The 68,270-nt window shown below is 29.6% G+C and overlaps 5 protein-coding genes across 7 annotated transcripts; 1 reads left to right on the forward strand and 4 right to left on the reverse strand.

Annotated features, from left to right (window-relative positions):
- Positions 1–23,258: 23,258 nt before the first annotated feature.
- Positions 23,259–35,673, reverse strand: LOC126901085 (sialin-like). The gene is made up of 9 exons (XM_050677307.1): positions 35,415–35,673; positions 25,684–25,865; positions 25,118–25,348; positions 24,980–25,064; positions 24,468–24,688; positions 24,121–24,267; positions 23,773–24,061; positions 23,626–23,711; positions 23,259–23,564 (listed from the first exon to the last, which is right to left on the reverse strand). The coding sequence occupies exons 1-9, from the start codon at positions 35,419–35,421 to the stop codon at positions 23,397–23,399; spliced, it is 1,416 nt and encodes a 471-aa protein (XP_050533264.1). The 5' UTR covers positions 35,422–35,673; the 3' UTR covers positions 23,259–23,396.
- A 455-nt stretch (positions 35,674–36,128) lies between these two features.
- LOC126901087 (lysocardiolipin acyltransferase 1-like) lies at positions 36,129–42,896 on the reverse strand. 3 transcript variants are annotated; one of them, XM_050677311.1, is made up of 8 exons: positions 42,618–42,819; positions 41,050–41,254; positions 40,817–40,972; positions 40,610–40,760; positions 40,433–40,547; positions 40,152–40,366; positions 39,851–40,084; positions 38,909–39,411 (listed from the first exon to the last, which is right to left on the reverse strand). In XM_050677311.1, exons 2-8 carry the CDS (start codon positions 41,238–41,240, stop codon positions 39,346–39,348), a joined length of 1,128 nt encoding a protein of 375 aa, XP_050533268.1. In that variant the 5' UTR covers positions 41,241–41,254; positions 42,618–42,819; the 3' UTR covers positions 38,909–39,345. The 3 variants fall into 3 exon arrangements, with proteins under 3 accessions (XP_050533269.1, XP_050533268.1, XP_050533267.1); XM_050677310.1 differs by lacking the exon at positions 42,618–42,819 and adding an exon at positions 42,341–42,593 and having other exon boundaries at positions 38,911–39,411; XM_050677312.1 differs by lacking the exons at positions 38,909–39,411; positions 39,851–40,084; positions 40,152–40,366; ... (2 more) ...; positions 40,817–40,972; positions 41,050–41,254 and adding exons at positions 36,129–36,657; positions 36,735–36,933; positions 37,514–37,631; ... (1 more) ...; positions 37,901–38,218; positions 38,295–38,497 and having other exon boundaries at positions 42,618–42,896.
- Positions 42,897–42,972: 76 nt separating this feature from the next.
- Positions 42,973–44,942, forward strand: LOC126901092 (programmed cell death protein 2-like). The gene is made up of 5 exons (XM_050677316.1): positions 42,973–43,270; positions 43,331–43,491; positions 43,575–43,860; positions 44,328–44,554; positions 44,613–44,942. The coding sequence occupies exons 1-5, from the start codon at positions 43,166–43,168 to the stop codon at positions 44,881–44,883; spliced, it is 1,050 nt and encodes a 349-aa protein (XP_050533273.1). The 5' UTR covers positions 42,973–43,165; the 3' UTR covers positions 44,884–44,942.
- A 7,606-nt stretch (positions 44,943–52,548) lies between these two features.
- LOC126901093 (uncharacterized) lies at positions 52,549–59,993 on the reverse strand. Its single transcript, XM_050677317.1, has 3 exons — positions 59,744–59,993; positions 59,472–59,624; positions 52,549–53,340 (listed from the first exon to the last, which is right to left on the reverse strand). The coding sequence occupies exons 1-3, from the start codon at positions 59,808–59,810 to the stop codon at positions 53,120–53,122; spliced, it is 441 nt and encodes a 146-aa protein (XP_050533274.1). The 5' UTR covers positions 59,811–59,993; the 3' UTR covers positions 52,549–53,119.
- A 3,360-nt stretch (positions 59,994–63,353) lies between these two features.
- On the reverse strand, positions 63,354–65,621 carry LOC126901020 (uncharacterized). Its single transcript, XM_050677133.1, has 3 exons — positions 65,584–65,621; positions 64,046–64,273; positions 63,354–63,692 (listed from the first exon to the last, which is right to left on the reverse strand). The coding sequence occupies exons 1-3, from the start codon at positions 65,609–65,611 to the stop codon at positions 63,469–63,471; spliced, it is 480 nt and encodes a 159-aa protein (XP_050533090.1). The 5' UTR covers positions 65,612–65,621; the 3' UTR covers positions 63,354–63,468.
- Positions 65,622–68,270: the final 2,649 nt, after the last annotated feature.

The following is a 68,270-nucleotide window of genomic DNA, read 5'->3' on the forward strand; positions in this document are numbered from 1 at the left end:
ACTCACTGAGTCAACTCATTTGAGTGAACTGATTCAAATGAACTGATTCATATCAGTGAGTCAAAAATCCCATCTCTATAAAAGTGTCAATAATTGACACTTAGACAATTTTCAAAAATTGAGTTGGAAAAGTTTAACTTGACACGGCCACGGCGTTGTCACACGTTTGACACCCCGCGGTCGTGTCAGCTCATTCTCAGCCGCCCCTCCACTGTAAACCGGACCGTTACACACGCGCGTTATCGTCGTGGTGCAAAGTCCAATAAATGTCGAATACCCGCAGCAATAATACGTCCAGTCAGTCATCTCCGTGACACCGTTACCGATTTTGTAATTTTTCCGTCAGCTCAACAGCACCGAATACGCAGCTACCAACATTTACCTTTTCCGCATAAATAAATTACTGTCATTTTTACATTTTCTGTGTTTCCTGATAATTCTTCTTCTAAGGCAATATTAAGTTTTGTTTTTGAAACACCAATAAACGGCACGACATTTTTTTTTGAACCCTAAAGTGTTTTCTTTTATTTTACCTTCACGCGAGTACAGTATAATACCAACCGCGACAACTGGCTCCCGGGCACAGGATTAAAACCGGATTAACTTTTAAAAAGGTAAGAAAATACATTTTATATTAATTACATAAATTTTGAATTTTTGAATTTTAAAGAGACAGCGAAATTTTCCTCACCTTACCTTACTACGGATATAATTAACTTCTATTTCACTGGTGACAGCAGTGAAATTCCCACCCGGTCATATAGATACTATCCGCCTCGCGAATAGTAGATTTCCACCTTCGGTGTATTTTTAAACACGGTAAAAATGGATTTCTGGCGATAACGTATTAATACATACACGCGAACGGACGACCTTTAGTCGCACAACGCGGCGAACACAATCGTTTAATTGTTTCGATAAAACCGCTAGGCAGGTAGGGTGATCATACACATTATCATACCACAGCAATCGTTACATCTAACAACTGGGTCCCAAAAAACCGTTTGTATTATTATCTACGACCATAAAGATTATACGACTCCTATCGTAATTATTTCATTTCCATATGCTATTTCGAGATCGAAGAGGGCGCAACATACAACGATTAGCCGCCCAGACCACGCGCGCGTCTCCATCACTACATCGAGCGAGCACGTACGAACCAACTTTTCATTTAGACGCGCGCCCACAACACACGGGACATTTCGGGCCGGACACTTCGTGCCACTGACACGCGACTTGTCACAGTCTTCATCAATCCGCTCATATACACATATGGCGACTGTACCGTCCAATAATCCGCCTGTTATACGTCCTCCGTCCCCTGAGTTCACGGGAAAATATGAGGAGTACCTGAGGGAATTTCTGGAACAGCTATAAAACCTCCTGACTCAATCCGGTATCCACTACGATTTGTGGGTGAAAACCGGGGTACAGTGTTTAAGGGACACGGCGTTTACTTGGTGGGAATCCATTAAGCTGAACAACATGTCCTGGCGCCAATTTTCAAGGGATTTTCTCGTGGCGTTCGATAATGACAGTATCCAAGTGGAAAACTAACTCATGACAACACAACAGGGGCTCCATCAGCGTATGACGGAATTTATTATAAATAAACAATGTTTAGCGATGCGCGCACGCCCCAGTTGTTCCGAGCAGCACATCGTAGATCGTGTAGTCAGTTTTTTACGCGACGAATATTACGGCAACTGCGAAGTCCGCGTACTCTAGACGATCGCGAACGATCTCGACAGGCCCTTACGTACGGGTAGGCTAAAAGCTAACTTAAAGCCCGTACGTACCGCCTCCTACGCCTCCTCAACCACCGCAAGTTGTTCGACAGTGGGCGGGCGCGCTTAACGCGGAACGTTTCCCTTGACCCTGCAGATATTGTGGAGCAGCCGTTGCCCTAATAGGCCGACAGTTTCGGGAAACGGGCATCAGCTCTCCGGGCTCAAAAACACAATTCCGATCGCCCACGGGGTACCGAAGGTAATCTCTTTTCGCGTGGTACGTTTATGACATTAAGTTTTCATTTTGTGTATTGTTTTATTGTTTTAAGTGTATGTTTATTTTGTAGGTTTTACATTGTTCGATTATATCTTTAATAATTACACTTGCATTATTATTGAACTATTATTACTTTAAGATAAGATATTAGAGTGGTCTCTTATTAAAGATACAACAGCATTATTAAACATTTTTAAGTTTATTTTAATATTAATTATTATATAAATAAAAAAAAAATAAATTTATAAAATTAAAAAATAATTAAAAATGTAGCATATTTTTAACAAGCAAGAATAAAACAATTTACTAAACATCATGAGACATTGTATTTTATACCACTTATTTTTAATAGATAAATTATAATAAAATGTATAATATTAAATTTCTTTAAAATAATTGTATTGGTATAAAGCTTGTGAATTTCAGAAATAATAAATTTGTCATATAAAATTTAAAAAATTACCATTTGACAATTTAATACACAATATTACAACACACAATATAGCAATTTCTTTTTCACTATATGATTTTTTTTTTTATCTCATTAAAAACGCGTACCTGCGGCATCACATTCCGTTGATGCTAGCCAAGTACTGACCGCTTATTTTTTCATAGTCAACTTTATAAAACGCGTACTGACGACAAGATATTCTATACAAGTTGGTCAAGTACTGCCCGTCTATTTTTTCTTGATGATTGATTAATATATATATATCCTTGTGTATTGCCAAATAAAATAATTAAATTTTATATAAACAATTTATCAAAACGACAAATCAATAATGTAGCTATGCTTCCAATTTAAATAATAAAATAGTCCTGGTGTAAAATGCTTGCATAAAATAATTGAAAATTTTTAAATAATTTTTTTTTAAATCATACATATAAACAGGAAGACTTTTTAATAATACCCACTCCACTACTTAAAGAATAAAAATTATTTTAACTTTTTTTTTATCTTTAGTTATATATTATTCTTGAATTATTAACTATATAATACTTTTTAAGTTCATCCCTTATGCCTTGTATTAAGAGTATTAACTTTGTTTTTTTAAATAGAAACACATATTTTAAATTTAATAAAATGTTTGAATTTTTAATTTAATAGTAAATGGCATTTGAATTTTTAATATAAAATAATTCGTATATTAGATATAAATATTACAAGTTTCATATTTTTGAATTAATATATATGTGTAATACACAAGGAATTACAAATACATGAGCTAATTGGTTTTTTATGATATCGCTGTCACAGTCACGGAGTGTTTATTGTCAATTATGACTAATAACATATATACTTTCTGTATTGCCAGTTAGTTTAATTATAAACTCATAACAATGCGCCTTACTATCATTGATAATAATATGCTGTATACCTACGAATATCGATTTTTAAAAAACCGAACACTCTTGGCAGCAATATGAATTTCTTTAAATTAATGATAATGAGACTTATAGAAAGTAAATTACAATAATTTGGTGTTTAGGTTCTCAACAATACATTTTTATACAAAATTTCTATTTTCAGCGAATATTGATTAAATATATATAATTAGTCTAAATATTTACCTAATTAGTCTTGAAAGGGTCAGCCTAGCCAAGTTAGTAGAAACATATATATATCGATGCACGGAGTCCTGGGTTTAATCCCCAGGGAGCCAACTAGATTTTTCTTGCGATTTTCTCATTGGTGGTGTCTAGTCTTTGGTGCAAGTCGTCTATAATTCCTGTCCTCTTCATAATTGGCTTAGCTAAGAATTATCTTTGACTTCCAACATATGAAAGAGAGCAACGACCCTTTGTATGTAAAACTGATCATTATGTACCTTATTAGTTAATTATGCATTTTATTCAAAAGCAATTAAGACCTTAATTGTTTTTGAACAAAATGCATAATTAAAAGAGTCATAGTTACTCCTGCCGTTTACGCGCGCTTAAGCGTTTAAGCGTGGGTAAACTTCTGATCTGTTGGGGTTTAAGCTTAAAGCTGGATCTCCATATCCTTATTCCAGGTTTCTTGTTGAACTGGTTGGGGTCTTCAGCATTCCCGCGGCTCTATGTGTCACCTATTATAACCGTGAATAGATCGCATTGCTAGCAGGACAGCTACCTCTGGATTTGCATGTAAGGCTAGAACATAAAAGAAGAACTGATCCTGATGATTATATTAGATTTAGGGAAGAAATACTTACCGAGTGGCAACACCGTGTCAATACGTCGAACAAAGGCAGATGGACTGCAAGAATAATCCCTGATGTGAGAATAAGAATGAGAACACCATTGACACTGGACTATTATATAACGCAATATATAGGTGGTCATGGTGATTTCAACAAGAACCTGCACAGGCTTAGACTAGCAAGTGACCTAATGTGCGCTTGCGGAACTGCTGAGGACACTCCTGAACATGCCTTAACCAATTGTGTGCTAACAGCAACACACAGGGCAAGGCTAGAATTGGAATTCCATAGAGCAGGGCTTCTATGGCCATCAGAGCTCTCGAATTTACTAAAAACAAGGAAGATTTTCGAAGCCTTCAGAAAATTCTCAAAAGCTACGCTTGAAGAGAAAAAAGCGAGAAGAACTACTCCAAGATAAGTTCGATTCAAACAGATATAGTGAAGTGCTGTGAAATCCTGCAGTGAAGTGCAGTACAGTGACAATGCAGCAATGTGTAGTGCTGTGCAGTGCAGTGAAATGTAGTCATTGATCTAGTCAATAACTACAGCGCCCTCCAGCAAGGGGCTTAGAATTCTACTGGGGCAATAATTATGCCGATCGTAAAAGGCGATCATAATAGTCGACGGCTGTGGTCGCTAAAACAGGAGTGGTACCCTTAAAACCCCCAGGCGAGCGTCTGCAGGGGCCTACCTGGGCCCGGGCTCATCACCCAAGTCAGGTAGACGATGTTTACCGTTGTCGAACAGGCCACCACTCTGGACTACCGAAAGGAGTCAAATTGGTACTACGAGCGGGGGAGGGCTCCTGGACACGGTTTGCGTCGTGATCCAGCTCCCCCGGCATCGCGTACGGCTTGGCTTCGGCTGAGTTCTGTATGCAGTGTGGGCTTGGCTTCGTAGTGGCTGTTGTGTGAGCAACTAAGGTTGCCTGCAACTTTGTGGTTATGGTCCAATGCTAGACCAGGGACGTGTCGTTGGATGACGAGTTCCCCACTTGTTCGGTGAGAGCCGAATTTGTGGGTGAGCACTCTCTGACTTCTCGTCCTGCTCTACCGGTGGGAGTTAATCACCGGAGGTGTAGATGCCTACCAAAAGCATTTAGTGGTTGAGATAGGACCACGCCCTTACCAGGGTGCCTGAGAATGATGCTTGATTCAAAGGCAAAGGTACGTACTTGTTGCATGATTGTTAACGGGTGCGGTGCTGGTGTTCCATAGAAGACTCAGAACATGTCCGGATCGGGAAACCGCTCCGGCTCTTCTGTCCTGCTTCGATCTGTGAATAGCGCGCCCCAGTGCTAAAACAGGTCGAAGTTGTAGGTTAGCCGAAAGGTGATACCACAAACTAGACACTCATGTCCCTATGTCGCAGACCTATCATCAGATAATGTCGCTGTGCCCCATCGGACTACCTATTGAGCTAGCCGACTGGATTAGCATGTGGAAGTCTATTATTCTCAAACGTGTTCAAGACGTTTATGAGCAGGAGAAAGGTCGCAGACCTGATAACTTCATCCGTATGGGCAGGACCTTACCCGTCCCCGCTCCACTCGCTGACCTGCTTTACTCATTAGGCCAATTCCACTCACGATCAATCGGGACAATATATGATATTGTCAACCGGTTCGCCCCGCGAACCCTGAACCATGGTGGACAATCTGGGAAAGGCAAAGGTACGTACTTGTTGCATGATTGTTAACGGGTGCGGTGCTGGTGTTCCATAGAAGACTCAGAACATGTCCGGATCGGGAAACCGCTCCGGCTCTTCTGTCCTGCTTCGATCTGTGAATAGCGCGCCCCAGTGCTAAAACAGGTCGAAGTTGTAGGTTAGCCGAAAGGTGATACCACAAACTAGACACTCATGTCCCTATCTGTCAGGAAAAAGATTACCACATGATACAAATCTTTTCTCTACTTGCTTTAGTATAGCCGCTGCGCATTTAGTACTTATAGCCCAACACAACTTTGCCTGTAAATTCTAACCTGTCTAAACAAAATACTAATACAACTGTTTCTTATTAAGTATACTATAAAGTCGTCTGACCATATACGTATTAAACCTCATTATATTTCGGTTAATGAGAAGTATACAGTTTGTGACATCTAAGTTAAAGTCACTTTATAATTTTGGAATTGCCATAAATCGATGGTTATTGGAGTTAGGGAAAAATTTTTTTCACCAAAAATTTTGTCTCTGTGTGTACGAAGTGGTACGTCATCACACCAGGGGTGTAAAATCCCTTCAAAGGGATTTTTCGTGTCCATGGAGCATAGGAACAGGATCAATAAAGTTAAAATAGTGCAGATTAACATGGCAAGGACGGCATGCGCGAATGATGAACTAATAGTGTACTGTCAACAGCAAAAGGTGGATATAGCATTCATTCAAGAGCCGTACACTAAGAATGGGAGACTGGTGGGACTAGAGACGGCGTCGCATAGAGTGTTACTAGGAAGAAGAGAAGCAGTACCGGGAACCAAGAACTCGAGGATCGGTGCAGCTGTGGTGATATTCAACCCCGAATTAGTAGTGATGGGTTGTGGGGAATTAAACACAACCAATGTGGTAGCGGTGAAGATGATGTTGGAAGATAGCCAAATTATTGCATTGATATCATCATACTTTAGATATCGGGTGCCAACAGAGAACCACCTAATGGAACTGGACGGAATACTGGAGAAGATGCTGTTTCCAGTAGTAGTATGCACGGACGTAAATGCGAGGTCGAGAAGATGGTTCAATCAGAGAGGTAATGATAGGGGCAGGCTGGTGGAGGAATGAATGGAGAGAAGAGCATTGAACATCTTGAACAGGCTTGGACAACCGTACACGTTTTCTGGTCCCAGAGGATGTTCAAATATAGATGTTACGCTTGTCAGTCAAGAAATTATGGAGAAGGTGGTGGATGAATCCTGGAGAGTGATTGAGGGGGAGGTCACATCAGACCACAGGATTATTCAACTTGAATTGGAAGTAGCCAATCTACAACGTAAAATAATATCAGAAAAGAGATATGCTGAAAACATGGCGGACTGGATAAAGTATGAAAATGTGATCTATCAGGAAGTGGAGGCTAAGGAACGGGAATTCAATGAAGGGGACATAGACGGAAAGGTGGGTCTACTGATGGACGCATTGAAGAAGGCAGCAGATGAGCGATACCACGCAGGAGAATGAAGTGCAGAAGCAAGCCACCTTGGTGGAATCAAGATCTTAAGGAACGAAGAAAGGAACTGAAGAAGGCTCATCGGGATTACGAGAGAATGGAAGGCGAAGACAGACAGGAGAGACGGATAATATATAACAGGAAGAGGAACGATTATGTAAAGGCGCTGAGAAACAGTAAAAGAAGATCATGGAGGACTTTGCAAGTTCGATCAAAGCGGACACTTGGGGTAGCTGCTATAAGTGGATAAGCAAAGGGTCTAGGGACCAGGGGTCCTGACATCAAAGTTGAAGGAAGACGGAAGTTTTACTGGAAGTACCCAGGAGACCGTGAAATATACACTAGGAAAACTCATCCCTACGGATAACGAGAGTGGAGTTTTTGTAGTAGAACCAGATAGAACGGCAAGAGTAGAAGCGGGTGTGACAATGGAAGAAGTAAAAACATCAGTATGGAGAATGAACCCGAGGAAAGCACCAGGGGAGGATGCCGTAACGGGGACGATGGTTAGAAGAGCTTGGGATTCAATTGCGGAATGGCTCACTGCAATTACAAATGAAGTATTACAGGAAGGATACTTCCCCAAGGCTTGGAGGAATGCGAGAGTGGTGATGCTGAAGAAGAGCAAGGATGCGGACAGCAAGCTGGTCAAGTCTTTCAGGCCGGTCAGTTTATTACCGGTTGTGGCCAAAGTGGTGGATCATCTGATTGTCAGGAAGCTTAACAAAGAAGTGGAGAGTAGATTGGACCCAGCACAACATGGATTTACGACGGGTAAGTCTACGGAGACAGCGTTAGCGGATCTGACGGAATGGGTGTCAGGAAGGAATGAAAAGTATGTGATTGAGGCGTTTATGGATATAACGGGTGCCTTCGACAACGTTAAGTGGGAGCCATTGTTGGAAGACATGAGGGAACTGGTTGCGAGCACCAAATCGATAGAACTGGCGAAAAGTTACCTCACGAATAGAACCGCTATATTGTATGAAGGTGGGGCGACAGCGAAGGTGACACTGAGTAAGGGATGTCTTCAGGGGTCCAACTATTTTCCATACTTGTGGAAGATAGTAGCAAATGGTATTTTATCCAAAGAATCGCCGGATTATGAAAAGCGCGAAGCTTATGCTGATGATGTTGTGGTGCTTACGGCTGGAAACTCCAAGAGGGAAATCATTGATAGACTGGAAAGGAGCCTGGAAGATCTACCAGTCTGGGCGAGTAGACTGGGATTATCCTTCTCGGAGCAGAAATGCAAGGCGATGTTGTTGAAAGGAAAACTATGGACAGGCTTTACAGTGAAGATGTGAAGCAGCAGAATGGCCATGACTAAGTCTATGAGATATCTTGGAGTTCATATAGGGGAGAGGATGACATATACGCCACACTTTATTCATTTAGGAAGGACAGCGGAAGAATTGTACAGCAGACTGAGAGCGGCGTGTGGGATTGATTGGGGGTGCGATCAAAGGACGGCAGAAATCATTTATATGGCTGTTTTCCTGCCTAAGGTGCTATATGGAGCGAGATTCTGGGCGGATGGGATTAGGGATATTCGCACTAGGAGGAAATTGGAGTCTCTACAAAGAAGAGCGTTGTTGGCAATTACGGGGGCGTACAGGACGACGTCGACGGTGGCGCTACAACTGATAGCGGGACACCCACCACTGGATCTAGTGGCCATGTTGGAACAGAGCAGAAGGAAGAACCCGGAATGGTACGCAAGGGATCGGAAACTAATGCTGGAGAAATGGCAAACCAGAATGGATGGTGCTGGAAAAGGGAATTGGACCAGAAAGATCATCAAGAATGTGGAAAGAAGATTGAAAATACCGATGGAGCTGGACCACTATGTGGTTCAATACCTGGGGGGGCATGAGGATTTTAAAAGCAAGCTATTTCAATTGAAGCTTGTGGATGACCCTATGTGTGATTGTGGCCGAGGGGAAGACTCGCCGGAGCATGCGATTCGGGAGTGTATGCTAACCGGAGCACATAGGGAGGTGTTGGATGCTGCGACGCGAAGGACGGAACTGGAATGGCCGGAGGATATGGGATGCGTAATAGCAACGAGATCAGCTTATGAGGCCTTCCGAAAATTCTCAAGGGACACACTAGTGGAGAAGAACGAGATGGTGAACTGACGGTCAACTAAATGGAATGATAGATCGGTTGTCAAGCTGACAACCGGAATGCCCTCCAGCAAGGGGCTTAGAATTCTACTGGGGCAATAATTATGCCGGTCGTAAGAGGCGATCATAATAGTCGACGGCTGTTGTCGCTAAAACAGGGATGGTTACCTTATAACCCACAGGACGAGTGTCCTGGAGGGGCTCACCCGAGCCCGGTTACATCAACCAAGTCGGGTAGACGACCGCAAGGCTCCGATCGACGAGCAACTGTCGAACAGGCCACCAGCCTGGATAACTGAAAGGGACCAAAAAGGTGCTACGGGCGGGGGAGGGCCCCGGGTCGCGGCACCCGTCGCAGAACGGGCAAGTCGCGTTCCGCTCCCCCGGCACTGGCGTGCGGACCGACCAGTCGCTCCGGACGCAGTGTTGGCTTGGCTTCGTAGAGGCGGTTGCAGGAGCAACTATGTGGTTATGGCCAAGCTTGGTCAGGAACCTGTCGTTGGGTGATAGGTCAGCCTACCCAGCCAGTGCGAACTGGTCGTGTTTGCAAGACGCTCCCTGACTTCTTGTTCTGCTCTACCGGTGAGAGTTAATTACCGGAGGTGTAGACGCCTACCAGATGCGTTTAGTGGCTGAGATAGGGTCACGCCCCTACCGGGGTGTCTGTGATTGATGCGGGGTTCATAGACGACAGGTACGCAACGGCGTGGATTACCCGTCACTGCGGTGCTGGTGTTCCCTAGAAGACAAAGAACGTGTCCGGATCGAGAAATCGTTCCGGCTCTTCTACTCTGCCCCGATCGTGAATAACGCCACAGCGCTAAAACGAGTCGGGGTTGTAGGTTAGCCGCAAGGTGACACCAGACATAAGACACACATGTCCCTATCTACTAGTCTTGCTCTAACCATTGACGAGTAAACATCACTCCCGCGTTTTTATTCGTTTTCTCGCGCAATGCTTTATCGTTTTTTGTGATTTTTGTGTCTGCCGTTACATTACCTCTGGAGGAACAGGTGTACGTGTTTGCGAACCAGTGACTTATCCTGTTTGTCTCAAATTGAGAAAGAGTGCCACGTGAGTACAATTTATATAGTAAATTTTTCTTTTCTTAATATTTCAGGATCGGCTCTTCGTATTGACTCGCGGCTCATACCCTCGGATTGGGCTCGGTCAGACGAATCCGATAAGCGCGGATTTAACGCCAAAAAGGCCCTCACAGGCCCGGGAATCGCCGAAAACTAAGGTATTTTTGATTTATTTTTATTTTTATTGTTTATTTTTGTTGATTTTTCACTCCATAGCAACACCTTAGCAACCCCTAGCAACGCTGATCCCATAGCAACGCTAGGATCAGCTGTTTGTTGTATCTGTTTATTTTTATAAATTTTGATTTTCACAAATTGCTGAGCGACTACCAATCAAGCCAGAGAGTGAAGAAAGCAACTATCCACTATCTAGCGGATTTATTAATTTAGCTGCCATAAATATGGGAGAAAGGGACTCCAGCAGCAACGCAGGTGCTAGTAGGAGAAGGAGGAGGAAAGAAAGCCTAAGCTCCTGTAGTACCATGGATGTTATTGATATTGAGGAAGACGTAGACTATAACAGGATGATTAATAAGATATTGAATGCTACTAATAGCATTTCACGAATTATTGGAGAGGAACAACTGAACAAAGAATGAACGGTAGGAGTGAAAAGAGATCTCCTTGAAAACATAAATTGGCTGAATGTATATGTGCCCCGTATGGCATTAGGACTGCAGAAAGCTTCAATGCAGTGTAAAGTATATGAGGCGGAAATAAATAGACTTAAGGCAGTAACTGTAACGGTAAACATGATGCTAGAGACAGGAAATGCTCGTCTAGGACAAATGCGATGGCAAGCCTGCTTAGCCGTACTAAATATTAATGAATGAGCAAAATATTTTAAAAATAGCACAAATAAATAAGGGACGCGCCGAACAGGCAAACGAAGATCTACTTACGTATTGTCAAGAGAATGACATAGACATTGCCCTTGTACAAGAACCTTACACGAGATATGAGAGAATGATAGGCTTGGAAGTCTACCCAATTCGAATTATCATGGGACCACATTATGTGATACCGGGTGGTAATACGAAACGTGTAGGAGCAGCGATTATTGTTTTTAACCCTAATCTGGTGGTGATGGTTAGGTCAGATCTTATGACGACCAATACCGCAGTAGCAAGTTTGTCTTTCAATAATTGTACGATGACAATTATATCAGCGTATTTTAAATATAGGACCACTACAGAAAATCATCTCCAAGAAATGGACCGAATTTTGGAACAACAGTCTGGCCCATTGATAATAGGTGCAGATGTGAATGCAAGATCATGCAGATGGTTTAATAGGCGAACAAATGACAGAGGAAGGTTAGTTGAAGCGTGGATAGATGTAAAAGGCCTGTATATATTAACAGAAGCAGTGAAGCCTTTACTTTCTCTGGTGCAAGAGGGGATACGAACATAGATATCACTCTAACGAATAACGATGCCCGCAATACGATTATGAGGGACAGCTGGAGAGTCATTCCTGGAGAAATCCACAGTGACCATAGATTAATAACGTTCGATGTATCTATCGATGGAGTCTTGATACCGGTAATACCGAACAAAAGATTCATCGAACATAGAGCGAACTGGGATCAATTTCTGGCGAATTTACACCAGGAAGTAGGATTAAAGGATGAAGAGTTCTCAGGGGCATCTATTGATGATAAAGCTGCTCTTCTACAGAACACGATATTGAAGGCAGCAAATTGTGCGATTCCCAAGAGACGTCTCAAAAGGAAAGTTGCTCCACCGTGGTGGAATGATGAGTTAAGGAGATGTAAACTTGAAATGAGACGAGAACATAGGGCCTGGGAGTTAGCCAAAGGTACAGACCTTGAAAGATCAAGAAGAATGAGCTACAATAGAATTAGAAATGAATAAGTATCAACCATAAGGAGAAGTAAACGTACCACATGGAGAGAATTTGCCACTTCAATAAAGACGGATATGTGGGGAAAATGTTTTAAATGGATAAAGAGGGGCTCTGGGATACAACATGCGTTGACCGCTAAGATAAAAGATAATGGTGAATATACCAGAGATGTCCAAGAAACGGTACAATTTACCCTAGGTAAGCTCATCCCGACTGATAACACCAATGGTACTCTTGTGGAGGAGGTACAGAATAGCGAAATAGTGAACTATGAAATCTCTGATAGCATAGTTATGAAATCGATCTGGAGAATGAATCAGAGGAAAGCTCCAGGTGAAGATGGCATCACTGCTAGAATGCTCAGAAGAATGGCTAGCGATTAAACATTGGTTAATACTATTGGCTAGCAATGTCCTTAGTACCGGTAAATTCCCGGCTGTTTGGAGAACGGCAAGGGTTGTTCTGATAAAGAAAAATAAGGATTTAGATGCCTCAATAGTTAAATCATTCAGACCGGTCAGTTTACTTCCTGTAACAGGGAAAGTAATTGAACACTAAGCGGTCAATAAGCTGAATAGTGATATAGAACCAAACCTCCATCAAGACCAACATGGTTTCACTACAGGCAAATCTACGGAATCAGCTACTGAACAGATAATTACCTGGGGAATTAGAGAACAGAAAGATATGTTATTGGTGCATTCCTGGACATATCCGGGGCATTCGATAATGTATCATGGCAGCCTCTATTACAGGAGATGGAAATCCTGGGTGCTTCCAGGAATTCCATGGAACTTGCGAGTAGCTATCTGTGCAATAGAACAGCGACATTAATAGAAGGAGGAGTCTCATCCACTGTGACTCTGAGTAAAGGATGTCCACAAGAATTGAACTATGGGCCGTATATGTGGAAGATAGCAGCGAACCCTATATTAACAAGGGACCAGCTCGATTACATAAAGATAATCCTTCATCCTCTAAGTCCACTCCCTCTATGGGCTATGAGATTTGGATTAACTTTTTCAGCTTCTAAATGTCAGGTTATGATGCTTAAAGGATCTCTTGAAACTGATTTCACCATTGGTATGGGTGATTCCAGAATAGAAATAGTGAGACGGGTCAAATACCATATGGCTGAAGGACTGAAATTCAACCATCATGTCTTTCAATTGGTAAATACGGCTGAAGAATTATATAGTAGACTTAAGGCGGCATCAGGTGTAGAATGGGGGAGTGACCAGAAAAACGCGGAGACCATTTATAAGGCGATATTTTTACCTAAAATATTCTATGGGGTTAAATTCTGGGCTACCCATATCAGGGAATATAGAACTAAAAGTAAATTAGAGTCTACGCAAAGAAGGGCACTATTAGCCATAACCAAAGCATACAGAACAACGTCCACTATGTCCCTACAATTGCTAGCAGGACAAATTCCATTAGACTTGCATGTAAGGCTGGAACACAAAAGGAGAACTGATCCTGATGATTATATCAGATTTAGGGAAGAGATACTTAATGAGTGGCAACATCGTGTCAACACCTCGTACAAAGGCAGATGGACTGCAAGAATAATCCCTGATGTGAAAATAAGAATAAGAACACCATTGACACTAGACTATTATATAACGCAATATATAGGTGGTCATAGTGATTTCAACAAGAATCTGCACAGGCTTAGATTAGCAAGTGACCCAATGTGTGATTGTGGAACTGCTGAGGACACTCCTGAACATGCCTTAACTAATTGTGTGTTAACAGCAACACACAGAGCAAGGCTAGAATTAGAATTCCATAGAGCAGGACTTCTATGGCCATCAGAGTTCTCGAATCTAATAAAAACGAGGAAAATATTTGAAGCCTTCAGAAAATTCTCGAAAGCAACGCTTGAAGAGAAAAAAGAGAGAAGAACCACCCCAAGATAATTTCAAAGAAACAAATACATACGGTAAAGTGCTGTGAAATCCTGCATTGAAGTGCAGTGATGTGTCGTGCTGTGAAATGTAGTCATTGATTTTCAATGACTACAGCGCCCTCCAGCAAAGGGCTTAGAATTCTACTGGGGCAATAATTATGCCGATCGTAAAAGGCGATCATAATAGTCGACGGCTGTGGTCGCTAAAACAGGGGTGGTACCCTTAAAATCCCCAGACGAGCATCTGGAGGTTAGCCGCAAGGTGATACCACAAACTGGACACTCATGTCCCTTTCTACTACTACTGCGCCGACTACGGTTGTGAGAGCATGTGTGCTACACAGCTTACGAGTTTTTTGGGCGTTGATTTTAATTTTGTGCGTTATTTATTTTTCGTTTTGCTACGAATTGGAAAGCGCCTAGTGCATTCAATATTTGCCGGAGAGTGCCCGGAGTGGTGCCAGAAGAGAGTGGACGAGGAAGCGGATTACCACCTAAAAGTGGCATTCACCCCCCCCCCCCCCCCCCCACANCAATTTTGGAATTGGCGTATTTCGTTGGTTTTTGGAGCTAGAGGGAAAATTTTTTCGCAGTTAAATTTGTTTTGTGTCTGTTAAGTGCTACGTCATCACACCCGGGGTCTAAAATCCCTTCCAAGGGATTTTCCGTGTCCGTGGACCGATTCTCACGAAACTTGGTATACAGGTGGAGAAGATATATTGGAAGGCACACACCAAAAATTGTGGACTTTGAAACCGAATTTTGGAGGGAAAGTGGATTTTTGTTTGCACATGCGCACAACAAAAATCTATTATTGTTAAATTTAATTCTGCGCATGCGCAGTTCGTGAGTGCATAATAAAATGGAAGACGACCCAGGGTCTTCAAACGAAGGGCGCAGCGTGGTCGCGGCAGCGATCAGTCCGAGAACAGGACAAGTGACGAAAAAGAGACTGGCAACACCGGATATGGTGAATGAAGCGATTGAGATATCAAGAGAAATTAGGATGATAGCGTCATGGTTTAACGAGACGGTGGCACAAATAGGAATAGCGAAGACAATAAACTCTGAGCAAAAGAGAGCTATGGCTAACAAAGCCAATAAATTAAATAATGCGATAACTACAATAATTAATAGAAGATCTGAACTTTTGGGAAGAATATCAGAGAACAGAATGCAATATAAGACACTACTGGAAAAATATATTGAAATAAAGGCGGACCGGTTAATAGCTATAGCAGGTAAGGGTATTCTTGAGGTAGAGATGAAGAAGAAAGATGCAAGGATTGAAGAGCTCGAGAAGGCAGTTAATAGTAAAGAGCAGGGGCATCCTATGATAGTCGAACCATTTGTAGAAACAGTAGCGAAGGCTAAGCCAGTAATGGAGCAGAATTGTAGAGGAAGGAGCAAAAGTAGAAGCCAGTCGAAGAAAAGAGCCAAGCTGGCTAGGGAAGCTTGTAAGGCAAAAAGTCCGAAAAGAACATTCAAGATTAGCATGCAGAGGAAAGAGGATACAAACATCCAGAAGGAGTTATGGACAGAGGTCATTAAAAGGAACAAGGTACCGAAAGTGATTATGAAAAAGAAGGATGAATACATGATACTTATTCCTAAAGATAAAGAAACCGTTGAGACAATAAGGGAAATTGCGAACAAAAGGGAAGTCATTGAGGAAAGTAAACCTAGAAAACCTAAATTGATAATTACGGGTTTAGACAAGGACATAATGCCGAATCAACTAATTAAGACAATAAATGAGCAAAACCCAGACGCACTACTAGGGGATGAGGCAATGCCGGTATCTAGAAGAGTAACCTTCAGAGATGGAATGGAAAAAGCCAGCTGGATTATAGAGGTTTCGCCGCATACACTTAAAAGAATGGTCAATAAAAGCATTTGGCAAGGATTCAATAAGTGCATGTGTAGAGAATACGAAGATCTAACTAGGTGCTATAAATGCCAAACTACGGGCATAAAGCAGTGAAGTGTAATAGAGAGATGAAATGCAAGAAGTGTGCAGGTAGACATGACGTGAAGGAGTGTAATGCAACTGTAGCGAAATGTAGTAACTGCAGTGGTAATAATGAAGCCAACGATAGAAACTGGGCCAGATTCGGGGCATGTTTTTAACGAACAAAGAATACATAGTATTACAAATACGATCATAAAATGTGTACAAATCAACCTGGGTAAAGGGATGGTGGTTAACGAGGATATCGTCCACTACTGTCAGGGTAATGGGGTTGATGTGGCTTTTATACAGGAACCATATACGAGAAGGGGTGTGGTGGCGTCAATTGAGGTTTCACCCTACAGTCATTAATGGTAATTATGAAATGGAGGAAGGTGGACGTGCGTTAAGACTTGGAGCAGTCATAGCAGTGTTTAAACCAGAGCTAGTGGTGTTAGCGAGGAAGGAGCTAATGAGTACGGATATCGCGGTTGCTACCATATCAAGGGAAAGCCAAGTGCCTATTAATATCGTATTGGCATACTTCAAATTTAGAAGACCTACTACGTCATACCTACAAGCACTGGATGAGGTGATGGAAAGGCTTGAGGGGCCTACCATTATCTGAGCAGACGTTAATGCTCGCTCCAGGAGATGGTTTAATAGCAGGGGCAACAGTAAGGGCACGATGGTAGATGAGTGGATAAACTACTCACAGAACCTAAAAGTATGTAATGTTGATGGCCAATCTTTTACTTTCTTGGGAGCTAGGGGAGAAACAAATATAGATGTTACTCTAGTAACTGAGGATATTATAGCTAACGTTGCGGACTGGGGTGTGGTTACAGGAGCTATTAGTAGTGACCATAGGTTCGTAACATTTAAACTGGGTACAGGTATTCTGGTACAGAGTGTAAAACCATCTAGAAGATTTAACCTAGACGGGCAGACTGGAACAAATTTGACGCACTTCTGATGCAAGACATAATTAGTAACGAGGAAATATTTGCGGGTGAAGATATTAACGGAAAAGTTGTTAGGTTACAACGAATACTGGAAAGAGTAACGTGTAGGACCGTCCCGCAGACTAGGAGCCTTAGAAAGCCAGCGCCGCCGTGGTGGGACAAGGAGCTGAAAATGGCGAAAAGAAGAGTTAGAGCTGCACACAGAGAAATGGAAGACAACAGGGGCGAACTTGAACAGACATACAGGTGTAACTATAGTAGGGTGAGAAATGACTATACCAAAATGTTGCGGAATAAAAAACGTGAGTCATGGAGGAAATTTGACAGTTCCGTCAATATGGAACCCTGGGGCAAGTGCTATAGATGGGTTAAAATGGCACCAGCGGAAGACATGCAATCACGGCTAAACTTAAGGCTGACGGGATCTTCACTAGTAACATACAGGAAACTATTGATCACATGTTACATAGCTTGATTCCGACAACCAATGAAGGCTTACCCTTGGCAACAGATGTCTTAATAATAACATTCGGTAGCCATTTTCACCGTGAAGACAAATTAAAGTCCGAAATTTTTTTTTTTTTCATAATAAAGTACATATTAAGATATATGTAATGTACAATACGTCTGACCTGAATCCTAGTACAGTTGGTTTGTAGATATATTCAAGTGAGACGGAGTTGGTTGGCTATGATGACAATTGGCGATAGACGGGCCGTTGAATAAAACAAGTTAAGTTATAAATAATATAAATAAGACGAAAGTAATAATATTGAAAACTATGTCTATAACGGCCACTCAAACTCAACTGCCTTTTGTTAGTTCGAAGTCAGTAGCTCTGGGCTACAAACGAGTAGAATTGTCACATCAGCATCTCCCTCTATGCTAATTAATATGTATTACGAATTAAATAAATAGAAATAAAAACACATATCACCTACTGCTCTTCCCTGATAAGAGAAAAAAGGTTATGTTACGTTTTCTATGGTGTCAATTATATTATATATTTTATATTTGTATTTTTATAGTGCGTTATAATAAATCATATTAATAACAAACGCTATAAGTATATTATAGAATATAAATATATGGTATAACTTCTAGGCTAACCAGGAATACCTTCAGCCTAACTTTACAAGGACCCTAAGGAGGGTCCACCATGGGCCAAGGCAAAGCCGGAGCACCATAGATTTGGTATCTTATCCTAGGGGTAATGGTTATAAAGAATAATTTCAATTTTAGCTAACAATGATTAACATTTATTAATTATTATAAGTTCATTATTTTTTTAATTATTATAACAAAATAAAATTTAATAGACAATTAAAGCATACTAATAAATAAATAAAAATACTATAAACAATTAAATGATGGTCAAGGATTCCAAAAATAAATATGAGTAGAAGGTCTAAGATAATAAATATGAATCCACAAGTCATAACAGAAACAGGTAAATGAAAACAGATTCAGTTAATATGATTTCTGCCCAATAAATTATCTTTTATTTACATGCATTATTTGGCACACATAGCGGTAACATTGTGATTTATTGCAATTATAATTAAATGTCTACAAACATACAGGCATCAGACCGGCCTCTATATTTTCTGAGTAGTATAACTACACATGATTGATGTACTTTGAAAATAGTGTTCACATAGACCATATTTAAAAGTTCAATATCAGAACAAATTAACATATCAAATATTAACTGGATAAAATCATTTAAATAAAATTTATACACAATATTAAATAATTAATTTAATAATGTACCAACAATAGAATAATAAATAAATAAATAGGAGTGTAACATGGGCATAACAGATCCAACGCATGGGTCAGAGTAAAGTGGACATGTCATTAACGTCAATGGGCATCCTCTACATAAATGTAAGGGACTCATTGAAATGTTCACCATATCTCACACTCGAGAACCTGTCAACTCACGAAAGATGAAGAAAGAAAATTAAAGAAACAGAAAGAATTGACCATACAACATAATTTCAGACCATAGTTACAATCCATATAATCATTAACTAAAATAAGAAAAAAAAGGTTTTAAAAGTCTACTATAGAAAAAAAAAAATTGTTTGGTAAGAGCTGGAAAAGTGGCAACAGACACAAAATTAATATCTTCCCAGCTTAGCATAAAAGCTAAAAAAAAATTAATGAAAGATCTTTTCAGATTTTTTCTAACAAAAATACAATAATAGTCTTAATAAAATGTTATCAGTTAACGTTCATTCTAGTAAAATATTCAGATTTAACATAATTAGATCTAATCTCTTTACACACAAGAGCAAAACTAACCAGCTAACCTATGTAAATAAAATTTATCAAAAATACAAGTTCAAATGCAACTATAACCATATTCTATAAAGTTTTTTTCCTATTTAAAAAAATATTGGATGAAGTCCCCAGTGAATGAATAGTTTTTCATTTTTTTAAGTTCTTTTTGATTATTTGATGTTTTATGTATTATATAATTTTATATTTTGATATCAGACTTATAAAGTTAATAAATGTTTGTTGTCTGGAAAATTTTCAATAATAATATAAAAATAATTATAATTAACTAACACAAAAATTGAAACTTATTATTTTATGTTGAAAATAATGTGAATGATATATTAAAAATTGTGATATAGCAGTAACACTTAATTTAAATATTTTCTTTATTATAAAAACTACCAATAACTTGTTACGATCGATTAAACAATGTTTTATTTAAAAATTCAGTGGTGTTTGTTCACTGGTGATATTACCTTATATAAGATGATAGTTATAAATTTTAACAATAGTTTTAATTTAACAAATTCGTTGCTATTTTTAATTATAACAGTATATATATGAACAAATTAATTATAGGATTCCGAGGAATGTAAAAAAATGTTATACAATCATACACATTAAATATAATATCCATAAAACATATGTAAATATTACCATTTTATTACAAACCAATTTTTCGCAACATTTTTTAACAAAAACTTTAATAAATTAAAGTTTATATTTGCATTGTTTATAAAATTACAAGTTTTATGTTATTTTACTATTTTTATTCATAAGTGATACTAATTTAAATATATTATTTTTTTTTTCTTATGACAATTTTTATAAATCATTATTTACTTACTGCGTTAATTTTTTTTCGAATGGTACTGCTCCGAACAAATTTCTTAGATTGATCGAATGTATATCTCGTATTTAACACGATTAACATAAAATAATAAGTTTGACAGAATATTAATTTTAAGAAGATCGGTAAAAGGTACGACGACAACGTCCATGGAAACTACACGTAAGACTAAACAAATATTTCATCAAGTCATCGATGACATTATTGTGTAGTTAAAAGTGGGATAATAATTTTTTACGATACGCACAAGTGTACATTTTGTCTACACAATTATACCTTTTTTGTCGTGGGATTACCTAGCAACAGAAACAATAAAATATAAGAATAAAAAAAAAACTTCAGTAAAATTAATACTTCCTCAGCTTCATATCAAATATAAAAAATAGAGTAATAATAAATAATTAAGTATACATCATAAATATAAAACAATAATATAAATAAATCATACAAAATTCATGCAGTTTCTCAGCCATGTCTGTATTTATATACCAACGATTTGTAAATTTGCTACTTCTGTTTCTGTAGCGCCTTTTGTAGGGTTTCTACCATAAATATCAGGTTTAGACGGTCAAACTAAGGTAACTAGTAATTTTTAAAATTACCATTAAATAATTAAAATTACTTATAATTATATTATGGTAAATTATAATTCACGTTAAATACTATCCAACACTGTAATCCTAGGATATAATTAAAAGTACAATGTAAATATTAAATCTTCAGCTATTCCTATAATATAAAAGAATTTTCAAAAAATCTGTAAAGCACAGTATTTTTCTCATTTGAAGAACCGAATACAAAAACAACCAGTAAGGAAACAAAATGGCTAAATACAACATATTTATATTTTTTTTTTGGATAGACTTGAAATGTTATTTATTATTAACCAATTATTTATTTATATCAATTTTTATTTAAAAAAAAAAGATAAATATTTTACCATAATTGCATAAAAAATGACTAAATGCACAATATAACTTTTTTTTTTTGGTAAAATTAAAAATGAATTGCTTCTAAGATTGTAGTTAGACTATCGACTAAGCCACATTTAGATATTTTAAAACTATAAACCTAGTATTCTATTTATTAATATATAAATATTATATTTTTATGTTCTTTAAAACATTACACAAAGTGTATGTATATAAATAAATAACATTAAATCTACAGAATAAAACTGTATTGCAGTCCTTTAAGGTTCGAGGTCTACATTTTGGACCAATAATTTTTTAGCTGTTTATTAAATTATATATTAAGAACAATTGTAAAACTTCATTAAATTATTCTAATAAGTGATCTAATTACATGTTCCTTAAAACCAATAGCTAATTGTAACTGAAGTTCTGAAATTGAAAATTTTATGGAGAATCCGTTTATTATAACTTATTTAAATTATCTGAATTTACTTCAGTGTTGAAAAATAATTTTGTCTATTTACTATTTTGTCTTGAATGCATATAGGTTCATTTCATGAGAGTTTTAATAGGTATATAATGCAAATTTTGTTATTTAAGTGTAGTAATTTGAATTTTAGCTATATTTTTTTTTATAAAATTATTACTAAATAGTAAACAATGATCAAATATTTTATTATTTATATATTTTAAAAAAACATTTGCAATTTTTAGCTAGGTAGGTCACCTAATATATAAGTATAACTGTAATTACTAGTTAAGTTAGTGTTAATACATATAAATCAGTAGATGTCACTTTTTTACTTATTTATGTTTAAAAAAATTCTATTTAGGTTAATAGTTAACATATAAATTTAACCTTTAATAAATTGTATACATTTTATACAACTACAAGTAAAAATAATAGTTACTTCATTTTAATATTCCTCATTTTTATTTAAAAAAATTATGATTTATGATTTAAGAAAAATATTGCTCAACTGTTTTTATTTATATATCATAAAAATAATAGCTAGGATAATTTCATCAATGAATAAACAGTTAAAAGTTTTTTAACTTAAAAAAATTCTTTATGAATTCATATTTAAATGTCACACACGTAAAGTAAACAAATATTTGTTTTCTGGAAAAATCTTTTTAATAATAATGTAAAAATATTTATAATTAACCAACATAAAAATCACAATGAATTATTTTAAGCTGACTATTGAAATTTTACAGTAAACTAACACTTTTTACGTATCAAAAATTTTAATATGATAATAAGACTTAATTTAGATTGGTTCTTTGTAATAAAAACTAATAACTAAAACTTGTTAAAATCAGTTTTGATAATTTTTTAGTTAAAAACTAAATGGTAATTTTTTACTAGTATTGTTCATTCACTGGTGATGTTAACCTATTTTTATTATTTAAGAATAATACAGTCATAAAAAAAATATTTTAAATTATCTGAAATACTAAATGTTACCAAGAAACAGGGATCATATTTAAATGAAATTAATTATGTTTTGAAAAAATACAATATTTAAAAAAATTATTATTATTAAAATAAGTCATAAATAGAAAAAAATTAATTAAGTAAATATAACTTATTTTATTCTTATAATTAAAATTATTTTTTAGTAATTTTTTAAAAATTGCAATAACTTATAACTAATTACTAAAATTAAATTAAATATTTTTCATTATTTTACAAAAAAAGTTAGAAAGTGTATTTACTTCTTTCAAATCTTGATTTATTTCCATAAATTAAGAATAAGTTAATTTTTTAGTTACCCGTTTTCAATAATTTAAAAGTAATAGTAAATTGATTTTAATAGAAAAATCTGTGACCTTGTACTTGAATTTGCAAATAATATGTTTATATTGCCTGATATTTCAGAATTTTACTTACTAAATAACCTAACCAATTTAAAAAAAAAAAACAATAATAACTATCTAGTTTTAATAAAAAAGTATTTTTAAAAACTGGAAATTTGATCTGTACAATAAATATTAATATTATTCACATAGTAATAATTAAATGGTTTGAAGAAATTATATGAAAAAGTATTAAAAGTTAATTATTATTTTTTAGATTGACCATTAGTAGTTGTCAGCTCGTGGTTATTAACAGTTTCAGGATTATTCCATGTCTGAAGTTCACTAGAACCAACAAAATTGTACATAATACCAGGCATAGCTATAATCACAGCTGAAAGAGCAAAGAAATGTTGCCATGATTCTAGAGTATTCTGTAAGAAAAAATGTATTATCAATAAACTGCAATAAGCAAACTATTATTAGCAAGTATACATTATCATTTGTAAAATATGACAAGACAAAAGGTGAAATCATTCCTGGAATCACTCCAATTATACCACTGAAACCTTGCAATACACCTAAGAAACATTATTTTGAGTTAAATTATTTTTTATAATAAAGCTATTAAATAATACTCACTAGCAAAATTAGGTGCTAAATCAACCATCATTGACAGTGGGCCAGATGTTGATGCACCACTAGCAGTCATTGCTAAGACCAAAAATACATTAACTAAGATATAATCACAACCCATGTAAACGATTGCTAGTACAAGTACAGCTTGCACACAAGTACATATGTTGGTAGAAATTTTGCGTACAAAAGTTCGACTATATAAACCAGAAGACATTAATGAATCTATACCAAATGATAAGAATAAGGAGAAAAAAAATCTGGTCAAATGAGGTAACCCTGACCACATTCCAATCTAAAAAAAATTACAATATAAATAATAAGAATTGATTTTATATCTTACTGCTAACAAACCATTTGTGGGCTCCATCCAAACATGAGGTTTAAATAAGTTGGTGTCTGTGTCATAAGAGTATGAAGAGCCCATCCTGTTCCCCATTGAACAAATAATGCACAATATACTGGTAAAGATGTCACTACAGATTTCCATGGAATAGGTAACTGAAATTTAAAAATAATTTTGTCACTAATGCTAATTAAATAAAAGAGTTAATAAATTTACAAAAATCCACTCAAAAATTACAAAACGAAATTCTACTTTCTATTTTGATATTATTACATGAACTTATTAAAATTATAATTCTTATATTGGATGATCTAATAATCCCTAATCAATGACAACATTGATACAATTAACTTACAGGCTTTGATGATACCATAGTAGTTAGACTGCTAGTGATGTGAGCAAGTTCATTTGGAGATATAAATGGATGTTCAGCTGGTGTATCATATACTAACATCCACCAAGCGATAAACCACAATACACCAACTGTTGCTGTTGTATAAAATACATATGACCATCCCAATTGCTCCATGATGACACCACATAACGGATAAGTAATAGCAACACCAATCGAACTGCCTTTTTAATTTATATATTAAAAATTAGAAACATGAATAGAAATATCAATGTCTTATGAATAAAATTTTTAAGAACAGAAAATTAACATTCTGTCAAAATCTTAGGCGTGCTATAATGATTAAATCTGCCCATTAGAAAGTTAAACAAAATTTGAATGACTATTTTATTTAGCACATTACCAAGAGTAAAGTTACAAAAAATGTGGAATGATCTGTATATTTATGATAATTAATATGGATAATTCATGTTCTATTAATTAAATTAATTATTAAAAATGAATAAAATAATGACCCAGATATGCAGTGATAAAATTGCTCCGTTTATTTGGTGGTATCCAATGGGCTGTTAGATGATGTACAGAAGGCCACGCCATACCCTAAAAAAATAATACTTAATGATGTTAAGAAACAATAAAATCTAATATATTACTCCTATAAGGCCTTGTATAGCTCGGGCGGCCACTAGAGCTTTAATATCCCATCGAGCGGCCAAAGGCATTAAGAACGACAAAACAAACATTGCCAAATTACTGAAGCCAAAAATTCGTTTTGCTCCATAAGTTCGTGCTAGTAAGCCTCCAGGTAATTGTGTTGCCCAATGCAACCAATAAAACGAACCAAGAACCATTGCTCTTTCTTTATCGGACCATTTGAATTCTGTCTAACGAAAACCGTAATTTATATTATAATCAAATATAATAATAATTTGATTAGTTATATTTTTTAAATACACGTTAAAGTATATCATGAAAACTTTTTAAGTAATATTAAAATTGTCGTAATGAAAAAGATAATCCTTTTAAAATAGTCAATGTTTCAATAGCAAAGAAATCCTTTCGAATTAAATGAATCTTAATACTACCTAAGTATAAAATATGGGTTGTCTTAATACTCAACATCAATTTTGAGCAAGTAAATAAAAATCTAATTTAAGATTTTAGCTTCCACTATTCATAAATTATAATAACTACTATTGACTGTTGACAACAAAATTACTTCATGGACTGGCAATGATGAACGGTTACTCAGAACGGTCGTATTAGGGCACATATTGCTTTGTGTCCCACTGTTTTTACTTATTACTGTAGTCATATCCACTATGGCGATATTTAAATTGATACGTATCATGTAGTTGCAAGCAAACCCGGAAAATACCAGAAACCATAGTGAAACGGTAGCTAAAATTAAAAATGAACATTAGTTTAATAAAAATATCATTCTAAATTTTTCTTTAATTCATAAGCGTTCATTAGATAAAAATATTGAGGATGCTAAAATCATATTTTATTTAAGAATGTATAATGTGCAAAATAAAGATACCTCCGTTTTTGTATTTGCAGCTAAATCGTATTTTTAATTGTTACTAATTAATACTTAGTATTATGATAAATTAAAATACATAGGAAAAAATGGAAAATTTACTATTTTACTGCTAAAAAATTTTACAGTTGGAAACTACTAAGTTCCAAAGGTCTTTTTGTAATACCAGGAAATAATATCTACTTATAGCCAAACACAAGTGATTACAGACTACCGATTAAAAAATCTCAAAAATTCTTAATCCAGAGTAAAACTGTATTGAATTATAACAAAGGATAAGCATTGATATGAACCACTATTAAACTCAATATATTCCCCCAAATAAAAAAATTACGATATAATTTATGAAACATTACTATTTTTAATTTTTTTGTATAGCTCTAATTGAACTGATATTATATTTATTAAATTTTAACACAGAATAATTATTGACTCTGTTTATATTTATCTCTAGGCATTTTTGAACCGCATTAAAAATTGGCGCCCTATCACAAAAATGCTAATATTTTTAAAAAGTTACATTCAACCAGTTATTTTATTATTTATAAGATATTTAAAAATATGTTTCATTTCAAAAAACTAAAGTTAGAATTTTAAGAAGTGTGTAGAATCAAAATTATTTTTGAAATTTATAGAATATAGGGTACTAGGATTAATAGATATCATTAACTACTGAAAAGAAAAAAATATATTAGGACTTATATTTTTAAATATAGTTAAACAATTACTCTGTATAGTTGAAATATATTAAATTATTATAATAATTATATTATATTTTCTTCAAATTATCATGTAACTTGAAATTTAACTCTTTTATAATCTTCAATATTAAATAATCCAAGAATTTGTTAAAGAAATTTAAAGTTTTGCAAAGATCATTTTTAAAAGACAATAAATTGATAAATATATATAATTAAAAATCCAACACAGTGTGTAAATTATGGATTATATCTGACAGTGATTATAATCACTACTATGAAAAAACCCAGCACAGGGGGTCGCAGCACAGTGGTGACGTGACATTTTTGGGTCAAGTATAATGATATCTGACAGTGATTAAAACCACTACAAAAAAAAAATTGGTGGATTATTACAAAAGCTACATAATCTGCTAGTTCCTTATTAAAATCCTGATTAAGATAAAGTATATCGAATGAAAAATGGATTATTAAAAAATAGTATTTCTCATAGAAAAATTGTGTTGATCCATACACTTTTCAATGAGTTATAGCATTATAAAATTAAAAATGTAAAATATTGAGAATTTTCACACAACAATAGCATTCGGTAGCCATTTTCACCGTGAAAACAAAATAAAGTCCGAAATTTTTTTTTACCATTATAAAGTATATTACATTAGCTTTAATTTAATATATATATATATATATAAGTGTCAGACCTTCCGGAACACTTTCAAAATTTAAGTTGAAAAAGTAATTTTTTGTGAAAAAAATGTCATTTTAAATCACCCTCTGTGGGCAGGTAAAGGGTCAGATTTATAAAATAAATACATCAAATAATAGGTAAAGACATGGTGCATCTATAAAAAAAAATTATATTGATTTGGTTATTGTTAAAAAAGTTATGGCAGTTTTAAGTAAAAAAATTATCAAAAATTAGCAATTTTTAAATTTGTAATTTTTTTGGAGATTTCTCCCAGTTACGGGAAACGAGGAAAATTTTTTTCAATTTTTGAGGGTGATGTCTTCGACTAGATACGATTTGTGATCTATTGATGTATCGTTGAAAGAAATCAGTTCGGTGAGAGTTGAGAAAAAGTGGTGACACAAAAAAAAAACATAGTAAAACTAATACCTTCTTAACTTCGAATCGAAGCAAAAATGCTTCGATGCAAATTTGTAGAGTTTTTTATTTTAAGAGGGAATTATTGAATTATTTCAATAAACTACTTTCTTATTTATATCCTGATTACAAGTTTAATGATTTATAAGTATAATACATGAATAAATTATTTTAGTAATAATATAAAATGGAGGAATAGCGCGAAAAGTAATGGGTAATGATAAAAATAACACAACATTTACTCTATATTTTAAAATAGTTATAACTTCCGAAGTAATGGATCAAAAGTTGACATCGACCAGCAATTTTCTTAATTATATTATTTTTTATTTTATAAGTAAGTTAAATATGTATGGTGCCATTATAAAATAAAGTTAACACCCTTATAAGGTATAAAGGATGAATTAAATAAACTATTATAATTGATAAACTTATGAATATAAATCAACATAATTTACAAGTCAATTTTTAAAATATGATATAATTGAATTGTTTAAGTATAACTTGTAATATAAAATCGATTATGAAACCCCTAATTATAACAATCAATAGAAGTTTACTAGCATCCTCAGTATCACTTATACAGCAATTCATTATTTAAAAATACATATTTAGTACTGAGCTCTTTGTAAAGAAAAGGTATTTTAATCGCTCATTACTTTCTTAAATAGATAACCTTTCATCTCGAAAAACTTTTTGGTAAATATCGTGGTAATTACCACGTACGCGCTTTCCACATAAAAAAGTTTCAATTATATTTGAGGTTACAGGGAATATAATTAGATTTACCATAGTAGTAATAGCATAGTAGCAACAGTTCATATGATTATTTTTCTTATAAATATTATAAAATAACTTAAATTATAACGTTCGTGATTTTATTATTCTAGCCAAAATCATTCGAAAATAAGTATTGAAAGACATTTTATTTTAATGATAAATTCATTCTTTACAAAATTGACTTACAAATATGTATATTATTCAACTCACTTTTTGTTTTTTAGAAATATTATTATGAATTTTTATGATTATTGAATAAGGATGCAACCATAATAAGAGTGTTAATTTATATTTCAGGTATCACATTTTTAGAATTCAACACATCGCGTTTTATGTGTATAATATATTGCATCGTCGAAATTTTGACACATATTAAAACTTCTAAGGTTTTTCGATGAATATAAATTATCAACTAAGAGGTTATTTTTGGAAAAGGATCAAGAGTCATATTACTGGCTAATTAGAGCCAAAGATCTTGATACTTCAAAATTATTGTTTAATCAGCATCGTAAATAAAAAATAACATGTACCGATAACGCACGAAACAAAAACAACTGGCTAAACTATTGTTTTCTTATTACAGAAACTGAAATTTTTTTCATAACAAGAATACTGTGATATTTAAATTACAAAATAAATTTACGAATGGTTTGATAAGTCGTTATAAAATTGATAATTTATTTAAGAGATTTATAAGGCATTAATTTGATATTTATTCTTAGTAACACTAGTTATTAATCGGTATGAGTTATTAAATGACTCACTGAGTAGCATACTATTATTTTCCTAAAAATCATTTTACCACTTAATCTTGCTCAATTACCTTGCATATTCTTAACTTTACAAAGATAAATGCTGAAAGAATTTTATTTGATAAATTATTATGTTATAATATTAAAATCAGAAACCTAATGACGAAAATTTAATGTTTAATTGTTTTAATGTTAAGATTAATTGTTTTAATATTATTAAAGTTAATAAAAAGTTTTGGCTCTATTTATCAAAAAAAATCAATAGATGTCTATTTATTGTCTATAAATCTTATTTACTTATAATAATTTCATTTTATAGAAATCATTGAAGCTATTTTAATTTTCACAATAAATTTTAATGGTCAACTCAAAATTTTTTGTGAGGGCAGATAAAATTTAATAATAATTATTAGTTTAATATTTTTTATCCTCATCGTTTGCTACTTCAAATGAATATCAAAATAAATTATGATATTTTAATTTTTTTAAGTTTGATTTTTGAATATTTATATTTTGTAGGCTCGTGCATACATAAAGTTAAGATTGTTTGATAGATTATATTAAATATGCCAAAATTTACGTGAAAAAATGTATATAGACAATTTAAAAAAATAATAATAACAAAACAAGACAATATAATTTAATCTTTAAAAGCTCAAATTATTTACAAAATGGGAGGTAAAATAACTTTTGAATGTACTAAATTGTCATTTTAGTTTATTTTATCTATTAATTAATGTTACCTATACATTGTAAGATTAGAAATAAATGGTATTAATATTCATAATATGACTTCATAATAATACAATATAATAAATCTAATAGTATAAGACAAAAAAATACTTTTTAGCAATTGTTATTAAGACAATAACAAAATTTATATTTATAACCTTAAAATTGAAGTCCCGCTACTGAGCTGCCTCTCCACAAGTTATTGTTTTCTTTTTCAAAATTACATGTATTTAATATTTTATCATATGTACTTATTGTATATTTTATACAAATTGTATCTTTTTCTACAATAAAAAAAAATATAACCTGAAAATATAGTGATGATCAAGAAGCATGAAAATGAATTATAGCTAAGTAGAACAACAAAGTTTAATACTTATTTATTTAAAGAAAACAGTTTAACAACGGCTACTTTATTTATGTGCACATAAAAAAATAACGAATATATATATTTACAGTGTCTTAAACCTAACTGTTAGCGCTTAGAACTTTCATATAATTATTTTGATGATTTTTTTTTATAACTATTAACTTTTTGGAATACATTATAAGTACATATTAACCATTTTTTAGACATTTTGTTCCAAAAAGTTTGATGAGTCGATAACATTTTTATGACATAAACTCATAGAGTTATAATTATTTTAATACATGGAGCGGATATGGAACAAGTGCGAAACATTAATTAGACAGAAGTACTAAGTGAACCCACCCTCATTACATACCCACAAATATAAATTAAAATTCTTTTAACACAATTAAATCTTTTCCTGAAACTAATGTCTACACATTAAAATATTTTGTAAGAAAAAAACTAAAAATTGTAATATTAAAATTTTAAAATTACAGTTGTAATATTGTCATGAAAAACAAATTGTTTTAACTTTTGATAATATTTATTATTACTTAACTAAGATGCTACAGAAATGAGTTAAGAAAGAAGATTTTTAATTTTTATTTGAGACCCAGATCAAGCGTTTATAAAATTTAAGTTTATTCTCATTGACTTTTGACATTTGCAATTAACAGTTGTCAGTTAATTAGCCATGTATTCTAATTTTTAATTAAGTAACTAATTTTTTTAAGCTTGGTAATTAAAAAGAATTGCTTATCAATAATATTACAAAACATTTTACTAAACAAACTGTGTTCTTTTTGGGCCCTGTCTCATTTAAACTATTGAGCAATGTTATTTTTTTTCCAAAATAATTTTCAAATGTTAATACAAGAAACTGATTATACCAATAAAAAAATTAGTTCGAGTTAAAACAAAATATTTAGCTAAAATAGTCATACATAAGAGAATAAATGAACACATTTATATTGATTTTTAATAAATTTCTAAATAAAATATTCACTTTTGCATTGTAATAAATATTGCAACAAAAAGAGTTTTAACCAAAATTTTTACAATTTTTTAAGAGAACTATTTAAAGTTTTAAGTGACGTATCTTCTCTGTAAAATTTTTCGTTTTGTTTTATAATTTCTGATAAGTTAATGAAAAAACAAATTATAGTTTTACAGGAATATAAAATAAAAATGCTTTATTAGATTTTATGACAATTATAAAAATGAAAAATATGCAGTTATGACTCTTTTCGTTAGAGTTGGTTCAGATGTTAAATGGCTAAAAAATCGTCGGTTTTGTATAGACATAATACGTCCACACACAATCAACGACTTTTGATTTAAAGAAGATTTAAATTGAACTATTTATACACAATAAAACATAATTTAAATTATTTTACTAACAATTATTTCTTTGATAGAGATGATGAAATCTCTTTTGCATTACTGTAAGAGACTTTTATCGCCAACTTCGACTATTTTTCTATATGTAAAAGATTTTTTATAAAAGTTTTATAGTAAGAATAGATAAAATTATTGCAATTAAATCAAGTCAAGCTAATATTTTATTACTTATCACAGAGCATAGACTTGCTATAGACTTTATGGCTAAATTAACTAGTGAATGGAGTAAATAAATTTGTCAACCGATAAATTTTGAAAATTATTTTTATTTCATTAATAATATATTGATTATCAATCAAATATAATTATTAATAATAATTATTACTATTAAACAGGTATCCCATGGGGTTCTGACAAATCATTATAAAAATATATATAGATTTGTCACAACACCCTATATAATCAATTTAAAGTATAAACTGTTTTAAAGTTGAAGGGATTAAAATTAGTCGATAATTAATGATATGAATATAACACACCGTTGGACAAAATAATAGACCAAACATTTAAAAAATCATAAATTAAAAAATATATAAATTTTTTAACTTATATTATTAGCTTTAATTGTCTTCTGGCTCTTGAAGTTATAAAGATTTAAGATTTAAGACTAGAATTTTCGTCTCATAATAACAAATAAAAGTATATTAAATAATACATTTCGCTACAATTAAAAGATAATATAATAAAAACACAGTAATAAAAATGTTATCATGAGACTATAAAATGTGTAAAGTAAACATTTTGTATAGTTAATAAGTAGATAAATTTCTTGACAAAAGCAAAAAATACATTGTCAAAGTTCAACATCATTTTATTTAAAGTGATGATATTTTAAATACAGTTTCCAACTTATAAAGCGTTATCACTGTCATCGATTTATTAAAGTTAACCCATTAATAAAAAATAAAATAAATATTGTGTAATTATCACGCTAAAAATTGTATAGTAAACACCATGCAGAGTATTTAACTTTATTGGATCTATTTCACCTTAAAAAAAATTATTATAGTAATTTAAAAATAGATTTTTCGTTAATGTCAAATAGTCATAATAATTTTAATTACCAAGAAGAGCATACAACGATAAATATGTATTCAATTAAATATATAAGATAGTATTAATTTTCATATTATAATTGGCGAATTATTTTCTTATAGCTAAGAAAAATTACTCATCTTTCAATAACATAAATTTCCATTCGAGCAAATAATTATTTAAATGTTTTGGTAGCTAAATATTTTTACAAACAATATAACAATCAAGTAAACAATAATATCGTATTTTACTTGCACTATGAATATTAATATGTTATTCTTCATTACAATCCTTCATAAAGGTAATTATTAGCTTGTTCATTAAAATTTAACATTTTTTAAAATTACGTGCAAGTTGAATGAGTTTTTTTCATGTCAAAAACGATTGTAACAATTTTAAACTAAAATAGCTATTAACCAAAATTGTCTTGTTTTTCGAGGTCGAAGCATTGCAATGAAAACATTTAAGAATTAATTTCCATCCAAAAGCCTTATATTAAAAGTCAAATATTCAATTTTGGTTGAATTAGATGGGTTATTTGAAAAAAGGAACATTGTTTTGAAATTTTCAAATTTTTACGGAAATGTAATGACACTAACCAGAACATATTTTTGTTACATTCTTGTGTGATCATAGAATTTTGCTTTTAATCCTTTAAGTTAAAGTACCATAGTTGTAGAAAAAACAATGTATACATACAATGTTATACAGAATTGTTTATTTATAAATATATATTATAAAGGTTACGTAAGTACACCATTTTGAGGAAAACAAGAAAAGTTTTTTTGTCTATGAATTTAAGCACTTCAAGTTAAAAAAACAATTTTTATAATATGTATCAGATCAATAAATAATGTCAAGCACATAATATATTATATTAAACAAAATTTCAAAAATTAATTTAACTTATTTGGAAAATAAAAATTTTTACAATAACAGAATGCNTATTTGGAAAATAAAAATTTTCACTTTTTTTCACTTTCTGGCTTTTTGATAAAATGATTGCTTTTCTTACGGATGTATGAAATAATACATTTAAAATATTAACATATACATTAAATTCGATAATTATTTGCAAAATTACTTTTTCATTTCCCCTGTAAGATTTAAATATCTGGACATATTCCCTTTTCCAAATAATTCATTGAATTAAAACTCTCTTTTTAATTTTGAAATTTTACAAACTATTAATTGAAACATTTCTTTTTTTACTAATTACAGTATGCCAGATATCTTAAGTCTACATTTCAGGATTTTAAGAATAAACAGTTTATTTTTTTTAAGCTAATACTTTTTTACATTACATTTTTTTTCGTATTACTTTTGGGGGTTTATTTTATTTTTCAAAATTATATAGCATTACGTCTTATTATGTAGAATTAATAACATAAAAAAACTTAATTAAAAATTATTTTAGAAGTCGTTGAAAAGGGCAGTATATTAGTGTAATATAAAATTATGTTTTCTTCATAAAAAGGATTCTCTTGACAAATTTACTATTGAAAATTAAGCAAAATATAAAATAAATACATCTTATCTATTGCTTAATCTCAGTAATGTTAAAAGGATGGGTTTGGGTTTGGAAATCATAGAAAGTAATAAAACCCACCAATCCATAGAAATATGTTTTTACTCAAATTCAAGGATTTCTTAGAAACAAGAATTCTAGGTTATGGGAATTATTTAATGTGTAACCCGATAATTTTTATTCAATTCAACACCTCTAGTATGTCAGTGCCCATTTTTTATATAATAAGAAAAATAAAATCAAGCAGTTTATCATTTATTTTTATGATATTTTAGTAAGTAAAATCTAATATATTTAAAAAATGATTTAATATTATAAAACATCGAATTTAATAATATACTAAAAAAATTATTTTAAATACATATATTTAAATAACGAGATCAATCTATGATTCTCATAGTTATCAAATAAAACTTGTTATTTATGTTAAAAAAAAAAACATCCAGTTAGATGATAATTAATACTTTTTTAGTTCTAAGCAATTCGCGTTTCATGGAAACATTTTAAATCGTACACTGCTAAAAATTGTACATTTGATTGATGTATAAAAGGCTAAAATAGCCCATTAAAATTTTTATTTTTTGAATTCTAATATATTTTTACAGTAATATTTAAATTGCAATTGTTTGTATATGAGTTTGGAACATTTCAAATTGAAATCGAACATTTTTTGAGTAATATTTATCAACTGCGATAACTAATATTTTACAATTCTATTTTACAATAAATTATTATTTTTTTCAATAGTATCATTTAATTTTTTTAAGAGGTTAGTGTACCTAAATAAAACATTTCTGTTAGGACCATCACAGATAGCTGCCAACGGTTACAAATACAAATAAATTAGATTGATAATTAATGGTGTTTTTAAGGAATGCAATTTAAATACACTTCAATAACCTACGCGTATAACCGTTTTCACTTTAAACATTTGGTAAGACTTATAAAATAATTTTACTCAAATACAATACTAACACAACTATTAACTTAATATATAAGCATGATTATTTCAATATACGCTTACCTCTCATTTTTTTTAGAAGGTTGAATTCTATTAAAATGAAATAAAGATTTTCAGGGATTAATTGGCCCTTGACATTTGGCACCACTTTTTAAATCCGTTCGGGTAAAACGTGTTGATCCTAACAATGCGAATGAATAAAAATGAAGGCGGCAGGTCAGTCGCGGGCGATCAAACTCGCATACGCACATGGAGAGACTACCGAGTACCAACAGTGATAATGATTTTTGACGACGGCCGATGCGTATACTTTTTGTGATTAGTAACGTTTCTTACACAAACGGTATTGGTAAGTAAACGAGATTAAAAATAACTCAGATAACGAAAAAGCATTTAACGAGTCACTAGGCATAGAGTAAATTTATTGAAGGAAGAGCGAAGTAGTATGATGTTATGTAACCGTAAACATCATCAGAATTTTGTGTTCGTAAAAGTTCAGGCATTAGATAAGAGCAATTTACCTTTATTGTACGGATTCTGAGATTTTCTTATATTTTATAAATTGTCGGATGATCTTAATTATATTCCAGGGACAATTGTAGTAAGTTTTAGTTCCAACCATTAATACCAAACAAACAAAATAGTGGCAATGGCTCAATTTCAAAATATTTTCTTTTTGCTTTCTGTACATAACAAATATTGACCTAGGAGTAAGTGTTTCAAATAATAATTGGCATAAAACCAAAAGCTTTCAAATTTTATACTGAAAAAAAATGATAATATTTAATAACTCTTTATTTAATAAAATCTAAACACCAACTTAAAATTAAAATTACACAATTTAATACAAAAATGAATACAAAAGAACTAATACCACTACATTTCTTAAAACTAAAAAAAATCACAATAATTTATTCACAGATCAGGCAGGATAAAACTTAATAACAAATTAAAGATCTATTTATGAAACCATTAATTTATGATTTTAATTCCAAACGTAAAGGAAATGTCAACAAACTCAAATTACTTTAAAATGAAATACTAAAATTTAATAAAAATATAAAATTAAATTTTAAATATTAATGAGACCTCTGAATTGAGATTAAAATTATAATAAGTGTGAATGATTTCATCCCCAAGGGTTGATTTAACGATTTTTCTTAGGATGCTTAAACCGATTGTAGAATTTTACTTCCAGCATTTGAAAACCATCATCAACAAATGATAACCCAACAAATATAATACAAAATATCAAACACCAATATTGAAACAATGATGAAGTAATTAGATTATACACAGTAATGACCTAAAAAAATCATAAGTATTCTAAGCATTTTTTATCATTTTATTAACATAGGATATATTATAAAAACTTAAAGGTACCTCAATTAAAGTCCAGAACATAAAAGATAAATAAAGTGAATTGTGTGTTAGAGTATTTTCATTATTGACTGTTAATGAGTTAGACACAAATGAAGATGACAAAGTGAATTCTGCTAATCTCTTTTCTTTTTCACTCCAAAGTTCAATCAACCATAGCTTTAATCCATCAGTGCTTTTTGGTAAATCAGATATATCATACCTGTGTAATTAGACTAATATAAAAGTATTTGAAAGTAAAAGTATAAAAACAATTAATAGTAATGAAATTTAATTATACATTTTAAATATAAAGTATGTAATACTGCCATATTATTTATTTTTAATTTAAATTAAAAAAGATCATTCTTAAAATGTTTAAATGATTGGGCAGTTTTAAGAAAGAAAACAAATTGTGATATAAAAAAATATCCTCAGGTCTCTCATTCTCAATTATTATACTCAAATGAGCTAAAATTACTCATAAGTATTTTGATGATTTTTTAAACAATAATGAATAATACAGAATATTAAGTTCATTTCAATAATTTGGTATTGTGGTAGTAATGATGAATTTCTATGATTTTAATTAACCTTGATTTATAATTATAATTTTGATTTAAGTACTTTAAAATAAATAAGTTTCTAAAATGCTTTATTTAAATCTTAATGTATGAATTAAGTATTTTTTTATAAAGTTGTTTTTGAATAAACTTATCAGTTGTATAAAATTTTTCATAATTTAAAATAATGTCAAGATAAAATTTTTATTATTTAAAATTTTAAATGTAAAAAGAGACTACCGTTTAATGTGGAAATGCACATTTTTAGGAAATACACCACACAAAGCATCAATTTCATTTTGTGGAATTAAATCTGGATAACCAATAGTTATATCATATACAGCTTCAATTTGTTTATCTAAAATAAAATAATCATTTTTAACTGTAAAAAAATAACATTAAGGTTTATTTTTTAAATTACTTTTTCTCATTGTATCAGTAAGAAACACAAAACCAGTTGTTTTTGGATGCAAGACATATCTGTATTTAGGGAAATTGTTTTTTTCAGCATATATATTACTGAGCTCAATGTTTTTTAATGAAAGATCAGTACCTTCTGGGAATAATAAAATCTAAAAAAAAATCAAGAATAATGAAAGATCTAAGAATATTTTAAAAATCTTATACTTGATTGGTATCATGGACATTGCTAAAATACTTTAATTGATCAGCCATTAAACTTTGATCATGGTCCCAGCGACGTTGTATATACAAAAATCCAGACATCTGCATTACCCAACCAACAAATGGTACATGGCGAATTGCTGATTTCAAGACCATTTTCAATTTATGTGCTGGTGGTTCAGTACCATAATACATACATGCCCATAAAAAATTCCAATCTAAACGATTTCTATGATTCATTAATATTAATGCACCATCCTTAGGCTTTATATGATCTCCAGTAATTACAAACTCTGTTTTAAAAAGCAGTCGCATTAGTACCTGCAAAATAAAGATTATTATAAATGATAGACAACTAATTATAATATAAATTAATAAATATGCAAATTATTCTTACTGTAGGATACATTTCCCATACTGAGTATATTATACCAATAATAAAACGAAATAATTCAGGGTAGATAAATAGTAATGGTATTGTTGGACAACAGAGAATAAGAAAACCACTTGCTATGCTTAGGTACCAAAGAAATATGTATGCAAATCCTCGCCATTCCATGTTTTATACTGGTTAATTTGGATTTAGAAGATGTATTATCACTAAGAACAAATAATAAAATGTTTGATTGTCAATTAAAAAAATAGTAATTTTAAGAACAATCATGCATAGCGCTAGGGTTAAAACACCACACCAATAAACTAAAAGCAGAAATACATATAGAGGTACTAAATTGCAACAAGGTACAATAAAAGATTGTTAATTATTTTATGAGGTTTAAATAATAAAATAGAAAACTACAAATAACATTTTTGATCATCCACATGTATACATATATTAAGTACAAGATCTATGTTAACATTTAATTTTTAGTTACACTAAGAAAACAATATAATATTTAATTTCAATTTATTAATAAGTGACTGTAGAAATATGTTATTCAAGTAAAATTTATATATTCAAGCACAAGAATAATATTAAAATAATGTTGTATTACAATAAAAGTATATTATATTATAAGTTTATAATTCATCTGTGACATAAAATGTATAACTAAAATCTATTAACAAAGAAAATATTTAAGATAACATGTTTTTTTTTGTCCATGTAATATAAATCAGAAACATTTGGAATTCATTAAATAATACTCAAAAATAGTTAATTGGAACAATATAATTAAAAAATATACATTATGTTCTAATAGATAACATTAAATTTTAACCTCCAAAAAAATGTAATTAAATAAAATTTAACCTTTTTTTTACAATAGTAAACAAGATATATTTAATTTATTTTTATTTTAATACTCCCTTATTGCATATTATACTTAAATTTTTTGTTAAAAAAAAAAAATACATTATTTTTATTGGAATACTTTAACTAATTTACAAACATGACAAAATAAATTTAAAATCACACAATTTGTCCAGTAATTTATAGTATAATTTTCCTATGACTTCTTATACTTTGAATACTTCTTAAGTAATTGATTAGCTTCGCCATCAATTTCTTTATCCTTAAAAATAACATAATAGTAAACAAAAATTTTTTATTAGTTAAAATACTAATGAAATTTGTATCAAAAAATATTTTATTATATTTATTTTTTATAAATAATGGCAATGGATATAAATTTAAAATGATAAAAAAAAATAAAAAATATTTTTTGTTAAAAATTTATGTATCATCCATTTAAAATAAGTTTTAATTGCCTGTAATTAATTAGGAAATTGCAAAAGTTTGGCTAGTATAAAATTTAGTAAGGAGTTTTGTTTTTACAAGTTTATTTCTTTTATATTAGATGAAAAGTTTCTGAAAAACTTAATTGTATAAGATATAACATAATACTGGTTAAAAAAATAGTTTTCTATATTAATAATATGTGTGGTTTTTCAACATGACAACAAAATGTGTATCCTGAATATATAGATTCAAATTATCATAAATTTACTTACCTCAGAATCTTTAGTCGGGAGTTGCAAAACTTGTTCTAACCATTGTAAAGCCATTTCATATTCTTTTTTTGCTATAAAACATTTGGCAAGATGCAAGCGACAGTCTTTTAGCTGAATTGGTGATTCACGTTCAAATTTTAAGAACAACTCTATAGCTTCAGGGACAGTACCTTTAGGAACTTCACCATACAACCAGCTCGCTATACGGCGTTCAAATGAGGTTAAAATGGCCACCTGTAAGTAATTAATACTTATATTTTAAAAATATATACCATAAGAATATTTAAAAAGAAACCCTTACTTCATATTCCAGTTTTCCTTTCAAAAAATATAATGTGGGATCTTTAGGATTGATTCGTATAGCTTCATTAATATGATTTTGAAAAACATATCCTCCTTCTATTTTTTCTTTAGTTGACCCTAGTTGACCTCGTGCTCCACTGCAAATAGCAAACCATTTATGAGCATTACAGTTTCCAGGATACATTTCTAAAGCATGCTTTGCCCATTGTACTCCTAAAATAAATTATAAATGTTTTTTAACACATTAAAATAAAGTCAATTTTTTTTTTAATAAATTACCTTCATCAATAACAGTTTTGCTCTTTTCAGGATTTTTTTTTGCTGCATTATAATACTTAGATACAAATTGACATGACTTTGATAACCTCCATAAAACTTCAATGTCATCTGTTCTCTAAAATACAAAACATTAAAAATAAAACATAAGAAAACAAACCAGTCTTAGATTTGACATACTTCTTCATTAAGTTTTACTAATATTTCATAAGCTTTAAGCTTATCTTCATCATTTCCATCAAATAATTCATCTACTTTATCAAATATATCATCACTTAATAATGACATACAGTTATAATTACTTTGTATAGCTGTCATGTTTTCAATTGAACTAATGAAAAACATATAGTAAAAAATAGTGATATGTATTAATAGTTGTATTAATACTTTTCATTTAATTGTTGAGAACTTGGAGAGTCTTCATTATCAGATGACATATCGTGAAATTCGTCGTCAGTTCCTAATGCTGTATATAAACTTGTTTCACTTGTAACACTACTACTTGACAAGGTCAACCGGTGACCAGGTTTTAAAACTTTTTTCCTAAATAGAATATTAATTATTTGTCATTAAAATACTAAGTCCTTGACAAAGCTATAACAAAATAACAAAACATTTACTTGAGATCTTTTATTTCAGTTTGGAGATCAATTATTGCAATGTTTAAGTCATCTACTTCTTGCTTTAATAACAGTTTTTCTTTTTTTTCTAAAAGTCGAACTAAAAACACAACACCTACTGAACCGACTGTGATTCCAATACTAACAGCAACAGCAATCACACCCCTTATCCAACGCGAATCTGTTGACATTACATTTGGTGTTCCTACACAAGGAAACAATCAGAAAAAGCAGCAGTCATATATTATCTCTTTATCACTTCAATACATCATTTTAACTTTCAATTTAACAAACATTAAGATTATACTTGACTTAGATACATTAATAGTTAATAAATAATAATCAAACAGTAATGCTAATCAAATTAAGTAACACAAATCATAACATTGACTGTAAATGATATCAGTTGATAGAGATACGACCTTAGATTATTTAAATTTAAATTATTTGGATGATTATGATAAGTATACTTTGATAATAAAGAAAAAATTTTAAGTAGATAAAATATATAATTAAAAAATTACTAATTTTGTAAAACCAACTAAGAAGTAGTGTATAAGAATTATTGAATGATTTGTTTAAAACACAAAAATTTCTTTAAATTACACAAGTTAAAATAATATTTAAATTCAAAAAAAAAAAAAATAAAATATTTGATGTTAATATATCTGGTCTTAAAAAATTTTAATGAATATTATAAAAACCAGAAAATTTAGATTTTTATTGTAAATAAGCATGTGTATTACAATGCATAAAATTATGTAAGTAAATCATCATGGTTACATTTTTGTGAGAAATTAATGAAATAATAATGTCATTCTACTCTGAAACTAAATATATAATTAAAATCATATATTGACATTTACACATCATACACAAAGTACTTTTTTGTTTTGTTTTGAAAACAAAGATATTTTATTAACTATTATTAAACACAATACTATAAATTTTAATGATAATTATGTTATTTTAAAAATGATGTTTTAATACTTAAATATCACTTTTGAGTCACAATTTACATTACATAAAACAAAAAATTTAAAAGTTTCTAGTGGGCTTATATCTTAAATGTATTTACCTCTATATATTTATGTAATACACTTTATTTTATTTTATAATAAATAAAATATTGCAATAATGCAAACAATTTTTTTATTAAGAGACTAATTAGGTTCAAAACAAATTGGGTTACATTATCAATAATGATTACTGTTGAAATATTAAGTAGAAAAATTTTAAATAGTTATAAAAATTGTATTAATTCTATAAATACTTCAATAATTTATAGTACCTTATATGAAGAATTTTGTATCAATAAAATTATTATTAATTAATCTGCCACAATTAATAATTGTTACAAGGTTAAAATAAAGCATCCACACCAAAACAAAATAAATAAATCCACTGGTATAATCAGCACTTGTTAAAAGTATTTGAAGAATATAATACAGTAATTGATGGATAAAAATGACAAATTAAAAATTATATAAGAGTTCACAGGTGTCAGCGAGTATAAGCACTAGTTATGAAAGCCACAATAGAGGATATTGTTAAACGAGTTCACTTACCCTTACGAGCGTTTGTTAGAGTCTAGAGGTCATGTGAAACAATGGAAGTGAACAGATGATTTAAGAATTATGTATCGAATCAAAAGTTGAAATTAGACTACTTCTAAGAGAAATAAATAAAAAAAACCCACGATAAACGGATAAAAAAAGTCAATGTTTTTGCTTCTTATGTAACACACATGTATAAAATAAAATTTATTATCACCAAGGGAAGCGACAACTAAATGATAATCTTGATAATTTTAAAATATATTAATGACGAAACATAACTCTGGTAATAAATTACTTTCGAGTTAAATTAAGTATGAGATATTTAAAGTGGTTGTCTGGATCTCTTTGTGATGTTACCATTTCTTATCAGATAACTGAGTGGTGTAATTGATAAGGAGCATATTTAAATTTAACATAAAATTGTTTAATGTTTTGATAGAAGTAGTGTAGGGCAGTTATTAACAGCAAGAAAAATTCTTTTAAGATATTTTTTTCTTTCTGAATTTTATGAAAGTATCTTCAGAAATCAGCGAGAACATTAAAAATACTTTGTTGTTATGGCTAAAGCATCGAATAAGGTTTTAGTAGGTTTTGTTGATGAGCCAATTTCTGCTAACTCCCTTGATGATTCCTTTATGACTAATAAAATCGGTGGATTTCCAGTAAATAATTATTATTTTATTTAAAATATCTTTCTCGGTTAAACAAGATGTTTTTTATAGAATATACCAGAAGAAAGCAATATATTGCCACAATGTCCATTGTGTGGTCTTAATATACCTTTATTAGCTCAAATATATGCTCCTCTTTCAAATTCAGATTATCATAGGACATTGTATATTCATGCATGTGTTAATCCTAGTTGTTGGAATAAATCAGAAAGGTATATACTGATTCATGAAATTATGAACATAGGTTGATGTAAAGTAATGGATGATTCATATTAATAATAAATTATATTTTTAGTTGGATATGCTTAAGAAGACAATGGAAAACATTGGATAACAATGAAGAAAATAGAAAATCCTCAACATTTATCGAATGGTGTGACGATGCTGATGATTGGGGTGAGGCATCCCTTGTGGAAGAAAATGGAAATTTAAGTAAAAGTTTAGCCGCTACTGAACTATATTCTACATCAAGTGCAGAAATAGAAAATTCTGATGTAGATGAAAATATTTTAGTTGAAACAATTCAAATGCCATCTGTTGATATTATTCAACTTTTAGATAGTAAAAAAGAAGTACCACAAGTGAGTTTAAATTGATCAATAATTGTATTGTGACCAAAAATGTTGAATTAGCTGCTCAGTTTAATTAATTGGAAAAAGTCTATCTAAGAATTTTTACTTATAGATATCTCATTAATGTTTTAAAAGAAAATATTTAAATCTATTCTAATCAAACAAATGTTTGAAAAAATATAATTAAATTATATAAAATTCTTAACTAATTAAGCAGAACCAAAATAAAAACTTAATATGATATTGTAACTTTTTCTAATAAAAATTTAAATCTATCTTTCTTTTAATCGTTATGTAATTTAATTAGTGAGTAAATTATTTAGAATAGATTATATTTTTAAAAATGCAAAGTTAATAAAATGGAATAAAACCAATTTTAAATTCCTATAGTATTTTAAGAAATATAAATTTTAATAATTTTATACTTAGTTGTAAAAAAGATATATTGAACTTTTAGTATATGACTTTCTTTTTAGATATCACACAGTAAAAATATACTCTTTAAGCCTTTTTATATTTCTGTGGCTTTTGAAGAAATTCCAAAAAAAGAATTATTTGATAAAAATTTTAGTAATTTTCAAAATAACCAAATTCTTGTTGAAGATAAAAATGAAAGTTATGAAAAGAGTATTCCAATACATGGTGATAAACTTTTTGAAACATTTGCATCAACAATAAGAAAAAATCCTGGTCAAATTTTAAGGTAAAATGTATAGCTTAATTTTATTATAATAGTCAACATACATATATCATTTTTTCAGATATTGTCGAGATGGAGGTAAACCCTTATTCTTATATGAACAAGAAGAGCCTCTTAAATGCTGTAACTGCCAAGGGAAATTAATATTTGAACTTCAAATTCTTCCTTCATTAATTACTTATTTAAAATTTGTGAACGGAGAAAACTTTCATGGAAGTGGACACTTAGAATATGGAACTGCATTAATATATTCGTGCGAAAAAAGTTGTTGGGCAGAAATGGATACATATAAAAAAGATACTGTTATTGTTCAAGAAGAAAAAATTTTTTAAGTTTTATTATTGTATTGTTATGAATACTTATGTACCATTAAAAATATTACTATTTAAAATCGTCAATTTTTATAGTGTACTTAAGCAAACTTATGGTAGAATACTACTCCAATTTATTTATACTGTACATTTATTATGAATTGAGTACTAAAATCTTACTAATAGTAATATATAATTTTTATAACCAACAGAAAAAAAAGGTAAAGTACAGTGAGGTTTAGTAAAGTAGTGTTGAAGCATTTTTTAGATAAGTGATGGTTGATATCTGACAATGAATAAAATCACTATTGTATAACAAATTAATGGATATTTTAAATATTTAAAATTCAGCACAGTGGGGTCCAGTACATGTACAGTACTACATTCCCCGTACAGAATCATCTCTTTTAAATAACCTTCGTTCTTTTTGGTCTTTTGTACGCAAAACCCGCTCATCTCGTACATCACCCACGCATGTAGTGTTTAATAATGTTTCTAGTACCTACCTTAAAGAAGTAGCTAATATTTTTTCTAATTATTTTTCCTCTGTAAATACCCCTTCTCTCAATTCTTTATCTTGTCCAGCACAACTTCCCCCCAATTTCTCCTTCTTACCCTCCAAAATAGAGTTCACAATTAACGATGTTAGTAAATTTCTGTTTCCCTTCGTAACAATAAAACTATCGGCCCTGATGGAATACGAGGCCACTTTTTATTTATCTTAAGGGATGTTATTGCCTGGCCACTTCTCCTGTTATGTCAAAAATCTTTTGATTCCGGGTTCTTCCCTTCCTCACTTAAGCTTGGCTCTATTTCTCCGATACTTAAAACTGGTGACCCGTCTCAAGTAACAAATTACCGTCCAATAACCACGCTTTCTCACATATCTAAACTATTTGTAGCTATTGTTATTAATTCTATCCATCCTATCCTCAATAATATTTTATGTGATGAACAACATGAATTTCGTCCAGGTCGTTCAACAATCACTTGTAACCTCATTCTCTCATCCTACATATATGATTCCTTTAATCAGCAAAGTCAAGTAGATGTCATTTACAAGGACTTCTCGAAGGAATTCGATAAAGTAGATCACAGTATTCTAATTAAAACTCTGGATAATCTAGGTATTGGTAATCCTCTACTGTCTTGGGTTTACTCTTATTTATCCGATCGTCAATATTTTGTTTGAACTTCCCATTCAACCTCCGATATCTTCTATACATCTTCTGGAGTACCCCAAGTTGCAATTCTTTCTCCTCTTCTGTTTGCTCTTTTCATCAATTCCGCACCATCAGTCCTCCGTTATTCCAAATTACTGATATTTGCTGACGACATGAAACTTTTCCTCCGTATCAATTCCTTATCTGACTGCCACTTACTACAAGAAGATCTATTGCAGTTTACTAACTAAAGTGAATCCCTTGACTTCTCTCTCAATATTAATAAATGCTCAATCATGTCATTCTTCCGGCGTAATTCTCACATTGCGTTTCCTTATTCTATTAATAACATTCCTTTAATTCGTCCCTCTGAGTCAATACGTGATCTTGGGTTTATTCTCACTCACAATCTTTCTCCAAACAAACACATCCAACATATTTCCTGTAAAGCCCTCAAACTCCTTAGTTTCATCTCCCGTATTACTCAAGAATTTAAATTATCTAACCCTCTTAAAACTCTCTACACCTCCCTTGTTCGCCCCATCCTAGAATACGGCTCTGTTCTTTGGAATCCCCAAACGGCTTGCGCAAGCGAATCACTAGAAAGGATTTAAAGAAAATTTTTAAACCTGGCAGCATACCGCCTCAATATCCCTCATACTGCTCATGATTACTCCCCTGTCCTATTAACCCTACATCTCTCCAGCCTTGCCGATCGACTCCACAATTCAAACCTCTCCTTCTTAAATAACCTCCTATCCAACAAAATAGACTCTAGCTAACTTCTTAGCCTTCTAAGATTTAAAATCCCTCTTCGCACCACCCGTTCTTACACTACATTCCTCATCCTCCATACCCCTTCTCATTTCCTTGACTCCGCCCCAATGATTCGCCTTATGTGGTTAGCTAATAATGATCCAGTTTTCGATTTATTTTAATTAATCCTCGTTTATGTTGTTTTAATTTATATTTTGTATCAATGTATATTTAAATATTCTTTTGTTACTTGTTTCTCACTAATTTTTATGAATGATGTTTTTGATGACTGTTATGTATATTTTGGGCTTTGCCTGTATAAAATGTTTTAAATAAATAAATATTTCACCTACTTTTTTTGTGAAAGTTTTCAATAAAAAAAAATAATGAATTTATTGTCATAACTTTTAGCTAGTATGGAAAATATTAGGTGGTGTTGGCATAAGGTGGTTGAAAGAACTTTTAAATAAAATCTAATAAGAAGGGAAAATTCCAAATGAATGGAGGGATAGTATTGTGGTGCCGATATTTAAAGGTAAAGGTGACATGTGTGGAAATTATAGAGGCATAAAGCTTACGAGTCATAGTATGAAAATTTGGGAAAAGGTAATAGATAAGAGAATAAGAAATGAGACATCGGTATTTAAAAACCAGTTTGAATTTATGCCTGGTAAGTCAGCAATGGAGCCAGTATTTTGTGTAAGGCAACTAAAAGAAAAGTTTAAAGAAAAGAAGAAAAAGCTGTGTATGGTATTTATAGATTTTGAGAAATCGTATGATAGAGTACCGAGAGAGGTTTTAAAGTGGGCATTAATGAGAAAAGGAGTCCCGAAAAGGTACATTAATATAATAAAAGATATATATGATGGCACTTGTACTAGGGTAAAAAGCGTAGGAGGAGTATCGGAAGACTTTCGGGTAAGAGTAGGAGTGCACCAAGGTTCTGCTTTAAGGTTATTCTCTATAGTAATGGAATAAATTACTAGAGAAATACAAGGAAAGGTGCCGTGGTGCATGTTGTTTGCTGACGATATAGTGTTAATAGGAGGAAATTAATTAAAGGCTACAGGTGTGGAGATCAGCTCTTGAAGAAAAGGGTTCAAGAATAAGTAGAAGTAAGACAGAGTATATAGAGTACGAGTTTGACAAAAGAGAACACGAGGTAGGTGAAATGAGGAGGTCAGTGACTATAGGTGAGGATGTGATTGGAGAGGTGGAGAGTTTTAAGTATTTAGGGTCATTTGTGCAAAAAAGTGGTGGTATTGACGAGGATGTAAGACACAGAATTAAGTGTGGGTGGTTGAAGTGGAGAGAAGCGTCTGGCGTCTTATGCGATAGAAGAATTCCAATGAGGCTGAAAGGTAAATTCTACAAGACTGTAGTGAGGCCAACTATGATGTATGATTCAGAGTGCTAGACGGATGAGAATGCTTAGATGGATGAGTGGAGTGACTAGAGAATTAGGATAAGGAACGAGTATATAAGAGGGAGTATAGGTGTAGCGTCAATCGATGATAAGATTAGAGAATATAGATTTAGATAGTTTGGTCATGTAATGAGGAGAGAAGAATCGGAAGCTGTGAGAACAGTTATAGAAATTAATGTTGAAGGAAGAAGAGGTAGAGGAAGACCAAAAAAGAGATGGAAGGATACTATTGAATGCGATATGAGGACAGCTGATGTGAGCGTAGAGATGTGGGAGATCGTGTCAAGTGAAAGTTTAGGATAAGGGTGGCCGACCTCAAGTAGTTGGGATTAAGGCGAGGAAGAAAAAGAAGAAGAAAAAGATTGCCATAACTTTTAGCTCAACTTGAAATTGACATTATTAAATTAAATAAAATGGTATTGTTAAGATTAATATAGTCAGAAAATTTTATAACTACTATTTACGGTAAATTTAACAGAAAAACTTAATATTTTTTTGTATTTTTATCGTAATAAATCACTTAAATAGAAATCATTTCTAATAAAATTTTGGCGTTAAAAAAAATTCTACAATAATTGTAATATTTTTACATAATTGTAATTATTGAAATATGTAGAACTGTATTCATTTTAATGATTTACTTTAACTAAAAAACCAATAAAAAAAGTTGTTAAGAAGATCTATTCAATTGAGCGTATTATAAAATTTGATAATAATCGTAAAAATCGATTATTAAATTCAGGTAAAACTAAAAATCATTTTTTTTTTTTAAGATTTATATTTTAAACAGCAATATGTTTCAAAAAAATTTTGAATGTTATAGACTGGTAGTAGCACACACAAATAGAGTTAAAAAATTAACAGATTACAAAGTAAAACTATTTACTTTTTGTAGTTGAATGCTTTTATTATATCAAATCTAATTCGACAATAAATACTTTAAAAATATCAGAAATTAATGATTTTAATTGTTTGTATGAGTAAAGCTGGTAAATCTAATTTTTATTTGATTAAGGTTTTTTTTTCATATTTTGAGGGTAATATCTTCAACTAAATAAGAATTATAGTCATTGACATGTCGTTGAAGAAAAAAGTAGGTCAAGTGTGGGTTGGGAAAATAAATCGCTCCCATAAAAAAACCACATAATAAAATAATATTAACATGAATAAGAAATTTCTTCTCGCGAGGGGAGACTACAGTGATGAGATTCTTGATATTTATTGAAGTTATTGAATCTAAACGAAATAAATATCAAATGATTTGAAATTTTTTTTCTAACTTAAAACAAAATACAAAATATTAATTGTCACAGGCGAATTCGAACCTCGTATTTTAATTAATTTTCAAAAATTAAGTTAAATAAATTTAACTTTATAAAAATTACATTGAAAAAGCTTAATTTGTGTCCAAAAGTTGTTTTTTAGAATCCCCCTGTGGGCAGGTTTAGAGTCAGATTTCCAAAAAATTTATATTAAACGAAAGAAAATATCTAAGGTTTTAATATAAAAAAAATTATTTTAATTTGTTCATTTTTCAAAAAATTGTGGCAGTTTTTTTAAGTATTGAAATATTTCATGTTAAACAGTGGTTTTTACATAAAAATTACATTTTTCGTTTAATTCGACGGCCATTTTCTTACAGAAGAAAAGGTGTAGGGACAAAATTTTTTTTTTGAACTTATAATTTTTATTGTAAGCTTTAACTTGACATATGTTTAAACAACATATTTTATTGTTTAAACAATAGTATTTCCAGAACTTTTTCAAAATGTAAGTTGAAAAATTCTACTTTTTATACGTATGTTTCAAGTATTAAACCCCTCTGTATACTCAGAAAAAGAACGTTCCATGCTTTAATGAAATTGAATCATTGTTTTTAAGCCTAGCGTGTTACTTAGTAATAACCCTGAAATTAATTAATATATATAAAGGAAAATAGTCCAATTTTTAAAAAAGTATGTTAAATGAAAGTAATAAACATATAGTGATTATAAAATAAAAATTGTGAATTTAAGTTGAAAATATAAAATCGAAAGTCGAAAATTTTAGCACAAAAATAGCATGTTTTTAATCATTGCAGTTATTTGCACACAGAAGATAAATCGTAAGAAACATTTTTTTTAGCTTCGATGCGAAGCTGAGAAGGTATTGATTTTACTATGATGTGTTTTTTTTTGTGTCTGTTACCATTTTTTCTCAGATTTCACCGAACCGATTTCTTTCAATGATATGTCAAAAGATCACAAATCGTATCTAGTCGAAGACATTACCCTCAAAAATTGAAAAAATTTCCCTCGTTCCACGTAAATGAGGGAAACCTCCAAAAAAATTACAAATTTAAAAATCGCTAATTTTCGAAATTTTTTCAATTTTTTTTCTTAAAATTGCCATAACTTTTTTAAAAATAACCGAATCAATATAATTTTTTTTTATATAGACGCATGATATCATTACTTTTCATTTAGTATATTTTTTTTTATAAATTTGACTCTTTACCTGCCCACAGAGGATTTAAAATGACAACTTTTTCACAAAACATTAACTTTTTCAACTTGACTTTTGAAAGTGTTCCGGAAATACTGCGTCCTTTAAACATATATCAAATTAAAGCTTATTTTATGTGCTATAAAATTAAAAAAAAAAATTTGTCCCGACACTTTATCTTCTGCATGTAATCGGCTGCCGTAGTTAAAAAAACGCTATTTTTGTGTTAAAATTTTCGATTTTAAATTTTCAACTTAAAAATGCTATAACTTTTCGAAAAATGTATTGAAAGTAATAAACATATAATGATTATAAAATAAAAATTGTGAATTTAAGTTGAAAATATAAAATCGAAAGTCGAAAATTTTAGCACAAAAATAGCATGTTTTTAATCATAGCAGTTATTTGCACACAGAAGATAAATCGTAAGAAAAATGTTTTTTTTCATTTTATATTACATGAAAAAAGCTTTAATTTGATATATGTTTAAAGGACGCAGTATTTCCGGAACAATTTCGAAGTTAAGTTGAAAAAGCTAGTTTTTATAAAAAGATTTGAGTACACTCAAATTCTGAAGTATTAAATTAAATGTAAAAACGCATTCATTAATTAATTATATAAAAGAATTGAACTTATACTTCTAATAAAAATAAAATGTTAATTTATTACTCATCAAACTATACATTTTCATTTCTTTGTATTAAGTAGAAAAATATATAACAATTGTTAACATACATTTTTCCTTACGATGTGCTATCCTAATCTAAAATTAGATTAGAGTATCGGGCATCAATATAATGACATTTTCAAATTAAAATTGAGTAAGATAAAACTGTTAATGTAACGCCTATAGCATTTTATGAACGACTAATAGAAATAACTACATTATTCGAGACATAAAAAAAATGTTAAAAGATTCACGACGACCCTTATGTCAATAAATTAAATTTGGATGTGGAGATATTCCTCTATATAATGATTTGATTATTAAAGTTAATTTGTATTTCAGCATATGTACCGAGTAATCCTTTAACGATGTTTCACACAATATCTTCAAAAGTATGAATTGAAATAACTTTTTTTTATTAAATTAAAAATTTATATATATATATATTTATAACACTTACCCTATGAATGTAAAGCTTAAATTTTTTCAAAAGGAAATGTATGTATAAATCTGATTGAGCTATTAGTAAATTATCTACAAAAGACTGATCGATAACAAATTTTAATTATTATTGCAGAAGTTGTAAGTACAAAAGTGAGTGGAGATCCACCTGATGATTAATATAACTTTACTTGTGCCTCTACATCAGTTATTATTTTAAATTATAAACACAAATTTGCATTAACCAAAATACTGTTTCAAGGTATAATCCAACCGATTCATTATCAAAACAAAATTTGAGAGTAATTTTTAACGTTATTGAAAAGTTCTTTAGTAAACTTTCAATTTTTAAGTTACCAATGGGAATTTTTATTTTGTTCAACTTTGAGGCTAAATAATTTTTTATACGAACAACATAAATACTTAAACTCTTATATAAAAAACCATTTAAAAATTTAATGTAATCAAATCACAACTATAATAATGCATTTACAAACAAAAGCGTTTAGAATTATAATTTTTACACGATAAAGATGCTATATTAGATTATATATGCTTTATACAAAATTTTCACATCACAACATGTCTAGGCAATTTATGCCATTGATTGCATGGTTGTTTTTTGGACGGATACTCGATAAAAATATTCAGGCTTGACCAATCTTCTATTAAAATAGAAGAGACACGTGAAATAATAATAAATATAAAAGTATAAAAAAGAAAGATAATTTTTATAAAGTACTATTAAATGATCCTCAAGTAAAAGTTATTTCATTATTGCCACAAGACACATTTTGATAAAACTATACTTTCTCAGCAAAATGATAGATTCTAATACATAGAAATCCCATGAACTATAATCAAAGAATAGTAGTCTCCATTAAAGACAACATATTAAATGTACAGTGTAAACGTGTCTATAAATTAGACAATATTAATTTAGTCATTAATATAAATGACTAAAAATCATCTCTTTAATTACAGATAAACATAAAAAAATATAAAAAAAAAAAAACTTAAAAAATCTTTGTAATAAACAAATTAAAACTTATTATTTATATAATATTATATTACCTATCTATATTTCTAATAAGTTTATATTTCTTAAAAACTAAAATATTAATAAATATAAACTATTAATTATTGGTAATTAAATTCGTATTGTGTTAACAATGAATAACAAAACGTGTATTAACTTTTATAATACACAAATTAAACAATCTATACTTAAATATACGGTATAGTTTAACGAGAACGATAAGTAATCGTTCAAAGAAAATTTTTGTTTTTATAGGAGACAAGCGATAAAAAATGTTATTCTCAAAATATGTTGGGGATGAGCTTGATTGTAATTGCCAGCAATATGGTCAAGAACATTGTACTTCCTATAGTCGCAGCAGCGTTGCAGAAATCTTGTTCGCAGGTACTACAATATTCAATACGAACATTAGGTTTAGTATTAATGTGGCAAGGACCATCGTCGTTTGAGCTGTCTGTTGACCAAGCACACGACCTCACAATCACTACTTCGCCAGTGTCCACTGTAAAATAATAATGAGACATTAAAAACCAAAATAAAAATTCCAATTAATAAATAAATTAATAGGGTTCGTCAACGATATTTTGGATATTGATATCATACTGAATTTCAACGACATATCGCAAAATTGAAAAAAAAATTGTATTGTATGAAAAAATAATTGATATCGAAAAAAAAATTATATTCAAAAATTAAATTTTAATTTTAAATGTGTTCACCGTTTTTTTATTTTCAAGAATACCGTTAAGTTATCATTGCTGTAAAAATCAGACTACGGTATACCAACCAAATCAGATAATGATATTAATATCAAAATAATATAGTAAATAGCTACATCTCATAACGATAATTAAATATTTTCAAATTAATTTTTAATATGAAGAAATAAGTTTTTTTATTTTTGGTACAAAACTTTATCATTATACAGAGTGTTCAGTAAATTAAGAAATAGGTAAATTGTTACAAACATTGAGAACGATGGAATACAGTTTCCTTACTTACTGAACACCCTTCTATATATTGTTTATATTAAATGAACGAAATTGTTCTTTATTGAATAATAGTATTACAGTTTCAGTATTTTAGTTTTAAATAATAATAATAAAATATTTTAAGTACTGTTTATATTTTTTTATTGCATTGTCATAACTGAAAACAAAATTTGTTCTTTTCAAAAATAAAATTTAAACTTTAAAAAATGAAACATCATCACCATCATCTAAGATTTTTTATTTTTGGCCTAATTATTTCATTTTATTTTTCAGATTGAGTTTTAACCAGTTGTGTGCTGTAAATTTTCTAATTTTTTAATTTCTTTCTCGAATTTTCCTCATACATTGCTTTGTTATATACTTCGTTTACAAATAGGAGTAACAACAATGTCATAATAAAAAACCTAATCTAAGAATGTGATTTTGTATCAATAAATATCATTTTTCGTCCTATCTCAATTTTATATTTAATAATATACTTTAATACAAAAAAATATTAATAAGATTTTCACGAACTGTTTTTGGCCTAATATCAAATATTTTATCACAAAGTGACCAAAATTCAAATAATATTTTTTTTTCGTTTATTTTAAAAATAATTGATAACGCGGAAAAAATTAAAATAGTCAGCGATAACGATATCGTTAACAAACTCTATAAATGAATATACTTAAACTATAATAATTATACGCAACGTTTATAAGAAATATATTTAAAATTTTTCTACAAAATATTTGAAGTCTAATTATTTAATATTAAAGAAGACATTTTTTTAACACTCATAATAATATAAAGTGCAATTGTATTATAGAATTTTAAGATATGACATAATCGTGCCCACTATAACTATGTACTAAATATTACTGAATTTTTTTTTTTTTTTTGGTCAACAAAAACACGTTATATAGAAGATATATGTAACTTAAAACTATATTCAAAGTATTGACTAAATAGTACAAAATAATGTATAGAATTTCAAAGATGTTTCACATAGATTTGTATGTAAAACGCCAAAGTTATTTGAGATTGTTAGTATATTGTAAAATTTACACTTATTTTAAATTTTAATCTAAATAGCCACAAAATATATAGCTAGATATTTTAGTGTTTTACAGTCGCTATATGAGAATCCTTATAGTTTCTTCAACAAGTTACAATGCTCAATATTTATTAACAAAAAGTAAATCAAATAATTTTTTAATGTTTCGATTATTTAGTATGTCTTGTTCCATAATTATATTTAAAAATTTATAGAAAAGAAAATATAGAATAAACAAATACTTATGAATATCAATTAAACCCAAGTACTAATAAAAAGAAATATTCTACTTTTGTATCTCATAAAAATAATAATTTTATAAACTAATAATTTTTAGTTACTTTTGATAAACTATTTGCACGGCCCAGTTTCTATTTTGATCATACTAGTCCAAGGTCTCGCCTCCCAAAAAAATCGATCAATATGTGGTACAGTATTATTATATTTTTAAGAGATCCTATTTCCTGATGAAGGTTGACATTCGTACACGCATCAGTGAATTATTTGACGACTTGGTCAAGTGGTTTCTTATTTTCAAACAGTCGTTAAAATAACATATCAAAACATTAATGAAAAAAATACTACTGTTTTAAAATGAACATTTTTTTTAACAAATTTTTTTTTATTCAGAAGATTAAGGTCACGGTCTAAATAAAGTAAACAAAAGACACTGTCAATTTGGTAATATAACACAAGGAAAAATAAACAGATTTTCTAGTCAGATTAAAATAGTGTTATATGTTCTAAGTGTTACAAAAATCAAAATTTCTTTTTCATACTTGAAAAATAATAATACAAAAAAATAATAATTATTTTTTTTTATATAAAGAAATAAAATATTTTGAGTAGTTCTCGTTCGTGATTGAAAAATTATCTTTTACCATTAAAAATAAAACATTTATTCTTCAAAATATTAAAAAAATTAAATTGATTATTAATAGTTTTGTTACAAAGATGCGGATCTTTGTAAAGACTGTTATTTGTACCTGACGTTTAAAAAAATTGCTCTATCATTTATTAACAAGCCGTTATAAAATAAATGTATTGTTATGTTTTTGTATCAGAATTATAATATTGCACCGTAAGTATGATAAAAATAATAGATTCACCAATCAGACTTAGAACAGAGGAGTCGAGCGTTCATAGAAAAGTACTTAAGAAGCGTGTGAATAGAGTCTCGCTCTGTCGCCGGGAAATCGCTCCTCTGTCAGATTTTCTTCAGTAAAGAATCCGTGAAATCAACCGACAATACCGTTGAAAAGACTATCTGTAGCGAATCGATTGGTCATTTATAAAAAAAATGAAGAAATCATAATAAGCGCATACAACAAAAACAGTAGTCAGCAGGTGCAAAAATATCATGATATCCATCGATAGACCAGATAACTATACAAACTGCAGCGTTGGAAAAAATGAAGAGAAAAGACATGGGTAAGAGATCGGAAAGGTGAAAGCGCCTCAGTATTTTCGGAGCTTCACGAACTCGATAAAAGGAAATACTAGCAATTATCAATTCTAATCAATGCCAATCAAAGCAAAATAATAATCGTAAAATAATATTTTATAATAGTCATCAATTAATAGCTTCTGTGTCATCCGTTTCCGTTCATTAGTGAATAGAAATTTATTCACGTCGATGATTGCTATTCTCAAACTTAAATTTATTTAATAACTAAAAGTTCTATAATTTAAATAACTACAGAAGTGATAACAATTTCTTCCTAAAAATAAATTGCAAAACGTCACAAGTATAATTTCGGAAAATTCTAAGTGGTTAAAATGAAGTCAAGATATTGCTTTTGTTCACAAAATATAACACATCAAATTTTAGCTACGAGTTTGATGTTGACGGCAGTTTCGGAAACATAACACTTATTTAAATTTTAAGTATAGACATTGTAATTCATGAATGAATGTTTTTCTAGTACTGAAATATAACAAACATAATTACATTTTTTAACAAGATAACGAACAAGTATAAGATAGTTTAATAATTCTTGCTACTTGCATTAATAAGTATTAATACTAGAGTAGTACTTTTGTCGTTGTTACACCGGAACGTACTAATTGACCACTGTTAGTCAACACATATCTAGGTCATAATTCTCTTGAAAATATAATATAATGTTAAAATTAAAAAAGCCTATTCATCAAAGTCAATCTCGCGGGGAGGTATATGAGAGATAGAAACCCCTTTATGATGAAAATTAATATATGGTAAATATGTGTTTTGGCAGGGATAATAAAAAAGTGTCTTATGTATATTTCCTCTTAACCTTGAAAACGCCATTGCTAATTCATTGACAAATTAAGCCTAATTCAAACACTTGTATTTTGAAAAATGAAAGTATCAAGAAATTAAAATAAATAACTTAGGATTTTTTGTATCTTATTAAAATAAAAATAAATCACGAATATATGAAATGCATACATAATACAATAATTAGACCGAATAAGTTTTATTTTCTAAATAAAATGATAAATTAAGTGATTGGTTGTTAACTAGGCTTTAGTGCATGACATTCATCCATAGAGTACGACTTTTTTTTAATCAAATTGACGTGCACTATTAGACAGACTAAGCACCTGAACGAAAAACATCTGAGAATTACACAATGTTTAGCGCATACATCACTGAGCATGTTAAATCGAAAATTATTACTTAATGATTTAAGAAAAGTAACTTTGCAATTTACAATATCGATGATTATCAACAATCAATGAACACAGTAACGTATTTTTTTAGTTGTAAATTAAATCCTAATTAATTGCACAATAAAATTATTTTTAATAATTTAATAGGGTTTTCTTACACGTTTTTTCAATTGGTATTTAAATAATGCTAACGTAGATTTTGAAAATAATACTTTCTAAGTTATTTTGCATGTAATAATCATAATATTATTATAGACAAAAAAAGTAGTTTTTGTGAAAATTGGATGTAAAAATAATTCTAATTACAATATTTTTGACAACCAAAATTGATTGCACGGTGTAAACTAATATCACAAGTTACAATGAATTATAATAATAATATAAATATAGTCATGAGTAAATAAACTGTCAAATATTATCTTGACATTTTTTAAGCTATAATTTTTTTGATGTCCTTCAATTAAAATATGATATTTGATATGTTATAACCTGTATGGTAAAAGTAATTAACTTCGTTATTTGAATAACATTTATGATTTTTTTTTCAATGTAAGCAAAATTTCATTTTCGCCTCACTGTTGGATAAAAAATCACATAAAAATATCTTTGACGTTGAAGATTAAATAGGTTTTCAAATTATATAGATATTCATTTAAATCACTTGAGCCTTAAATCGCTTTCAGTTAAACCAACCATTAAAAATGTGAAATTATATAATTATTATTTAAAAAACAATTAAAGAAAAAAATTTAAATGAGTATACATCTTATATGTTATTTCATTAAAGACAAACAATTCAATTTTTTTGTAAAGTATAATAAATATGAAATATTAAATATACATAACATAACATAACAGAATAAATAACATTAAGATTGTACATACAAAATTATAATAATAACCAAATCTTATTTTGAGATTTTTAAACATGTGACTAAATTTTCCGACGATTTAGTGTTAAATTTATCAATTACAAAAAAGCTACTAACATATTAGTAACTTACAAAACATTATAATTATTGTTCGTTTTTAGTGGAAAAATGCTTTCGTTATGAAAATAATTACAAAAATTAAAACACAGTGTGCGGGCTCCTAACAAATTCGAATTTCCGGTTTGTTTCATTGCATATGTTACTTGTTTTGTTCTTTGCAAGACCGTCAGACTACCAAAGAATGTGACGCACTGTGGCCGTAAGGTTAATAATAATTAAATGAACAATTATTAAATGGTGGCTATTGTATTCTACTTGTCTGTTTATACACCGAAAACGCAGTAAAGACTAATAAACCATCGTCGGCATTTTTATTAGAAAAAAGTACCCTAACCCAAATCTTACGTGATTAATACACAGTAGAAATAAAAAAAAATCGTTTTATATTGTGTTAGAAGTTAAAAAAACAATCTTACACTATTATTTGACGCATTTTACATTGCAACGAAATCAATTAAAGAAATTTTCATTAAAATTTGAAGATGAGAAAAAATATACTTTGATGTGTACATCAAACCTTTATTAAATAATTGGTTTAGAAGACAATAAATCTATTTTATATACTTTGAATGAGTTTAAATATACTTAGAATTGAAATTACTTTAAATTGTATCTATTTTACAATAGCACAACATATGAGTACATCAACAAAAATAAATTTAAGTACATATTACGTTGTATGTTGTTAAAACAATTCTATCTGATGCATGCAATGGGTAAATAGATTGTTTACAATATCAGGTGTGTTGAAGAATTATCTAAATTTTATCTCGACAGGCGAGAAGACCTTAAGATGTAACGAAAGGTTGAGTTTTTTTAGTAATATGATAAATCTAGTATCGTTGATAACAATGTAAGGATACTAAAATTACAATCGCAACGTGAAAGATTTTAACTGCCTGGAAGAATTTAAGGTCATTTAACTAAGTGTTAAATTTATCAGTCTGTAACTTACTGTATCTATGCACTTGTTTCTTGCAGACGGGATATAGAAATGCTGAATGAGATGCTCTGCTACAGTCACCCAAAGCGTTTGTTGAAATATTAAATGGGTTTCCACATCGAGGATCTGTATCGGAAGAGCATACCCAACAGTGAATGGCTTCTCCTATTAATAATAATTAAAAAATTATTTTTTAAAATTTAAAATATGTATTGCACATGAAAAAATGCTCTTGCTTCGTTTAGTTACAAGTGCACAATTTAAACATAGGTATAATAATTTACCACAGTCTGGAAGTAGAGCAATACAGACGAAAGCCACAATGGCCAACATGTGTTGACAGCGTATCATGATTATCAATTAAAATGAACTAGAATTAAGCCAGCCACTTATATTACAGAAGACGAAAACAAAATATAATATTTTTATTACAACACTATGACACGTTATTAGCGTTCGGCACAAGACTGGTTGATTGGCGGTACAGTAAACACAATAGCGGAGATCATCGAGAGCGCAGAGGAAAGCTTTTTGACGGTTCCCCTCTACCCTACGCCTACCACTGACCCCTTTGTCACCGTCGACAACGCTTGTTACGAACGAGTGTTGTACTGCACGTTGCATGCACTCCATTCTAAAATACAATATTTACTAATGTTGGATAATTCTTTTATGAACGGCTCATGTACTTATGTGGTTTACGCGGTTAAACCATAATCTTGTTCACCTACAGGTTGGTCCTCGAAAATTCGAATAGTCAGTAACCACTAAATCGTATGCCTTGAAATTGTTTATTCACTGCGTCTGGCTAAAACGTAGCCAACAAGTTTATGTTCAACTTAATGAGAAGCCAAATGTTTACTTAAATGTGTTAAGATATAAAGTTCATCTAAGTGTACAAACACAATAATCATTATGCTAATCGTTGATTAATTTTTGTATTTTTCAAATTTATTTGATATTTAACATATTATTTTAAAATTTAGAAACAATTTTTGGCGGAGGGGTTACAATCCATCCCATTTGGATATGCCACTGTACCTTTGACAAACTCATAAAGTACCGTGTAATGTAATTTTTAAATAAAATACCATTTTAATGGGTATGCATTGCAATATTTTTATGTAGTATTTTGTTGATTGAACTTGATATACAAAATGCCAAGTGTCTATAGTATGTATGGTTATCCCCTGTTTAGTAGTTACAATGTGTTGAAGCATCTGTATTAACATAACTAGACTGGTGTAATTTGTAATCATAATAATATATATATTTATAAGTAAACATGATTACGATTAATAATTGTTGTCAAGTTAGAATTGTACATATTTAAGTACCTAAACATAACATGTTTTATGTTATATGTAGACGTTTAATTAATGTGTTTAAAAGAAGACTTATTGCTTATAGCTTATTATGTACTCCTTTTCTCATTAATAGTATCTTTATATCACGGGGTTAAGACAAACTACTGTTAATGAAAAAAAACTGAAATTAGCCTCCTCTCTACAGGGAGGCGCCAATTTTATTAAAAATTTAATACACCCTAAGATTCAATACAGATTGACGTGGTTAAAAAAAATTTTCTCATAGAATTAAACTCAAAAATAAATTATTTTTAGCTTCTTCTTTCTAGGAGAATCAAAATAATTGAATCATAGGTCTTTTAGAAATCATCTCGATGCACTAAAAAGTGTACAGGAATGTGTAATGTTGTATTTACTGCTAAGTGATACTTTGTAAATGGTTCACAGTTCTGGTACGTTAGGAATACGGGCAATTATAATTCATGATGGTATAATAATAATAATTATTGACCCTGCCCAATTGAACCCAATCGTGAATAAGCTTCCGTAGATCCCGGAGGTGCGTCTTTTGAGTGATATTATGAGAACTGTTTAACTTTCATTAGTATTTCTTTAATTAAAAAACATGTATAAGGACAGATTAATCAGTAATTTATGTTTTATGTGACAATGCCACGTTGTGACATTGAAGGTATTAATTCTTCGTTGTTTGTTTTTCTTCGAAAAATGTCGTATTAAGTAATATTGAAATTGTGCACGTGGGTAGAAGTAATATTATAGACATTTTTAAGATGAGATTAAAAATATCTAACAATAAAAAATTAGATGCAAGTGAATATCTTGTACATAAAATATTCCTAAACTAAATTAACTGAGTAGATTTCATGATAATTATTACTTTTTTATTTCCAAGTGATTTATTGACTACAACATTCTTCTTACTTAGACGCTTTGTTTTGTTCGTTTGGAAACGGAAGTGATAACAAGGATGCAACTGATGGCCCGTGACAACATACTTTTTTTTGCTCTGTTTTTGATTAACGTTACGTTTTCATACGTCTAAGGAAAATTTCCTACCAGAGTGTAATTTTTAAAATCTACCGGACGTGAGATAAGCGTTTTCAATGCGAAAAAACATGGCAATAATATTTGTTTTACCAACAATTTTAGTCAATTGTTATTGGTTTCAGATAGTTTTACTTGCATCAATAAATAATTGACATTTCTACTGCGTAGTACGAACTTTTTTAGAATAGTTAAAAAGCATAGAAAAAATGTCTAATACTAAAACTAAGAACTATTGAATGATTTTATTAAAGATTTAAACATCAAAGATCTAAATTATTTGTATCGCCTTCCATCCTTATTAATCAGTTAATCATTTCTATTATTTTAATTTATAAGAAAAGATATAAAGTAAATGAAAAATAATTACACCACCCAAAAATTTGGCGCCACTAAAGCAACTCTCATTCAAATCTTCAACGTGTTTGCCTTTGTAGGGTACTAAACCATTTTATTTACTTTTAAGTAAAGTTAATAAGACTTAGAAGTTTGATTAACTAAATTATTGTTAATGTGATAAAATATAACTAATAATTATTTAATATAAATAGTTGTTAAAATGTTGGATAGGTAAAACGATTGATTAACAATAATTTGAAGTTGTACTATTATTTCAAAGCAACTGTCACACTTAGACTGTCCTTGTGCTTTGGTTTCGATTAAACTATGGAATAAACTCTACAATATAGAAATAATGCTTTACTTTTATTTGATTTCATCGGACAAATGTTAAAATAATATTATTGGCAAGTCCTTGGTCACACTTAAATTATTTTTTATTGTCCTTTCATCATGTTGACCACATGACGTGTTTACGTGAAAATCTTCAAGAAAATTAATTAGTTGTCTAACAATGAAATGAAGTTTTATTTAATATTTAGTTCAGTAAAAAGTATAAAATTTTTTTAAATTGCAAGTATAACTCAAATAATTATTGATAAAAATAAATTAAAATATTTTTTATACATATCCATTTCAAGTGTTTCGATAAAAAAGGGTTATCGTGTTTTATATTTGTTTCATTGGGTTACTAACTTGAGTCATCTAAACAGTTTATTGATTTATTGTATACAGGTTAAAAAAAAAAATTACATTAAAAATAAAACTATGTTTCAATAGTATAGGAATAGATTTGATATACAAAGTGTTCAATAAGTAAGGAACAAGTCAATTGTTAAAAACAATGAGAACAATAGAAACCCGTTTCCTTACTTACTAAATGCCAATATATTATTTGTATAGATTAAAATATTTTTATTTATAGTAAATAATGAAAACAATTAAACAAATTTTTTTATTACTTTTTAATTAATTTAAACAATTGACACCTATTTAGAATTTATCAATTTTTGAATTTTCTTAATTTTCAAATAGTTTTATTTTTGATTAGATTAATATAATTTGGATTCGATAATTTTTATAAAAGTTTATATGAAAATAATACATTTTTTCATTCATCCTGAATGTTTATAGATTAAACTTTAAGTTGTAAGCTATAAGTTTAATATTTTTAACGCTTTAAGATACTATAAATATGTGTAAATTGTATTGGCTTATAAGGAGATTATAATTAAATATAATAATATAAATAGTTAATTATAAGTTGAATTTTATGAACTTAATAATATTAAAAAAATTTATAGAGAATTAGCAGTTTTTAAATAATAAGTAGTTACAACTATAAGAGATAAAGTAACAAACGATGGCATCAATGGTCGGATACCATTACAACCATCGCTATCACAAATGTCACAATATTTAAGTATGTTCAAAAATGTTGCATCAATTACTTCCATTGTTTCACAAAATGAAGATTTTCTCTTAATACAGCCTCGATGTATCATATTATTATCATTGCCGCCTAAAAATATTATATATCAAAAATAATTTCGTAACTTCATAAATTTTAATGTTTTGCAACTGAACATAAAAATGATACAACAGAACTTCTGTTATAACATTTATTGAGTTTTTTATTTTATGATTTCAACTTTAATTTATTTATTAATAATTTTTATAAAAATCAGTAATGACGCATAATTTAAACATTTCTAAAAATCACACAAGTTATGTTCAATTTTTGATAATATCGATATTCTCTGATGGATGTGGAAATCAAATCCTGATTAAACTTAAGCAAATTACTGAAATTAAAGAATTTACTTTAAAAGAATAATTTATGAGTTAGTAGTTACCTATTATGTTTGAACATACTTTTATGTACTGTTTTGTAGCAAACCCATTCATCATCAAAGAAAATCTCGTTTTTTTTAGTCAAATTTATTATTGCATTATTAACAGACATTTCAACTTTATACATATCATACTTGAAATTTTCATTTGATGTGCCGTTTTTACAGTCTACATATACACTGTGGTTGGTTATTACATAAGAATCACGACAATGTAATTGTGAACAAACAATACATTTCAATGCTGTACCTTATAAAACAAATTATAACTTTACCAAAGAGATTATTATTATTTTTTTATATAAGATAAAACAGTAAAAATAAATATTCAATTAATAATTAATGTTAAAAAATATTGCAATCTAATACTAAAAATATGTATTATTAATATATTTATATTATAATTATTTAAATCTAAAATCTAAAATGGACAAAACTGCATAATTTTGCAATTCAACATTGTCTAACTGCCAATAATACGTGTTAATTTATGAAAAAAATTGTTATCAGGGGCGCAGTTATAACATATCACTTGCGTTACGCACAGTACGGTACAACCAGCTGATTAATTGGATCATTGTGTCCATCGCTCAGGTAGACACCATTTAGTTTAGTATCGACAAATCGTTATTATTTGTCCAACAAATAATTATTAGATTAAACTTCTGATACCCTAATATTGTTTTACATAAAATCATGGCTACTCTACGATAGTTACGACAAGAAACGCTTGATGTCTACTACACTCCTGGTACGGTTTGTCAATTTATTATTCAATGGCCGTGTCTATCATAAAGGTTTTTGTCTATTAAGTTGCCTATTTAACATCCCTAAAATGTAGTTGTGGTATTCATTAAATTTTTTTGTTAAAAAATAATCTACTAGAGTTGAATACTGGACAGAAATAACATGCTATATGATAGTTTTTCGAATTCCATTATTTACCATAAAATATTGTTGTACTGAAATATCTTGATTTATTTTTGAAATTAAAATAAATTCCAAAATAATCCAATCACTCGTAGTAACTGTGTAATAATACGAGACACGGTAATTACTCAATTAATTTAGACACTTATATTGTTTTACTTTGACATTATAAAATTTTCAAATTGTCCTATTGCAAGTTATTCCCGCCCAAGCTTTAATTGACTTTATAATCACACTTGAATATATAATTGAAAATCATACATTTTCCCTTAGAACTGAAAAAAATATGAAAAAATTAAAGTTTTGAAAATATTTTGATTAAGTTGAATTTTTGTCGGGAATAATTGAGATATAATTTCACAATATAGCTTTATTTAATTTCTGGAAAATATTACAATTTTAAAACTATTTAAAAAACTTTAATTTACGATTTTATAGAAGAAAAATTTTTAAATCTTATAAATTATTAAATTGTAATTCTTAATGAATCTGAAAAAACTAAAATCTTTTTTTATAAATTAGTAATTTTCTTATAATTCTCATTTATAAATACTAATAACGAATTTAATACACAAAACTGTCAAATAAGATTAAATTTGTTAGTACAAAGATAAAATAATTTATATATACTTGATTTAGGAACAGTAATTAGATACATCAGTAATAATACTTTAGGGTAAATCCATATCAAATCATCCAAAGTCGTTGCGCGACCACTTTATTTTTTTTTGAAATTTTACACACAAGTTGTCTAGTATATAAGAAGAAAATATTAAAAAAAAAAAATTAAAAAAGTTTTACGAAAATGTATTTATGACTTATCAAAAGTTTTAAATTATGAAATACTTGTAATTCGTAAAAATATCCTTATGATAACAGTATTTATATTTAAGACTTGAAACTTTCATTGTTTTTTTTTTATGTGATACTCTAACATATTCCATAATTACCAACACGTTTTTTAACTTTTAAGTTGGAAAATTTTGTTTTCTAAATTGAGCTTTTTTTACAAAATAATGTAATTTTCAAAGATCAAATTGACTATGAAAAAACATTTTTTTTTAATTAATTTTTTTTTCTAAATATTAACGTACACTCATAGTAATATGTAATTGTGTTTTGAAACATTTTACTCTCACCGTTTTTTATTGGGACATATTTAAAAATGCTCGAATTTCTAAAAAATCAATTTTTAAGCTTTTTTATTTTAATTTTTCTCTGGTGGAACAAAATATTTTAATATGATTTTTTCACACAATATAGTACTATGTATGTAGTTTCTATGAAAAAAATTTCAAGTTTGATATTTGACCAAAACTTACCAAAAATTAACTTTCAAAAATACGTTTTTTTTTTTAAGTTTAAGAAAAATCTAGGTTTTTCGAATACTTAAAAAACTTTCTGTATTTCCATTACTTAGTTTTTGTGTCTTTATAGGTATATAAATATATATATGTATAAATTCCTCAATATATTGAGTACATGAAAAATGTATTAATGATCAATTAAAAAAATAAATAAATTATAGATGTATTTGTATTTATAATTAATAAAAATAAAAATACAATAATATATGAAAAGAATGAGAAAAAATATATTAAACAGTTGTGATTATCACTTAGAACATTTAATGTCTTGAAATATGGTTGAATTTGATATTTTAAAACATCTAATCAAATTTTTTTGTAGTGGTACTATACGGTGTATTTGTCTTGTGCCTGGTATTGTTTTCGCTTGTACAAATCTAGTTTCTAATAATTTTTTATTTTCTTGTACTTCACTTGAAGGAACAAAAAAAAATTTTATTCCTTTTATGTTTTCTTCACAATAATCATACATAGCTTCTGGAGTTAAAATATGATTTTTATTAACACATTGTAAACTATATTTGGTCACTAGCCTTTTTGTAGTACCACCTACACCATCACTAGCATTTTTTCCGTGGCACGAAGCAAAAAAATTCCATTCAGCTCCAATACCAAAATCTTCATCGTGATAAGAAATATTAATAAAATTTTTTTTATTTTTGTTTTGGCTAGCCGCACCATCGCTAAAGTATACAATTTTTTTTACAAAAGGGCATGTGTTAATTAAATCTTTAATAAAATATTTTTGAAACGATTAAAATGTTTCTGTAATGTGTTCTAAGTGATCACTTATAATACATAAACTCTTACATTTGATTTCATCATTAATCTTATAATAATAAACAAATGGATGAAGTGTAGCCTGCTTATTCACCCAATGAAAACTTTGAATCTCATCTTGTACTACAAAACTATAGTTTTCTGAAAAGTCTGCAACGACTAAACATTCTGTAGTAGTTAGATTTTCTTNTTTGCAACGACTAAACATTCTGCAGTAGTTAGATTTTCTTTAAGCTTTTTGAAATAATTGATTGAATTTTAGATGTATAGTGGTGTATTTTTAAAGATAATAACTTATCTTTTAATAATTCTACAAATTCATCTACAGTTTAAATTTGATAGTGGAGACATATTAAATATTTTAAGTACGGAGTCAATTTTATTAATTCTCTCTTCTTTCGAAATAAATACATCATCATTAAAACTTTCATTTAATAAGCTGGCTAACATTTCCACAGAATTACATTCTACATCTTCCGATACAAAAATATTACCATAACAATTACAACACAAAGATTTACCGGGAATTAAAGAAACATTTTTTTTTACTTTTGATAAATGTTGTAAGCTTATTTCCCTTAACCCCTTTTTTATAGAACGTTTGTGAACCCCCAATGGATCACAACATTTTCGTCCAAATATATATTTGTACTTAAATAAATATTTTTTCACATGGTACTCACAGATGGTAGTAATATTATCATGTACTCTTTTAAAAAGTAATTCTTTTTCGTCGTAATGAAAATCATTAATATTTTTCAAATTAACTGATATTGAATCTTTACTCTTATGGTAAACATTTTGATGACACTTTTCATTTAAATACATTCCAATAGAACAGTCCATATTTTCTTTTAAAAATAACAAATGAAATAATTAAATATAAAAGAATTTAAATAATGTAGTACTATAAAATATAAAATTGATAGCAAAATTATGAATAAGCAACTAAATAAAGTACATCTATACTCGGCATACAAGTTAAACCCATTTATTTATAATTCTACCTTTAAAGAGAGCAAATAGGTNTCGTTTAATCGTTTATATGAAGATAAATATAAAGATTTCTGTTAGTGTAATTTAATGATAAATGATAAAAAACGGTAGCACAGTGGGGTCGCGGCATAGTGGAGACATTGCATAGTAGGGTCCAGTATAGATTTAATCTGA

Source organism: Daktulosphaira vitifoliae, unplaced genomic scaffold (genome assembly GCF_025091365.1).
Source record: "Daktulosphaira vitifoliae isolate Bord-2020 unplaced genomic scaffold, ASM2509136v1 Scaffold_3, whole genome shotgun sequence".
NCBI lineage: Eukaryota > Metazoa > Arthropoda > Insecta > Hemiptera > Phylloxeridae > Daktulosphaira > Daktulosphaira vitifoliae.

What these genes read in the sequence shown, in the direction of transcription:
- LOC126901092 (XM_050677316.1), top strand. Translation starts at nt 43,166, where the DNA reads ATGGCTAAAGCATCGAATAAGGTTTTAGTAGGTTTTGTTGATGAGCCA. An exon ending in TGTTGGAATAAATCAGAAAG is followed by an intron (nt 43,492 to 43,574) that starts GTATATACTGAT and finishes TTATATTTTTAG; the next exon opens with TTGGATATGCTTAAGAAGAC. An exon ending in GTAAAAAAGAAGTACCACAA is followed by an intron (nt 43,861 to 44,327) that starts GTGAGTTTAAAT and finishes CTTTCTTTTTAG; the next exon opens with ATATCACACAGTAAAAATAT.
- LOC126901085 (XM_050677307.1), bottom strand. An exon ending in TTTTATCACTGCATATCTGG is followed by an intron (nt 24,689 to 24,979) that starts GTCATTATTTTA and finishes TAAATTAAAAAG; the next exon opens with GCAGTTCGATTGGTGTTGCT. An exon ending in CATATTTTACAAATGATAAT is followed by an intron (nt 23,565 to 23,625) that starts GTATACTTGCTA and finishes TTTTTCTTACAG; the next exon opens with AATACTCTAGAATCATGGCA.
- LOC126901020 (XM_050677133.1), bottom strand. Translation starts at nt 65,611, where the DNA reads ATGTATCTAATTACTGTTCCTAAATCAA. An exon ending in AATTACTGTTCCTAAATCAA is followed by an intron (nt 64,274 to 65,583) that starts GTATATATAAAT and finishes TTGTTTTATAAG; the next exon opens with GTACAGCATTGAAATGTATT. An exon ending in CTACAAAACAGTACATAAAA is followed by an intron (nt 63,693 to 64,045) that starts GTATGTTCAAAC and finishes TAATATTTTTAG; the next exon opens with GCGGCAATGATAATAATATG.
- LOC126901093 (XM_050677317.1), bottom strand. Translation starts at nt 59,810, where the DNA reads ATGATACGCTGTCAACACATGTTGGCCATTGTGGCTTTCGTCTGTATT. An exon ending in TGCTCTACTTCCAGACTGTG is followed by an intron (nt 59,625 to 59,743) that starts GTAAATTATTAT and finishes TATTATTAATAG; the next exon opens with GAGAAGCCATTCACTGTTGG. An exon ending in GAAACAAGTGCATAGATACA is followed by an intron (nt 53,341 to 59,471) that starts GTAAGTTACAGA and finishes ATTATTTTACAG; the next exon opens with TGGACACTGGCGAAGTAGTG.
- LOC126901087 (XM_050677311.1), bottom strand. Translation starts at nt 41,240, where the DNA reads ATGTCAACAGATTCGCGTTGGATAAGGGGTGTGATTGCTGTTGCTGTT. An exon ending in TAGTAAAACTTAATGAAGAA is followed by an intron (nt 40,548 to 40,609) that starts GTATGTCAAATC and finishes TTTGTATTTTAG; the next exon opens with AGAACAGATGACATTGAAGT. An exon ending in CAAAACTGTTATTGATGAAG is followed by an intron (nt 40,367 to 40,432) that starts GTAATTTATTAA and finishes AATTTATTTTAG; the next exon opens with GAGTACAATGGGCAAAGCAT.